Source organism: Euphorbia lathyris, chromosome 7, assembly GCF_963576675.1.
Source record: "Euphorbia lathyris chromosome 7, ddEupLath1.1, whole genome shotgun sequence".
NCBI lineage: Eukaryota > Viridiplantae > Streptophyta > Magnoliopsida > Malpighiales > Euphorbiaceae > Euphorbia > Euphorbia lathyris.
The window spans coordinates 11904825-11976913 of record NC_088916.1 but is presented as its reverse complement, the minus strand read 5'-3'; the positions used below and the strand labels follow the sequence as shown (position 1 = coordinate 11976913).

Below are 72089 nucleotides of genomic sequence, written 5' to 3'. Positions count from 1 at the left end.
ACAAGGAGACAAAATAGCTTTATGAATAGCTTCAAGAAGTCCATCAAAAAATTTAACCAAACGTCTGATCATTACAAATTTTTTTATCATGTGAGATCTTGTTAAATGTTTGAACAAAAGAAGTGAATACGAACCTTGAAAAACCTCGGACATAAAATAACAAATGAATGATTATAATCTATATATAAGGCTATGATAATAACAAGGGTAAATAATTTATGAGTCCCCTAGTTTTTACCTAACACACTGTTTAGTCCCCCTATTTTGAAAAACACATTATAAGGTCCCTAGCTTTTGCCAATATTAACCCTTTGGTCCTTTTGTCTAGTTTTTTAGACTTGTAATCATTATATTTTAGCATAAACAGATATATATAAAATAACAGAGTAATATGGTCAACTTGTATTGTACCGTGGTTGTCCTAAAAGCTAAAATATGTTCGGTTAAAAATCTAAAAAAATAGATAAAAGGACCAGAAGGTTAATATTGGCAAAAAATAGGGACCTTAAAATGTGTTTTTCAAAATAGGGGGACTAAACAGTGTGTTAGGTAAAAACTAGGGGACTAATAAATTATTTACCCTAATAACAAATAGATGATTATAATCATCCATTTTTTATCCAAATTATCTTATTATTTGATTTCAACAACTCCTAATTCATGAGTCTAATCTGTTAAGGCTAGGCGTGGATCCTAAAGATATTATATTAGATCGAATATCCAAGGAAAAGAATACAAAATCAGACCAAACTACTCACTTTTTTACCGAACTGGTCAAATTGGCTCCAATTCTGGATTTTTTCCTCAACTATTCGGTACAATCTAGTATCTCTAGGATCTGTGCCCAACTCTATAACATATATAGAGTATTCAACGATTGAATTGATTGAAATATTACTTTATGAGCTTAATTAATTGAGGTTGATGATTGATTTAGTCGTTATTAGTTGTTTAGAATGGTTGGGTTATTACTGAAATAAAGTTAATAACATCAATCAAATCAAGATACATCAATCAAACAAGTTTTACGTAAAACCTTTGAATTTTATGTAAACCATCTATTTTTAGAAATAATTTATGTAAAGTTTGACTAAATTTACGCAAACTTGTTATTTTATTAGAATAAATTCACAAACTTTGTGAAACATAGAATTTTACGTAAAACCTTTGAACTTTTATGTAAATATTTAATTTACATAAAGTTTGACTAAATTTATGTAAAGTTTTACTTTTACAAAATAAAATCAATAACTTTGCAAAAAAAACGAGTTTTACGTAAAACCTTTGAACTTACACAAATCCTTAAAGATAATATATTAAATCGAATATCCAAGGAAAAGAAGTGAAAAATCTCAAGGAAACAAAGACTTTATTCATGATACTTTATAAACCAATCCATTTACTGCATTTAGAGGGACTTAAAAAAGTTCAGTGAAAGGAGTATTGGAGATATACTGGAGAATTTTGAAAATCAATGCAGCTTGCAAGAGAGATGACCTAGACGCCTGTTCCCTCATCACCGCCCGCCGTCCCCGTCCAGTGACTATGGCGGAAGCCGACTTTGCGATCGCACATCTCTTTAAGCGATCCTCCTTCTCTAAAGCATCCCCAGCTGCAAAGCCACCGCCTCAGCCGAAACCTCCGTCCTTTGCATCCGTGATTAGCAAATCAATCAACCCGATCACTATCTCTTCGCCGACGAGCCCGCTGGTTACAGAGGAAGGAGGATTCAAAGCTATCCGAATTCAACAATCGATCTACGAGGAAAGGATCAAATCCTTTGAACACTCTGTAATTGGGAGATTGACCCTATCAAAAGGAGAACAACCTTGGAAGCACCCTGCACTCAAACTCAAACTGAGCCAAATATGGAAAAACAATACGGACTGGAAACTCATATCCCTTGGTAAGGGCTTCTACCACATTATTATGCCTACCGCAGCTGCTTTGCAATCAGTATGGAGTCTCGGAGCAATTCCCCTCAAGCCTGGAATTATGAGATTCACACCTTGGACACCCGGTTTCAACCCAGACTTGCATAAATCGTCATCGGCTCAGGTATGGGTTCGTTTCTTTAACCTCCCATGGGAATTCTGGGACCCTCGCATCCTTGCTAGTATAGCCCGAGTGGTGGGAGTCCCTATTCGTTTTGATCACAACACTGTTAATGGAGAGTTTGGGCATTATGCCAGGGTTTTAATTGATGTAGACATGTCAAAAGATATCCAATCTAAAATTCGGGTAGATACTGATGCGAGGAAACAATGGGTGTTTATTGAATATGAGCATTTGCCGGCTATATGCTCTGCCTGTGCTAACATTGGGCACACGGCCGCGCAATGCCGTAAAAATGCTCCTGCACAGCATTCAAAACCCCTTCATAGGGATGGTAAACAGCCTGTGCAGACTCACCCACTCAGTAAGGAAGTGGCTAAAGCCACTACGAGTAATGTTACCCCAAAAGGGGCAAATGCATTTGTTGTTGATATTGAGAGGCTGCAAATGGTTGTTCATGGTTCAGCAACTCAAGCCGCAGGGACAGACTCCAGGAATTGGGGTGATTTGAGCGACGAATGAGATAGGCCCGAAACAGATGATGAAAATCAGAATCTTGGGCAAACCCAGTTGCAGGAGATCAGAACAGAAGCAGAGACTAACTCTGAGAATCCAGAATTGGCCCAACTTCAGGAGCAAAATCAGAAACTCAGTACAAAGGAAGGTGAGGTGTCTGTGTTTGATGTACTTGGGCTGGTTCGGAATCAAGACATCATTCATAAATAGGTGCTGGATACCCCCAGGGACGTTCAGTGGGCTAGAAAAATTTGGAAAGATAGGGCGCTAATGTCGGCTGGCTCTGAGGACTCGCCTTGGATTACCAAAGAAAGTAAGAAGAAAAAGACATACTCCGATCTTTCGATCAGTGACACTCGAGCCAAGAGGCAGAGCAGGACCCCCATTCGCTATCAATAATAGTTATATATTGGAATTGCAGGTGACTCGGCAACCCCCGTACGCAGCGAGCTCTCCGGCTTTTATGTACTGTTAATCGCCCAGATATTCTCTGTGTTGCAGAACCAATGGTTCAGGTTGAGCAGATTCATCATACTTTCTGGGCTTCGCTTAATCTGCTCTTCGTGGCTCAAAATAATAGTGGATCACTTTGGTTACTTCTGAAAATCGGCCTTCCTACGTCTCTTCAGATTATCAGCTCTCAGGAACAACACATCACGGTCAAATATCCGACTCATGGCAACGACTTCCTCCTGTCCTTCGTCTACGGGAGCACCTCGACTATAACCCGTAGAGATCTCTAGTCCTCTCTGTTGGATGTCCGTGGCTCTGATAGTAAATGGCTTGTGCTGGGAGACTTTAACGCCATCACTGGTTCTCACGAGAAAACTGGGAGATGCCCCTCGAGGAGTTCTTGTCTAGAATTTAGAAATTTCATTGACAATGGTGGTCTTGTTGAGATTAATACCACGGGAAATCAATTCACTTGGACTAATGGGCGTCAAGGAGCCGATCATGTAGAATGCCGTCTTGACAGGGCATTAGTTAATGAAAACTTTGTGGACTCCTGGGATCGTATCACTGGTTCTGCTCTTGCCCGACACAGATCCGATCACTGCCCCTTACTTATAAGCTGCACCTCGGGAATTACCAACAGAGCTAGATTCAGATTCCTTGCCATGTGGACAACCCATAACTCCATCCGTGAGGTAATTACGGATCATTGGTCCTGCTCGCACTTGTCACTGCCGCCCGCACAGCTCCTTTCCCACAAATTGAGAACGCTTCGTCCTATCCTGCGAAGCTGGAACAAAAATGTTTTTGGGAGGGTTTCTACCAACATCGAGGAAGCTAATGGTAGACTTGATTCTATTCAGCGAGAAATTTCTAATCTGGGAATGAATTCGGACAGAGCCTGTAGACATTACCAGACGCAGGAGGATCTGGATTTGCAACTTCACAGGCAAGAACTTCTATTTAAGGATCAAAGTCGAGTTAAATGGTTAAAGGCAGGGGACCGCAATTCCTCATTCTTCCATCGCTGTGCAAAGTTAAGAAAAATTCAATCTACTCTTGACGCGCTTACAATTGAGGGTGTGCGCATCACTGATGAAAACACAATTGCGCAGCACGTTGTTGACTATTACTCGACTCTTTTCACTGGTAATAGCTGCCCCGTCGACTTGAGCCCAATCAGTGAAGTTATCCCAAATCTGGTCTCTGATGAAGACAATTTTTCCCTCACTGCGCGTCCCTCTGCTGAAGAAATCAAAGGCGCCGTCTTTAGCCTTAATGGAGATAGTGCTCCGGGTCCTGACGGGTTCGGTGGAATTTTCTATCAAAAATTCTGGGATATTGTCGGCCGGGACGTTTGCAGTATGGTGGGTAGCTTCTTCGACACAGGTTACATCCTCCCTAGTATGAACTCAAATCTTATGGCCCTCATCCCTAAATTAAATGAAGCTTCTGTGATTTCCCAATTCCGGCCTATAGTGATGGGTAACTTCAGCTACAAAATAATTTCTAAGCTGCTGGCAGACAGACTGTCACTTATTGCTGCGAAAATTGTTTCTGTTAATCAATTCGGTTTATCCAGGGAAGGAATATTCACCAATGTATCGCCGCTGCCTCTGAGGGGGTAAACATGCTTGCCAAAAAATGTTATGGTGGAAACATGGCCCTTAAGATTGATATCAGAAAGGCCTTTGATACCCTGGATTGGAATTTCCTACTGTTAGTTATGGAAGCTTTCGGATTCTCTTTAGCTTTTCGGGATTGGATTCTGAATATTCTGTCATCTGCGAAAATCTCAGTCCTCTTGGGGGGTAGTCCAAAAGGATACTTTGGCTACTCGTGTGGTGTCCGGTAGGGAGATCCGCTCTCTCCAATCTTATTTGGAATTGCAGAGGACTTCTTTACTAGATGGATCTCCAAACTAGAACAAGAAGGTTCTTTTGTTCCTATGAACTATAGCTCGGGAACGAATTTCCCAACTCATCTATTGTATGCAGAAGATATGTTGCTTTTCGGTAAGGCAACCTTGGGAAACATGAAATGTATTAGCAGGCTCTTTAAGTTGTATGAGAAACTCTCCGGTCAGGCTGTCAGCTGGGAAAAATCGGCAACCTACTTCAGCGACTCCGTCAACAGCAGTAGACGAATGAGGTTGACCTCTTCCCTTGGTATCCGAGCCGGCCGACTGCCCTTCATCTATCTAGGCATTCCTTTATTCAGAGGCAGTCCAAAGAAATGATATCTTCAACCTCTCGCTGACAGATTTTTGGCGAAATTCAGTTGTTGGAAAGGTCACTCGCTGTCCATGGCAGGAAGACTAATCTTGATCAAGTCCTCGCTCACTGGGGCCTTAATTCACTCTCTAATGATATACAAATGGCCTAAGGGATTACTTGACACCATTAATAGAGCGATCAGGAATTTTCTGTGGACTGGGGATAAGGATTCTTGTAAGCTCATCATAGTGCCATGGCATCTTTATTGTAAAAGTACTAATGCAGGAGGGCTGGGTATTAAGAATCTGGCTTGGTTTAACCAAAGTCTCATGGTAAAATTTAGCTGGGACCTGTTGCAGGGGAACAATTTTGTGGTTAACCTTCTCAAATCTAGGTTTTTGACACCTTCTGGGCAGCCGAGAAACTATATCAGTAACTCCACAATCTGGAGCTCCTGCAGGAAAACTTTCTCTGATATCAGAAATCACTCATATTGGTGGATTGGAACGACTTCACAGTTGAATTTCTAGACGGATCTCTGGATTCAGCCCTCGGTCGCAGATCAACTAGGAATACCGTACAGACTACAGGCCAACATATTTGACGGTGTCGACAACTTCCTTTCTGGAAACAACTGGGATAACATTCAGCACTTGCCAGAGGAAGTTCAAGACAGTATCAGGCAGGTTAAAAGAGGCCTAGACGCCACGGACACCTGCTTCTGGACGCCCTCCTCCTTGGGACTGTTAACTGCCAAAGACTTCTATAAACAACTCTCGGCCTCACCTACAATTGACTGGGGAAATCTGATCTGGTCTATTCATGTCCCCCCGCGTCGCTCCCTTGTTTGTTGGCTGCTGCTGCATGACAAGATTTCTATTCAGGTCAAACTTCAGAGTCGTGGATTCCATTTAGCTAGCCGTTGCGAGCTGTGTAAAAGCGAATCAGAAACTATTGATCATTTGTTCATACACTGCAAGTTTGCGAGGGTGATTTGGGATACGATCAGTTCCCTTCTCTCCATGTCAATTATCTGCTCTGGTACGTTCTCTAGTTTTTTCCTGTCTCTAATTCAGCAGCAACTGCCAAGGGTCAGGGTAAATTCCTGGAGAATTGCTATCATCACGGCGCCTTGGTTTATTTGGCATATCAGAAACAAGGCAATCTTTGACAACAAGCTCCCTTCAATCCAAATGGTGCCTTCTCTGTTTTGCCACTTCGTTAAGGAAGTGTTTGTTCTTAATCCGAGCCCGACAAGACCGCCCGCTGCACCAAACTTCACCTATGTGCGCTGGATCCCGCCCTTTGCTGGGTGGATAAAAGTGAACACTGACAGCTCAGCTAAAGGCTCCCCCGGTCCAGCAAGCTCGGGTGGTATTTTTCGGAACTGCAGAGGTTTCCCGAAGGGCTGTTTTGCTTTTCCTATTGCAAACGCACACGCTCACATCGCGGAACTTAAAGCTGTAATTTTCGCGATTGATTTAGCTTGGGAAAAAGAATGGCGAAACTTGTGGATTGAATCAGACTCCTCTTTTTTCGTTGAGTTACTCAAAAAGAGGTCTACTACTGTCCCTTGGGCGATCAGGCAAGACTGGCTTAGAGCACTCTCTCACTGCAGGAACATGAACATTTTAGTTTCTCATATCTACCGAGAAGGCAACAAGGCGGCTGATGCCTTAGCTGGTTTCGGCTATGGATCCCCTGGCATCACTTGGTGGCCCTCTGCGCCATCTTTTTGCTCTTCCTTTATTGTTAATGATCGTTTGAATTTTCCTTACATTCGTTTATCTTAACCCTTTGTACAGACATTTATTATTTCTTTTTTCTTATATATAAGGGTTTGGAGTTTGTGTAGGCCTGGGATGCCGACCTAGTTGGGATGTCAGGCTTACACTCCTCCTTAGTCCCAGATTCTCATTAAAAAAAATCCAAGGAAAAGAATACAAAATCAGACCAAACTATTGACTTTTTTTAACCGAACTCGTCAAATTTGGTAACACTTTCAATCTAATTCTGGATTTTTTCTCAAATATTCGGTACCAGTGGCGGAACTCCTATAATTCTCCTTTTTACTCCTCCTAATTTCTTGAGTATGTGACATACTAATAAAATGTTAAAGGTATAATGCACTTCCCAAATTGACATACAATGACTTCTTCATCAATTCTTAATAGCGTTAGGAACCCAATAGAAGTTTTTTCAATCCTTACATCTTTGGCCAACCGTTTCGATTAGATTTCATAACTCGCATAGCATATGAACATAATTGTTTAAATTAATTTAGTATACGGAGGAACTATAGTATTAATTTAATAGATTTAAACTTTATACTTGAATTAAGGAGTGTAAATATTTCATTTTAATCTGTTTTTTCTCTCGATCGATTATTACTTAACTTCGGTGATTAGCTTAGACCCAACTTTACACCCATTAAAATGATACTTGTGATATTTATTCAAGTAACTATGTAATCTTCAAGTAACTTAAAACCTACAATATTAAATATAAACTTTAGTATCAAATATCAATTGGCTTTGACACATCTCAGACTTGATTCACTTAACCTACATGATAACTTTTAGATGTTATTTTTATGATTGAGTTGTTGAACAAAATGAGATTAACTAAATGGATGATTTAAACTCACCCTCACCCTGTATATATATACACACACTTAAACATTGATTCAAAAAGTATCTTAAACTTAATATAATCAAGAAATTTAGCAGTAAATGTTCTCGATTTTTATCGCATCAACGATGTCGCTAATGGTCCTTCTGATCGAACGAACAAGAAATAAGATATAAATGTAAATAAGTAATTTTTTTTTTATTTTTAAAAATAGGGACGATACAGAGGCAATCACCAGACATCCCAACTAGGTCGGCACCCCTAGATCAAGTTCTGTAAAACCCGAAGAATAAAATAAATGAAAGAATAATATTCGTACAAGAGAGGAAAAAGAAAATTAAGAAAAAACAGTTATGAAAACCTATAATGGCAAAAATTACAATAATCATCCTGATTAAGTCTTGACAGAAATAATTAAGCAATGTAACTATTAGCCCAAAATAAAATAAATTTTATTTTATGTATATAGAATGCTTGGGTTTTGATTTTAGGATATAGTTTATATTTTGTCTAGAAAATAATAATGATAAAATAAAAATAAAAATACATTCGTAAACTCACCTCAAGTACGCGAGGCGTGCATTTCTATACGCGGGGCGTATACTACACATCCGAAGACGTCCCACTTCAGAGACTCCACCACGCGGGGCGTACCTTCCTATACGCGGAGCGTATACCAGCCATCTGAAGATGTTCCACTTCAAAGGCTCCACTACGCGGGGCGTACCTTCCTTCATGCCACGCGTAAAATGCATCAACAAGACGCATCAGGTTCAGAGGCTCCATTACGCGGGACGTAACCAGACTTACGCGGGACGTGTTCTTTGTCTCGGCAAGCTAGAGGCTAGTTCTCGCCCAGAGCCCGTTCTCGGTCACCGACTTCTCCGAACGCGCCCGGACACAACTACGAGCTCACCCCCACACCTAGGCCCAAGCTTTGAGAATCTCTCCAACCACAAGGTAGTGGAGTGATGTGGCATGGTAGTTAGTGGTGGTTTGTGGAAGTTGAGGAAGTGGGGTGATGTGGCAAGGTAGTGGGCAAGGTTAGGAGAATTTTAAGGGTTAGTTGATGAACAATTACCAAAATACCACTGAACAATTACCAAAACGTCACTCCAAAAAACTATAAATAGACCCTCTCCCCTTCATAGAAAATCACTCATTCAACACACAAAACCCCCTCTCAAAGCTCCAATGCTTAATTCTTAGTTTTTGTTCTTTGTTCTTCAAGTTCTTAGTTCTTCTTTCCATTTTCTAGCTCTCTTGCTAGCTCTTTTAGTGTGCTTTAGCTTTAATTCAAGCCTCTTTTCAAGTTTTTCAATTCAATTTAGCATTTCCAAGCTCTTAATTTGTTCAATTCTTAGCTAGAACTCTGTTTCCAAATTAATTTTCCAGATTCGTCCATTTATTTTCAAAGCCCGATTTCATCCATTTAAAGTCATTTTTTGCCTTCAATCCCTTCAACAAAGTTGTTTCTGACGTCCTGAAGTTCGATCTAGTATATTTATTTTCCCAATTCCGTGTTCAGAAACTCTATTTACAAGCCAATATTTACAGCCCAAATCGTTTTAGCTATTCTATTTCCAGAATTTTCCAGATTCGATCAATTATTTCCAACTCTCAATTTCTCCCTTTTAAAGTTCGTTTTAGCCTTAGATCCCTTATAGAAATTTGTTCCTGACATTCCGAAGTCAAATTTAGACTATTTAATTGTCCAATTCTGAGTTCTTAAGCATTCAATCGAGCTCCCCAAATTCGAAGGTTAAATCTGCCCCATTTTGCCTACCACACGTTTTGACATTGCCAAGATCGTACACCATACGGGCCCGACCGACTGAATTGCTCCAAGAACCTCAAGCCGACATCAAAATTCAACGTCCAGCCGAGATAGCTATTGTGGCTCCGAGTTTGTCGTTGAATTTCAATTTTATTTTAATTGCATTTCAATTCTTTGTATTGATTTGTCTTTTCCCAATTCAATTGATTGTCTATATGTTTAGTATAGAAATTTTTCAATTGTAATTCATTATCCAATTTCATGCTTGTTGAACATATCAAATCAATAAAACACTAATTTTTCCACCAAATCTTGTGCCAATTTCGTACTTTCAATTCCTTTATTTTATTCGTCTTCAATTTATACGCTTAGCTTAAATAAAAATAATTAATCTAGCAAAGTTTCTATAATGGCGCTAGAGACCCAAGAGGGACTTTTTCAATCCTTGCGTCCCTCGCCAATCGCTTCAATTAGAATTCATGTTTTCGGCGCATAATTTCACAAACTTAACCGTCTTTCATAATTGAGAAATAATTTCACTGGCACGCCCGCACCCTAACCACACGTGACAAGGTTAAAATTAGCATATTTCGAAAATATCGCTAACAGTAACTAACTACCGTTTGTATGATTATGGATACCATTTCACCATCAAATGTTGCCCAACATTCAATTTGATCGTGTTTTTTAAATTTAGCTCCAACGAGAACCTCATCCCAACTTTTTCTACTAATTGAATATCTTGGAGTACCAGCAGTCTTCTTGAAAGTTACAAGGAAACCAAATAGCTTTATGAATAGCTTTAGGAAGTCCATCAAAAAATTTAACCGAACGTGCGATCATTACAAATTTTTTATCATGTGAGATCTTATTAAATGTTTGACAAAAAGAAGTGAATACGAACCTTGAAAAACCTTGGACATGCAATAAAAAATGAGTTTTACCTTTAAACTTACACAAATCCTTAAAGATAATATATTAAATCGAATATCCGAGGAAAAGAATACAAAATCAGACCAAACTATTGACTTTTTTTTAACCGAACACATCAAATTTGGTCACACTTTCAATCTAATTCTGGATTTTTTTTTCAAATATTCGGTACCAGTGGCGGAACTCCGGTAATTCTCCTTTTTACTCATCCTAATTTCTTGAGTTTGTGGCATACTAATAAAATGTTAAAGGAATAATGAACTTCCCATATTGACATATAATGACTTCTTCATCAATTCTTAACAGCGTTAGGAACCCAATAGAAGGTTCTTCAATCCTTACGTCCTTGGCCAACCGTTTCGATTAGATTTCATAACTCGCATAGCATATGAACATAACTGTTTAAATTAATTTAGTATATGGAGGAACTATAGTATTAATTTTATGAATTTAAACTTTATGCTTGAATTGAAGAGTGTAAATATTTCATTTTAATCTGTTTTTTCTCTCGATCGATTATTACTTAAGTTCGGTGATTAGCCTCGATCCAAGTTTATACCCATTAATACGATACTCGTGATCTTTATTCAAGTAACTATGTAATCATCAAGTAACTTAAAACCTACAATATTAAATATAAATTTTATCTCTGACTTGATGCACTTAACATACATGATAACTTTTAGATGTTATTTTTATGATTGAGTTGTTGAACAAAATGAGATGGACTAAATGGATGATTTAAACTCACCCTCACCCTTACCCTTTATATATATACACACTTCAACATTGATTCAAAAAGTATATCAAACTTAATATAATCAAGAAATTTGGCAGTAAATGGTCTCGATTTTTATCGCATCAACGATGTCGCTAATGGTCCTTTTGATCGAAAATTCGTCTAAGTTTTTTGATGCACTTCCTCAATATTTTCTCGAAGCAATTTCTTCAAATGGATTACACATTCCGATCCAGACACCTGGTGGATTCTTTTCCGTTGTACTTCTCAAGAAGACTGATGGTGTTTCAAGATATTGCATCGTTAAAAAAACTTGGGATGAGGTTCTTCATGGAGCTCAATTTAAAAAAAAAGGCCTGGAAATTGAATGTTGGGCAGCATTTGATGGTGTAGCGCTATCCTTAATCATGCAAGAGGTAATTAGTTACGTTATTAATTATTCAGTTTCCATTTACTTGTTTACATGTATTTTATTTGTTATTTGTTCGTTTTTAATAAATAGGTTTAGGTGGGAGGTCGAGGTGGAGGTCGAGGTGGATCGGCCTCTGGAGATGGAGGTCGAGGTGTATAACGAGTCCGAGAGAACAAGATTGAAGTTGCTTGAGCTTCATTTTTATTTATTTCAACAACTCATAATTCATGAGTCTAACCTGTTAAGACTAGGCGTGGATCCTAAAGATATTATATTAGATCGAATATCCGAGGAAAAGAATAAAAAATTTGATCAAACTGCTGACTTTTTTTGACCGAACTGGTCAATTTGGCTCAAACTCTCAATCCAATTCTGGATTTTTTCCTCAACTATTCGGTACAATCTAGTATCTGTGCCCAACCCTATAACATGTATAGAGTATTCAATGATTGAATTGATTGAAGTATTACTTTATGAGCTTAATTAATTGATGTTGATGGTTGATTTAGTCGTTATTAGTTGGTTTAGAATGATTGGGTTGTTACGCAAATAAAGTTAATAACATCAATCAAACAAGTTTTACGTAAGACCTTTGAACTTTATATAAACCCTCTATTTTTAGCCATAATTTATGTAAAGTTTGACTAAATTTACGCAAAGTTGTTATTTTATTAGAATAAATACACAAACTTTGTGAAACATAGAATTTTACGTAAAACCCTTGAACTTTTATGTAAATATTTAATTTACATAAAGTTGGACTAAATTTATGTAAATTTTTACTTTTCCAAAACAAAATCAATAACTTTGCAAAAAAATGAGTTTTACGTAAAACCTTTAAACTTACACAAATCCTTAAAGATAATATATTAAATCAAATATCCGAGGAAAAGAATACAAAATCAGACCAAACTATTGAATTTTTTTAACCGAACACGTCAAATTTGGCCACACTTTCAATCTAATTCTGTATTTTTTTTTCAAATATTCGGTACCAGTGGCGGAACTCCGGTAATTCTCCTTTTTACTCATCCTAATTTCTTGAGTTTGTGGCATACTAATAAAATATTAAAGGTACAATGCACTTCCCATATTGACATATAATGACTTCTTCATCAATTCTTAACAGCGTTAGGAACCCAATAGAAGTTTCTTCAATCCTTACGTCCTTGGCCAACCGTTTCGATTAGATTTCATAACTCGCATAGCATATGAACACAACTGTTTAAATTAATTTAGTATACGGAGGAACTACAATATTAATTTAATGAATTTAAACTTTATGCTTGAATTGAAGAGTTTAAATATTTCATTCTAATCTGTTTTTTCTCTCGACCGATTATTACTTAAGTTCGGTGATTAGCCTCGATCCAAGTTTATACCCATTAATATGATACTCGTGATCTTTATTCAAGTAACTATGTAATCTTCAAGTAACTTAAAACCTACAATATTAAATATAAATTTTATCTCTGACTTGATGCACTTAACATACATGATAACTTTTAGATGTTATTTTTATGATTGAGTTGTTGAACAAAATGAGATGGACTAAATGGATGATTTAAACTCACCCTCACCCTTACCCTTTATATATATACACACTTCAACATTGATTCAAAAAGTATATCAAACTTAATATAATCAAGAAATTTGGCAGTAAATGGTCTCGATTTTTATCGCATCAACGATGTCGCTAATGGTCCTTTTGATCGAAAATTCGTCTAAGTTTTTTGATGCACTTCCTCAATATTTTCTCGAAGCAATTTCTTCAAATGGATTACACATTCCGATCCAGACACCTGGTGGATTCTTTTCCGTTGTACTTCTCAAGAAGACTGATGGTGTTTCAAGATATTGCATCGTTAAAAAAACTTGGGATGAGGTTCTTCATGGAGCTCAATTTAAAAAAAAAGGCCTGGAAATTGAATGTTGGGCAGCATTTGATGGTGTAGCGCTATCCTTAATCATGCAAGAGGTAATTAGTTACGTTATTAATTATTCAGTTTCCATTTACTTGTTTACATGTATTTTATTTGTTATTTGTTCGTTTTTAATAAATAGGTTTAGGTGGGAGGTCGAGGTGGAGGTCGAGGTGGATCGGCCTCTGGAGATGGAGGTCGAGGTGTATAACGAGTCCGAGAGAACAAGATTGAAGTTGCTTGAGCTTCATTTTTATTTATTTCAACAACTCATAATTCATGAGTCTAACCTGTTAAGACTAGGCGTGGATCCTAAAGATATTATATTAGATCGAATATCCGAGGAAAAGAATAAAAAATTTGATCAAACTGCTGACTTTTTTTGACCGAACTGGTCAATTTGGCTCAAACTCTCAATCCAATTCTGGATTTTTTCCTCAACTATTCGGTACAATCTAGTATCTGTGCCCAACCCTATAACATGTATAGAGTATTCAATGATTGAATTGATTGAAGTATTACTTTATGAGCTTAATTAATTGATGTTGATGGTTGATTTAGTCGTTATTAGTTGGTTTAGAATGATTGGGTTGTTACGCAAATAAAGTTAATAACATCAATCAAACAAGTTTTACGTAAGACCTTTGAACTTTATATAAACCCTCTATTTTTAGCCATAATTTATGTAAAGTTTGACTAAATTTACGCAAAGTTGTTATTTTATTAGAATAAATACACAAACTTTGTGAAACATAGAATTTTACGTAAAACCCTTGAACTTTTATGTAAATATTTAATTTACATAAAGTTGGACTAAATTTATGTAAATTTTTACTTTTCCAAAACAAAATCAATAACTTTGCAAAAAAATGAGTTTTACGTAAAACCTTTAAACTTACACAAATCCTTAAAGATAATATATTAAATCAAATATCCGAGGAAAAGAATACAAAATCAGACCAAACTATTGAATTTTTTTAACCGAACACGTCAAATTTGGCCACACTTTCAATCTAATTCTGTATTTTTTTTTCAAATATTCGGTACCAGTGGCGGAACTCCGGTAATTCTCCTTTTTACTCATCCTAATTTCTTGAGTTTGTGGCATACTAATAAAATATTAAAGGTACAATGCACTTCCCATATTGACATATAATGACTTCTTCATCAATTCTTAACAGCGTTAGGAACCCAATAGAAGTTTCTTCAATCCTTACGTCCTTGGCCAACCGTTTCGATTAGATTTCATAACTCGCATAGCATATGAACACAACTGTTTAAATTAATTTAGTATACGGAGGAACTACAATATTAATTTAATGAATTTAAACTTTATGCTTGAATTGAAGAGTTTAAATATTTCATTCTAATCTGTTTTTTCTCTCGACCGATTATTACTTAAGTTCGGTGATTAGCCTCGATCCAAGTTTATACCCATTAATATGATACTCGTGATCTTTATTCAAGTAACTATGTAATCTTCAAGTAACTTAAAACCTACAATATTAAATATAAATTTTATCTCTGACTTGATGCACTTAACATACATGATAACTTTTAGATGTTATTTTTATGATTGAGTTGTTGAACAAAATGAGATGGACTAAATGGATGATTTAAACTCACCCTCACCCTTACCCTTTATATATATACACACTTCAACATTGATTCAAAAAGTATATCAAACTTAATATAATGAAGAAATTTGGCAGTAAGTGGTCTCGATTTTTATCGCATCAACGATGTCGCTAATGGTCCTTTTGATCGAAAATTCGTCTAAGTTTTTTGATGCACTTCCTCAATATTTTCTCGAAGCAATTTCTTCAAATGGATTACACATTCCGATCCAGACACCTGGTGGATTCTTTTCCCTTGTACTTCTTAAGAAGACTGATGGTGTTTCAAGATATTGCATCGTTAAAAAAATTTGGGATGAGGTTCTTCATGGAGCTCAATTTAAAAAAAAGGCCTGGAAATTGAATGTTGGGCAGCATTTGATGGTGTAGCGTTATCCTTAATCATGCAAGAGGTAATTAGTTACGTTATTAATTATTCAGTTTCCATTTACTTGTTTACATGTATTTTATTTGTTATTTGTTCGTTTTTAATAAATAGGCTTAGGTGGGAGGTCGAGGTGGAGGTCGAGGTGGATCGGCCTCTGGAGATGGAGGTCGAGGTGTATAACGAGTCCGAGAGAACAAGATTGAAGTTGCCTGAGTTTCATTTTTATTTATTTCAACAACTCATAATTCATGAGTCTAACTTGTTAAGACTAGGCGTGGATCCTAAAGATATTATATTAGATCGAATATCCGAGGAAAAGAATAAAAAATTTGATCAAACTGCTGACTTTTTTTGACCGAACTGGTCAATTTGGCTCAAACTCTCAATCCAATTCTGGTTTTTTTTCTCAACTATTCGGTACAATCTAGTATCTGTGCCCAACCCTATAACATGTATAAAGTATTCAATGATTGAATTGATTGAAGTATTACTTTATGAGCTTAATTAATTGATGTTGATGGTTGATTTAGTCGTTAAGTTGGTTTAGAATGATTGGGTTGTTACTCAAATAAAGTTAATAACATCAATCAAATCAAGATACATCAATCAAACAAGTTTTACGTAAAACCTTTAAACTTTATATAAACCCTCTATTTTTAGCCATAATTTTTGTAAAGTTTGACTAAATTTATGCAAAGTTGTTATTTTATTAGAACAAATACACAAACTTTGTGAAACATATAATTTTACGTAAAACCTTTGAACTTTTATATAAATATTTAATTTACATAAAGTTGGAATAAATTTAAGTAAATTTTTACTTTTCCAAAACAAAATCATTAACTTTGCAAAAAAAATGAGTTTTACGTAAAACCTTTAAACTTACACAAATCCTTAAAGATAATATATTAAATCGAATATCCGAGGAAAAGAATACAAAATCAGACCAAACTATTGACTTTTTTTATCCGAACACGTCAAATTTGGACACACTTTCAATCTAATTCTGGATTTTTTTTTTCAAATATTCGGTACCAGTGGCGGAACTCCGGTAATTCTCCTTTTTACTCATCCTAATTTCTTGAGTTTGTGGCATACTAATAAAATGTTAAAGGTATAATGCACTTCCCATATTGACATATAATGACTTCTTTATCAATTCTTAACAGCGTTAGGAACCCAATAGAAGTTTCTTCAATCCTTACGTCCTTGGCCAACCGTTTCGATTAGATTTCATAACTCGCATAGCATATGAACATAACTGTTTAAATTAATTTAGTATACAAAGGAACTATAATATTAATTTAATGAATTTAAACTTTATGCTTGAATTGAAGAGTGTAAATATTTCATTCTAATCTGTTTTTTCTCTCGATCGATTATTACTTAAGTTCGGTGATTAGCCTCGATCCAAGTTTATACCCATTAATATGATACTCGTGATCTTTATTCAAGTAACTATGTAATCTTCAAGTAACTTAAAACCTACAGTATTAAATATAAACTTTATCTCTGACTTGATGCACTTAACATACATGATAACTTTTAGATGTTATTTTTATGATTGAGTTGTTGAACAAAATGAGATGGACTAAATGGATGATTTAAACTCACCCTCACCCTTACCCTTTATATATATACACACTTAAACATTGATTCAAAAAGTATATAATCAAGAAATTTGGCAGTAAATGTTCTCGATTTTTATCGCATCAACGATGTCGCTAATGGTCCTTTTGATCAAAAATTCGTCTAAGTTTTTTGATGCACTTCCTCAATATTTTCTCGAAGCAATTTCTGGATTACACATTCCGATCCAGACACCTGGTGGATTCTTTTCCCTTGTACTTCTCAAGAAGACGGATGGTGTTTCAAGATATTGCATCGTTAAAAAAACTTGGGATGAGGTTCTTCATGGAGCTCAATTTAAAAAAAAAGGCCTGCAAATTTAATGTTGGGCAGAATTTGATGGTGTAGCGCTATCCTTAATCATGCAAGAGGCAATTAGTTACGTTATTAATTATTCAGTTTCCATTTACTTATTTACTTGTATTTTATTTGTTATTTATTATTTGTTCGTTTTTAATAAATAGGTTTAGGTGGGAGGTCGAGGTGGATCGGCCTCTGGAGATGGAGGTCGAGGTGTGATAACCCGCGAAGCCCAAAACGGGTTATATTCATTTCGCAAGCCCAGCCCATATTAAAGCCCCATGTGCTAAGATTGGACGGGACCCGAATGAAGGAAGCGGGCGCAGCGAGTAAACCGCCCCGAATTTCTAAACGGAGCGTCAAGGCTCCCACTCAAAACCACGTTCGCCACGAAAGGGACATGGCCTAAAAAGGGGTAACCGCCCTCAGAACGTGGCCCACTAAGGAGTAACCGCCCTCGGCGGTTACCCCAAAAAACACCTATAAAAGGCCTTAAGAATAAGGGGGGAGGTACGTACACATTTTTTCCCACAAAGCTATTGCTAAATTATAGACTCATCCTTACAAAAACTGACTTGATCGTCGGAGAGTTTTCCCGGAGATCCTGTCTCCGGTTTTGTTTTGCAGGTAACTCCGGCAAAGGATATCAAAGCGGATCCAGCAAGTTATCATTGGTGCGATGAACGTGGACCTTTTTTACCAACATTTGGTTAAAGGTACATGAAGAACATGTCAGAACCATCACGAACGACCGGCGTTACCACTAGATCAACCAGTATGAACTCTAGAGGACCACGGATTGCGAATTCGCAACCTGCAAGCACACAGCCTGTGGTGCCTAGCTCATCAGGTCCTTCGGGACAATTGAGTCCGTTATTGGAGGTCCAAGTGCAAACTGAGATGGAAATATCCAATAGTGATTTCGTACAGATGGCTGGACAAGTCTTGGCTTCGAACATGAGCCAGGCGGCTGGAGATCGAATGATTAATTTACTAACGGCCCTCGCCGAACACAATACCGCCGTGGCGGCTGCTCCTTAAGAACCTATGGTTATCTCAACACAATCACCGACTATCCCTGTCATGTCGGCCCTCCCGTAGCCATCTCAGGCGCCAAATCAAGTGGGCCAGAGTAGTCGCACAAACCCACACAGCCACCCGAGCAACTACTCGCACCCAGATCTCATTACGACGATACATCCGACCTGGCAGCCATCCCAACCGTTGCCAGGAGTGCAAGGCACTCTTCCGCTACAGCAAGTGGAACCTTTTCCTCACAGACATTCGGAGTTGATGACTCCTGGGCGAGAGCACACATGGAACTTTGATCCTATAACGGGACAGCGGTTGGTCCCCCAACAGGCACACGTCTCAACACCGATGGGCGGATGGATGCCACCCAGAATTCACCAGCAGCGGATGGAAGAAGTCTGGCGAATACCCGATATTGACTTATAAGATCAATTACGAAGCATGATGGAGCGAATGGGGTACTCGCCTAGGCCGAGAGCAGAGATCCAGAGCGATTCACCTTTTGCCCCTTCGTTGCGGGAATTCATTCCAGATCATAGAATCAAAGCGCCTGCCATACCAAAATACTATGGGGATCCAAATTCTGACCCTGAGGCTCATGTCAGGAACTACAGAGAGATAATGGATGTTGCAGGGGCAAGCGAAAGCATAATTTGCAGGTTAATATCGACAACTTTGGGCGGTGCGGCATCTGATTGGTTTCGATCTTTACCGGCAGAATCTATTCACAATTGGCAACAATATAGTCGGGATTTCTGTGCGAAGTTCGTGGGCTGTAAAGCAGCGGATGTGACAGATAGGCAGCTGAAGGAGATCAAACAGAGGAACTATAATTCCCTAAGGGAATTTGTTGTCGCCTTTAACGATATCCTGGTGCGATTGCAGAACCCAGATATCGTGAGTATTCGCAACATCATGGCGGATGGAACCACAGATTGGATCATGCGGGAAGAAATCATCCGTAACAAACCGCGCACTGTAGCCGAGCTCATGAAGATAGCAAAAGAATTCATGGAAGTGGATGATGTCAACAGGGAACATAGGGCCCAAACTCGGCGAGAAAGAGATGCTGCTAGAACCACTTCGGACAGTCGGCGTCAGACCCAGTCCAAAAGTAATTTTGTTCGAAGAGGCGATCGTCCCTTTCAAGGTGGAGGATATCACACGCCACTAAACACGACTCGCCAGGAGGTGTTACTTTGGATCGAAAAGAGCCCCCTGAAGAAGGATGTGGGGTTCCCCGAGGTAAAAGGTCGAACCAGTTTGGGGCGACATCCTAACAAATATTGCAGGTTCCACAGGTTGAATGGCCATGACACAGATGATTGCTACGAACTGAAGAAGGAAATAGAAAAACTGATCGAGAGAGGCAAGTTGAGTCAATTTGTAAGAAAAGATACAGCTGATGAGAAAACAACGCTCCCGCATGAGGGAGAAACACGGCCAGAAAAGAAGCAGAAGAAAGGGGTGATAAATGTGATAGCAGGCGGAATCTACGAGCCTCCAACAAAAAGAACTCGCCGTGAACGGCGAAAGAGCAATACACATAGGGGGGATGCCCTCAATTACTCATTTGCGAGAATCACGGAGCCACATGCGGATGCCCTGGTAATCACGATGGCCGTTGAAGGATGGGACGTCAAGCGGGTCCTTATCGACACAGGCAGTTCTTGCAATGTCATTACCTGGACAGCATTCAACAAGTTGGGAATCAACGACAAGCGGGTGGAACACACCTTCATGGATGTAACTGGTTTTGGGGGTCAATCCTCTCAAACAAGTGGGCAGGTGGTGTTGGAGGCAGAAATGGGCGATAAGAATCTAAAATGGCGAGGTGATTTAGAATTCGCAATTGTTGATCTCCCACTGGCCTACAACATAATTCTGGGACGGCCATTCCTGTCGGAAATGGAGTCGCTCATCTCAATGAAGCATTTAACGTTACATTTGCCAACACACCAAGGGCGAGTCATAGTTGAAGGTGATCAACTTGTATCTCAACAGGCCTATACATTATCACTTGAACCAAAACCGGAAGAGGAGGATAAAGTCGAAGAGAAGCTCCCGGAAGAAGCATTGGGAGAAACAGAACTATTCGCCATCTCGAATGACAAAAACGTGCGAATAGCGGCTGGACTCTCAGAAGAAACAAAGAAGGCCATTACCGAGGTATTGATCCAATGTGAGTCGGCATTTGCCGCCCCAAATGAAGTGTTAAAAGGAATAAGCCCAGACGTAGCAACCCATCGGTTGAATGTAGACAAAGGGGCAACCCCAGTGCGACAAAAGAAGAGGGGATATGCTCCTGAGCGGCAAAAGGCGATTGAAAAAGCAGTGGCGGATTTGCTAAAGTCAGATGCAATTCGAGAAGTCACCTATCCGGAGTGGTTAGCCAATGTGGTGCTAGTCAAAAAGCCGAATGGAACGTACAGAATGTGCGTCGACTTCAAAGACTTGAACAAGGCATGTCCGAAAGATATGTATCCACTTCCTAACATTGATATATTGGTAGATGGAACTGCAGGATATGAAGCTTTATCATTCACCGACGTGAAATCCAGTTACCATCAGATACCCATGGAGAAGGCGGATGAAATCAAAACATCATTCATAACTCACCAGACGACTTATTGCTTCAAGGTGATGCCCTTTGGATTGAAAAACGCGGGAGCAACATACCAGAGGATGATGAACAAGATATTTTCAGACAAATCCGGCGAGAACTTCTCGATCTATGTTGATGACATGATCATCAAAAGCAAGAAAATGCAAGACCACCCGCGGGATATCAAAGAAATCCTAGAAGTGTTGATCAAATATGGCCTCAAATTGAACCCAGAGAAATGCACATTCGGAGCAAGAGCGGGAAAGTTCCTGGGTTTCATTGTTAGCGGCAAAGGGGTTGAGGCGAATCCTGAGAAGGTTAAAGCAGTAATGGAGATGAAGACCCTAAGAAACATAAGGGAAGTACAGAGACTGAACGGGCGGTTGGTGGCATTAGGGCGATTCATATCATGCTCAGCTAGGCGATGTCTACCTTTCTACAATGCCATCAAAAAATCCAAGTCCTTTGAATGGACACCGGATTGTCAAGAAGCATTTGAGGGGATAAAGCGATTACTATGTTATCCGCCCTTAATGAGCAGGCCGGAAGACGGAGAAGATTTGTTTCTTTATGTATCCGTCACCAGCATGGCGATATGCACTGTGATGGTGCGAGAAGAAGAAGGGCAACAATATCCAGTGTACTACGTGAGCAAAGTCCTGAAGGATGCAGAACTCCGATATTCGAGGTTGGACAAAATGGCCCTCGCAGTGATAACCACGGCGGCTAGATTGAAACCATACTTTCAGGCGCATACTATCATTGTGAGAACTGGCATCCCAATGCGAAAGGTACTGCAGAAACCTGACGCATCCGGCCGGTTGATGGAATGGTCAATTCGCCTGGGCAAATTCGATATCCGCTATGAAGGAAGACCAGCGCTAAAGAGCCAAGTGCTCGCCGACTTCGTGAACGAATTCACCTGGGATGATGATGAATGTCCAAAGACACAAAAAGAAGAGTGGAGCATGTACACAGATGGAGCCTTATCTGCAGACGGAGCTGGGCTAGGAGTCGTCATCAAGGGCCCGGAGGTTATTCGCCTGTGCTATGCAGCAAAATTAACTTTCAAAACTACCAATAATGCCGCAGAGTATGAAGCAATGATATGCGGATTGAAGTTGCTCAATAAACTCACCCCAGAAAGAGTGGTAATCTACAGCGATTCCAAACTCATGATAAACCAGATCACAAAAAATTATCTGGTGAAACAGGAGGAGCTCGTAAAATACCATCAGATAGTCGGCCGATTGACACAAGAGTTAACGCACAAGGGAGTCGTTTGGGAGATGGTGCATGTTCCACGAGGCCAAAATGCAAAAGCTGACGAATTGGCAAAAGCAGCGGCAAGTAGAGAACCATGGAGTCAAAAAGCATGCAGCTTGGAAATAAAATCGGCACCAGCATTCGAGGTTGATCAGATTATGATCATCGAGGAACTGGAAGACGATGAAGATTGGCGGATACCAATCCGTCAGTATCTGGAGCAGGGAGATTTGCCGGTTGATAAGAGCTTAGCCAGAAAAATAATTGGGCAGTCGGCACGATACTCAATGCGGGATGGAACTTTGTATCGGAGATCATACACATGTCCATGGTTGAAATGCGTTAGTCGCAATGAAGGAGACTATGTGCTGCGAGAACTACACGAAGGAATTTGTGGCGCGCACGAAGCTTCGGCGGCATTGGCAAGAAAGGTCAAACTGCTGGGATACTACTGGCCCAAGGTGGTGGAAGATTCCCAGAAGATGGTTGCGGAATGTCACAACTGTCAAATCCATGCGAATGAAAAGCATGTTCCTGGAGCTGAACAAATCACTATAATGACGGCGTGGCCATTCGCAACATGGGGAATTGATATAGTGGGTCCATTCCCAGAAACAACAAAGAAAAGGAAGTATTTGATAGTCGCAGTAGACCACTTCAGCAAATGGGTAGAAGCGGAGGCAGTAACCGCACAAACACCTGAGCGAATGATCGAGTGCTTACGAGAGAACATTATCATGCGATTTGGGATCCCGTAGAAGCTTATAATCGACAATGGCACCCAGTTCAACTGTGCCAAGTTCAAAACATACTGCGAAAGCATGGGAATCAAGAATCATTTTTCTTCTGTAAACCATCCCCAATCAAATGGTATGACAGAAGTTACCAACAGGGCCATGGTTCAAGGCATCAAGAAGCGGCTAGGTGACAAAAAAGCAGGTTGGGCGGATGAGATACCCCATATGTTGTGGGCATACAGAACCTCTGTAAAGGCAGCAACAGGCGAAACACCTTTCTCGCTAGTTTATGGAGCCGAAGCAGTCCTACCTGTTGAAATCAAGTCGCCCACAGATCGGACAATTTATTATTGCGACACACAAAATCCTATCAACATCAGAGATGCTTTGGATTCTGTGGAGGAACGAAGAGAGAAAGCTTACATGCGAATGGCAATGTACCGCAATAGAATCAAGAAATACAATGACAGAAGAATGCGAAAAGTAATAATCAACGAAAACGACTTGGTCTTGAAAAAAGCAGATAAAATACAATCCAGAGATGGCAAAGGCAAGCTGGGCGTCAACTGGATCAGACCATACAAAGTATCCAAGAAGCTGGGACCAACCACTTTTGAAATAGAAGAAATGAGCGGAAAGAAGCTCCCGCACACCTGGAATCTAGAGAATCTACGCCTATATAGAAAGGCCGAGTAGTTCGAGGAAATGACGAGTACTCTTTTTCCTTTTATGAGTTTTTCCCACTGGGTTTTCTGATAAAAGGTTTTAATGAGGCTTCGATCCCGCACAATTGGTGTACATATGTAATAAACTTTTTCTCGTCATCAATAAAAGTTATTACATTCACTCAGTATGTTACAACAAAATGCGGATTCTTTACAAAAAACACATAAATGTGTTGCCTCTAAAAGAAAGACGGATGCATGATTACGCATCACTCGCAAAAAACCTTAGGGTTAAAATCAATAACACATAAATGTGTTGCCTCTTAAAGAAAGGCGGATGCATGATTACGCATCACTCGCAAAAAACCTTAGGGTTAAAATAAAAAACACATAAACGTGTTGCCTGTTAAAGAAAGGCGGATGCATGATTACGCATCACTCGCAAAACCTTATGATCAAAACTTATGATTACTTTCGAAAGAAGAATTATAAGTTAAGGCATAAAATTAAGCGGATAAACGAGTACTCAAAATTGCAAAAAGGGTCTGGCCACCCTAGCTATGAAGAAACACAAATATGGAGTCGGCAAAAAGACAAAGGGCACATATAAAGGGCAAAAAAGTGACAATCACACACATATGAAAACCAACAACCGAAAGAAAATATATATATCAGAGCGGTTTGTTACATGGTTTTTACATACAAATATAAGTTAAGCTATGCTACAGCTTCCTCTCCTTCGCCCCTAATGCCCTCCTGGACTGCAGCGACTCCCTCATCTCCTCCGGTAGGAGGATCTACTTCAAGCGAATCCTCAACCCTTGAATCGGTAACCGCTTCAGTAACCTCTTCGGTGAGAGGTACCTCTTGCACAGGTTGAGAAACGGCTTGGGGTGCCTCTCCTTCCGCGGGCTGAATAGGGAACTCGCAGCTAATTGGAGGATCCTGAAGACTCTTCCAATCTAAGAAGAGTACCTCATCCATATCAGCATCCTCGGCTTCTAGCTTATCCCACTCCCCAGTTAAATCCTTTTCAGGGATGGGAACTTTGGGGCGGTTAAGTACTAGACCCTGATGCCCGTGCTCATAAGCCGTATGAATCCGCTCCCCATACCAGTAGATGCGGGCGCCATCTTCAGCCAAAATCTCCTCAACCCTCTTCTTTTGGGCCTCCTTGAAAGCAGCTAGGTCGTCGAGGGCTTTTTGCAGTTCATCGGACTTGGCCTGAAGGGATTTAAGGGCCTCCTCCTTCTCGCCCACGGCCTTCTGACAGGTGCCCTCTAGGACCTTCACCTTCCCTTGGACATCATCATAAAGCGACTTCTGAGTCGCCAATTCCGTACCAAGACTTTCCAACTCCTTGGCTGGCTCTGCATCCCTTCGGAGAATGCCCTCAGCAAAATTGATAATCTGCATATAACACGTCTCATAAATAAAAATGGGCGAATAGAAATATGCGGTTACAATGAACACAAGATATTTGAAAGCGAAAGGACAAAGCAATAATATACCTCTACAGAACGCTTCTCGATCCCTTCCACAGCAGTAGGGAGCGATACTTGCTCGCGCACATGGGAGGCAGAGGGAAGTCGCCCGAGGACATTGCATATGGAAGATACAATATCCTTGCAAGAGAAGTTCACGGCCAGGCCGAAAGTCCTAGTCCACCATCCGCTAATATCGGGGATTGGCTGCAAAAGCATAAAGAAAAATATCAAGAGAACGGCAGATAGCTCCCGAGGAAAAAGTAGCAATACAAGAGGGAGTAGATCAAGATACCTCGTGAATGGGGGTACTGCTCTTTCCTTTAGACGAGGCGGATACAGGTGCGCCGCCAACAGTAAGGGACACAGAAGTGTTCTTCTTTTTAGAACGAGAAGACTCTGTATCCGCACTTATCTTCCGCTTCCTGGTTAAAGGAAGATCCTCGGAGGCAGAAGCGGGACCTTGTGAAGCGGAAGCCCTAATCGGGGAAGCCGCCCCAATAGAAGGAATCGTCCCTCCAGAAGGATCCGCCCCTACAACGGAAGCGGTTTCCGTCATCCGCTTCTTTCTTCTCGCCAGGGCTTTAGCCTCCCGATCTGCAGCGATTTGAGATAAAGGATCACCCCTGCAAAGGGTTAAAAGAAACCATCAACTTGGAAATAAAAAGTACCTTGCACAAAAACGCGGTAAGGAATATAGACAACGCGATCCCCCTCGCAGTACGCAATCGCTACTCGGCTCCTTAGCATATGAAAGGCCTGATCGTATGTCCATACAAAAGGAGGAGTGCTCTTCAGGAACTTGATAACGGTGGATTCTTCCTTACTGGGATACCCGAAGTTCAAACTCTTTACGTTGGGTCGGCTCCAGCAACGAAGGAAGTTCAGGTTTTCCTCATTAAACTTGATAAAAAAGTAAGATCGATCCCACTCACGGATCTTGTTCAGCTTCTCGTCAAAACCATAGTATCCGCTCTGGCGGATGAAAGTGAAATACCCCGCCGAGCTTTTGAAATGGTGGAGCTTGGAGAAGATTTTGAGCGAAAAGGGAACCTCCAAACAATCCGCCAAGAATTTGTCCAGAGTCAAATCGGCCCAGCCGTTAGGATGCAATTCCCCGGGCGCGATTCCGTAACCGCCTAAGACGGAAGCAATCTCATCCGCCAGCGGATAAGTGAAGCCGCAGATAATCTGGGCCACGAAAATAGTGAAGTACCCCTTTGGGTAATCGCCCGGTCCCCTATCCTCCCCAGGAATGATAGTCTCGAGACCTCGGAGCCAGGGATAATGCTCCCGCAAATCATCGATTGTCTCTTGACAAACCAGACTTCCCGACCTGTCCTTCTTTGGTAACAAACGAGGGGTTGGGACAGGTGGCGGAATCAACTTTTTGGGGTCAAAACCTAAACCCTCGTCGGTTGTATTCGCCAGATGAAGGAAGTCGGCGGGATGAGAATTACACCCAGGAGAGCTGGTTGAAGCTTCCTCAACCATCTCTTCGACCTCGTTAGAAACCTCACGGACATAATCGTCGTCAAACGGCGGGAAGTCGAGGTCTGACATGATCGATAAAAGGAAAACAGAAGCAAAAAGCCGAACAAGCAACAAATGTGAAAAGAAAAACTTACATGAAAAAGACAACACAGTGAAGTGACGGGATTAAGAGGTTAACGCCGGAAAAGAAGTAACGGAATTAAAAGGTCGATGCCGGAGAAAACGAAAGAAGGGAAATGCACAAATTCAAAACTTTGAAATAATCGGACAAAGACGAAGCGTCCCCTATAAAAAGACCCTAAAAGGGCTCTTGCTAGACCAAGGGGGAGGCATGTGATAACCCGCGAAGCCCAAAACGGGTTATATTCATTTCGCAAGCCCAGCCCATATTAAAGCCCCATGGGCTAAGATTGGACGGGACCCGAATGAAGGAAGCGGGCGCAGAGAGTAAACCGCCCCGAATTTCTAAACGGAGCATCAAGGCTCCCACTAAAAACCACGTTCGCCACGAAAGGGACATGGCCTAAAAAGGGGTAACCGCCCTCAGAACGTGGCCCACTAAGGAGTAACCGCCCTCGGCGGTTACCCCAAAAAACACCTATAAAAGGCCTTAAGAATAAGGGGGGAGGTACGTACACATTTTTTCCCACAAAGCTATTGCTAAATTATAGACTCATCCTTACAAAAACTGACTTGATCGTCGGAGTGTTTTCCCGGAGATCCTGTCTCCGGTTTTGTTTTGCAGGTAACTCCGGCAAAGGATATCAAAGCGGATCCAGCAAGTTATCAAGGTGTATAACACGTCCGAGAGAACTAGATTGAAGTTGTCTGAGCTTCATTTTTATTTATTTCAACAACTTATAATTCATGAGTCTAACATGTTAAGGCTAGACATGGATCCTAAAGATATTATATTAGATCGAATATCCGAGGAAAAGAATACAAAATCTGACCAAACTGCTGACTTTTTTTTGACCGAACTGGTTAATTTGACTCAAACTCTCAATCCAATTCTAGATTTTTTCCTCAACTATTCAGTACAATCTAGTATCTGTGCCCAACCCTATAACATGTATAGAGTATTTAATGATTGAATTGATTGAACTATTACTTTATGAGCTTAATTAATTGATGTTGATGGTTGATTTAGTCGTTATTAGTTGGTTTAGAATGATTGGGTTGTTACTCAAATAAAGTTAATAACATCAATCAAATCAAGATACATCAATCAAATCAAGATACATCAATCAAACAAGTTTTACGTAAAACCTTTGAACTTTATATAAACCCTCTATTTTTAGCCATAATTTATATAAAGTTTGACTAAATTCACGCAAAGTTGTTATTTTATTAGAACAAATACACAAACTTTGTGAACCATAGAATTTTACGTAAAACCTTTGAACTTTTATGTAAATATTTAATTTACATAAAGTTTGACTAAATTTATGTAAATTTTTACTTTTCCAAAACAAAATCAATAACTTTGCAAAAAAAAATGAGTTTTACGTAAAACCTTTAAACTTACATAAATCCTTAAAGATAATATATTAAATCGAATATCCGAGGAAAAGAATACAAAATCAGACCAAACTATTGACTTTTTTTAACCGAACATGTCAAATTTGGTCACACTTTCAATCTAATTCTGGATTTTTTTTTTCAAATATTCGGTACCAGTGGCGGAACTCCGGTAATTCTCCTTTTTACTCATCCTAATTTCTTGAGTTTGTGGCATACTAATAAAATGTTAAAGGTATAATGTACTTCCCATATTGACATACAATGACTTCTTCATCAATTCTTAACAGCGTTAGGAACCAAATAGAAGTTTCTTCAATCCTTACATCCTTGGCCAACCGTTTCGATTAGATTTCATAACTCGCATAGCATATGAACATAACTTTTTAAATTAATTTAGTATATGGAGGAACTATAGTATTAATTTAATGAATTTAAACTTTATGCTTGAATTGAAGAGTGTAAATATTCATTTTAATCTGTTTTTTCTCTCGATCGATTATTACTTAAGTTCAGTGATTAACCTCCATCCAAGTTTATACCCATTAATATGATACTCGTGATCTTTATTCAAGTAACTTAAAACCTATAATATTAAATATAAACTTCATCTCTGACTTGATGCACTTAACATACATGATAACTTTTAGATGTTATTTTTATGATTGAGTTGTTGAACAAAATGAGATGGACTAAATGGATGATTTAAACTCACCCTTACCCTTACCCTTTATATATATACACACTTAAACATTGATTCAAAAAGTATCTCAAACTTAATATAATCAAGAAATTTGGCAGTAAATGGCCTCGATTTTTATCGCATCAACGATGTCACTAATTGTCCTTTTGATCGAAAATTCGTCTAAGTTTTTTGATGCACTTCCTTAATATTTTCTCGAAGCAATTTCTTCAAATGGATTACACATTCCGATCCAGACACCTGGTGGATTCTTTTCCCTGGTACTTCTCAAGAAGACTGATGGTGTTTCAAGATATTGCATCGTTAAAAAAACTTGGGATGAGGTTCTTCATGGAGCTCAATTTAAAAAAAGGCCTGGAAATTGAATGTTGGGCAGCATTTGATGGTGTAGGGCTATCCTTAATCATGCAAGAGGTAATTAGTTACGTTATTAATTATTCAGTTTCCATTTACTTATTTACATGTATTTTATTTGTTATTTGTTCGTTTTTAATAAATAGGTTTAGGTGGGAGGTCGAGGTGGAGGTCGAGGTAGATCAGCCTCTAGAGATGGAGGTCGAGGTGTATAACGAGTCCGAGAGAACAAGATTGAAGTTGCCTGAGCTTGATTTTTATTTATTTTAACAACTCATAATTCATGAGTCTAACCTGTTAAGACTAGGCATGGATCCTAAAGATATTATATTAGATCGAATATCCGAGGAAAAGAATACAAAATCTGATCAAACTGCTGACTTTTTTTGACCGAACTGGTCAATTTGGCTCAAACTCTCAATCCAATTCTGGATTTTTTCCTAAACTATTCGGTACAATCTAGTATCTGTGCCCAACCCTATAAGATGTATAGAGTATTCAATGATTGAATTGATTGAAGTATTACTTTATGAGCTTAATTAATTGATGTTGATGGTTGATTTAGTCGTTATTAGTTGGTTTAGAATGATTGGGTTGTTACTCAAATAAAGTTAATAACATCAATCAAATCAAGATACATCAATCAAACAAGTTTTACGTAAAACCTTTGAACTTTATATAAACCCTCTATTTTTAGCCATAATTTTTGTAAAGTTTGACTAAATTTACGCAAAGTTGTTATTTTATTAGAACAAATACACAAACTTTATGAAACATAGAATTTTACGTAAAACCTTTGAACTTTTATGTAAATATTTAATTTACATAAAGTTGGACTAAATTTATGTAAATTTTTACTTTTCCAAAACAAAATCAATAATTTTGCAAAAAAAATGAGTTTTACGTAAAACCTTTAAACTTACACAAATCCTTAAAGATAATATATTAAATCGAATATCCGAGGAAAAGAATACAAAATCAGACCAAACTATTGACTTTTTTTTAACCGAACACGTCAAATTTGGTCACACTTTCAATCTAATTCTGGATTTTTTTTTTCAAATATTTGGTACCAGTGGCGGAACTCCGGTAATTCTCCTTTTTACTCATCCTAATTTCTTGAGTGTGTGGCATACTAATAAAATGTTAAAGGTATAATGCACTTCCCATATTGACATACAATGACTTCTTCATCAATTCTTAACAGCGTTAGGAACCCAATAGAAGTTTCTTCAATCATTACGTCCTTGGCCAACCGTTTCGATTAGATTTCATAACTCGCATAGCATATGAACATAACTGTTTAAATTAATTTAGTATACGGAGGAACTATAGTATTAATTTAATGAATTTAAACTTTATGCTCGATCCAAGTTTATACCCATTAATATGATACTCGTGATCTTTATTCAAGTAGCTATGTAATCTTCAAGTAACTTAAACCTACAATATTAAATATAAACTTTATTTCTGACTTGATGCACTTAACATACATGATAACTTTTAGATGTTATTTTTATGATTGAGTTGTTGAACAAAATGAGATGGACTAAATGGATGATTTAAACTCACCCTCACCCTTACCCTTTATATATATACACACTAAAACATTGATTCAAAAAGTATCTCAAACTTAATATAATCAAGAAATTTGGCAGTAAATGATCTCGATTTTTATCGCATCAACGATGTCGCTAATGGTCATTTTGATCGAAAATTCGTCTAAGATTTTTGATGCACTTCCTCAATATTTTCTCGAAGCAATTTCTTCAAATGGATTACACATTCCGATCCAGACACCTGGTGGATTCTTTTCCCTTGTACTTCTCAAGAAGATAGATGGTGTTTCAAGATATTGCATCGTTAAAAAAACTTGGGATGAGGTTCTTCATGGAGCTCAATTCAAAAAAAGGCCTGCAAATTGAATGTTGGGCAACATTTGATGGTGTAGCGCTATCCTTAATCATGCAATAGGTAATTAGTTACGTTGTTAATTATTCAATTTCCATTTACTTGTTTACATATATTTTATTTGTTATTTGTTCGTTTTTAATAAATAGGTTTAGGTGGAGGTCGAGGTGGATCGGCCTCTGGAGATGGAGGTCGAGGTGTATAACGAGTCCGAGAGAACTAGATTGAAGTTGCTTGAGCTTCATTTTTATTTATTTCAACAACTAATAATTCATGAGTCTAACCTGTTAAGACTAGGCGTGGATCCTAAAGATATTATATTAGATCGAATATCCGAGGAAAAGAATACAAAATCTGACCAAACTGCTGACTTTTTTTGACCGAACTGGTCAAATTGGCTCAAACTCTCAATCCAATTCTGGATTTTTTCCTCAACTATTCGGTACAATCTAGTATATGTGCCCAACCCTATAACATGTATAGAGTATTCAATGATTGAATTGATTGAAGTATTACTTTATGAGCTTAATTAATTGATGTTGATGGTTGATTTAGTCATTATTAGTTGGTTTAGAATGATTGGGTTGTTACTCAAATAAAGTTAATAACATCAATCAAATCAAGATACATCAATCAAACAAGTTTTACGTAAAACCTTTCAACTTTATATAAACCCTCTATTTTTAGCCATAATTTATGTAAAGTTTGACTAAATTTACGCAAAGTTGTTATTTTATTAGAACAAATACACAAACTTTGTGAAACATAGAATTTTACGTAAAACCTTTGAACTTTTATGTAAATATTTAAGTTACATAAAGTTGGACTAAATTTATGTAAATTTTTACTTTTCCAAAACAAAATCAATAACTTTGCAAAAAAACGTAAAACCTTTAAACTTACGCAAATTCTTAAAGATAATATATTAAATCGAATATCCGAGGAAAAGAATACAAAATCAGACCAAACTATTGAATTTTTTTAACCGAACACGTCAAATTTGGTCACACTTTCAATCTAATTCTGGATTTTTTTTTCAAATATTTGGTACCAGTGGCGGAACTCCGGTAATTCTCCTTTTTACTCATCCTAATTTCTTGAGTTTGTGGCATACTAATAAAATGTTAAAGGTATAATGCACTTCCCATATTGACATACAATGACTTCTTTATCAATTCTTAACAGCGTTAGGAACCCAATAGAAGTTTCTTCAATCATTACGTCATTGGCCAACCGTTTCGATTAGATTTCATAACTCGCATAGCATATGAACATAACTGTTTAAATTAATTTAGTATACAGAGGAACTATAGTATTAATTTAATGAATTTAAACTTTATGCTTGAATTGAAGAGTGTAAATATTTCATTTTAATCTGTTTTTTCTCTTGATCGATTATTACTTAAGTTCGGTGATGAGCCTCGATCCAAGTTTATACCCATTAATATGGTACTCGTGATCTTTATTCAAGTAACTATGTAATCTTCAAGTAACTTAAAACCTACAATATTAAATATAAACTTTATCGCTGACTTGATGCACTTAACATACATGATAACTTTTAGATGTTATTTTTATAATTGAGTTGTTGAACAAAATGAGATGGACTAAATGGATGATTTAAACTCACCCTCACCTTTACCCTATATATATATACACACTTAAACATTGATTCAAAAAGTATATCAAACTTAATATAATCAAGAAATTTGGCAGTAAATGGTCTCGATTTTTATCGCATCAACGATGTCGCTAATGGTCCTTTTGATCGAAAATTCGTCTAAGTTTTTTGATGCACTTCCTCAATATTTTCTCGAAGCAATTTCTTCAAATGGATTACACATTCCGATCCAGACACCTGGTGGATTCTTTTCCCTTGTACTTTTCAAGAAGACTGATGGTATTTCAAGATATTGCATCGTTAAAAAAACTTAGGATGAGGTTCTTCATGGAGCTCAATTTAAAAAAAGGCCTGCAAATTGAATGTTGGGCAGAATTTGATGGTGTAGCGCTATCCTTAATCATGCAAGAGGTAATTAGTTACGTTATTAATTATTCAGTTTCCACTTACTTGTTTACATATATTTTATTTGTTATTTGTTCGTTTTTAATAAATATGTTTAGGCGGGAGGTCGAGGTGGATCGGCCTCTGGAGATGGAGGTCGAGGTGTATAACGAGTCCGAGAGAACTAGATTGAAATTGCCTGAGCTTCATTTTTATTTATTTCAACAACTCATAATTCATGAGTCTAACCTGTTAAGACTAGGCGTGGATCCTTAAGATATTATATTAGATCGAATATCCGAGGAAAAGAATACAAAATCTGACCAAACTGCTGACTTTTTTTGACCGAACTGGTCAATTTGGCTCAAACTCTCAATCCAATTCTGGATTTTTTCCTCAACTATTTGGTACAATCTAGTATATGTGCCCAACCCTATAACATGTATAGAGTATTCAATGATTGAATTGATTGAAGTATTACTTTATGAGCTTAATTAATTGATGTTGATGGTTGATTTAGTCGTTATTAGTTGGTTTAGAATGATTGGGTTGTTACTTAAATAAAGTTAATAACATCAATCAAATCAAGATACATCAATCAAACAAGTTTTATGTAAAACCTTTGAACTTTATATAAACCCTCTATTTTTAGCCATAATTTATGTAAAGTTTGACTAAATTTACGCAAAGTTGTTATTTTATTAGAACAAATACTCAAACTTTGTGAAACATAGAATTTTACGTAAAACCTTTGAACTTTTATGTAAATATTTAATTTACATAAAGTTTGACTAAATTTCTGTAAATTTTTACTTTTCCAAAACAAAATCAATAACTTTGCAAAAATGAGATGGACTAAATGGATGATTTAAACTCACCTTCACCCTTCCCTTTATATATATACACACTTAAACATTGATTCAAAAAGTATATCAAACTTAATATAATCAAGAAATTTGGCAGTAAATGTTCTCGATTTTTATCGCATCAACGATGTCGCTAATGGTCCTTTTGATCGAAAATTCGTCTAAGTTTTTTGATGCACTTCCTCAATATTTTCTCGAAGCAATTTCTTCAAATAAATTACACATTCCGATCCAGACACCTGGTGGATTCTTTTCCCTTGTACTTCTCAAGAAGACTGATGGTGTTTCAAGATATTGCATCGTTAAAAAAACTTGGGATGAGGTTCTTCATGGAGCTCAATTTAAAAAAAGGCATGCAAATTGAATGTTGGGCATCATTTGATGGTGTAGCGTTATCCTTAATCATGCAAGAGGTAATTAGTTACGTTATTAATTATTCAGTTTCCATTTACTTGTTTACATATATTTTATTTGTTATTTGTTCGTTTTTAATAAATAGGTTTAGGTGGGAGGTGGAGGTCGAGGTGGAGGTCGAGGTGGATCGGCCTCTGGAGATGGAGGTCGATGTGTATAACGAGTCCGAGAGAACTAGATTGAAGTTGCCTGAGCTTCATTTTTATTTATTTCAACAACTCATAATTCATGAGTCTAACCTATTAAGACTAGGCGTGGATCCTAAAGATATTATATTAGATCGAATATCCGAGGAAAAGAATACAAAATCTGACCAAACTGCTGACTTTTTTTAACCGAACTGGCCAAATTGTCTCAAACTCTCAATCCAATTCTGGATTTTTTCCTCAACTATTCGATACAATCTAGTATCTCTAGGATCTGTGCCCAACCCTATAACATGTATAGAGTATTCAACGATTGAATTGATTGAAGTATTACTTTATGAGCGTAATTAATTGATGTTGATGGTTGATTTAGTCGTTATTAGTTGGTTTAGAATGATTAGGTTGTTACTCAAATAAAGTTAATAACATCAATCAAATCAAGATAAATCAGTCAAACAAGTTTTACGTAAAACCTTTGAACTTTATATAAACCCTCTATTTTTAGATATAATTTATGTAAAGTTTGACTAAATTTACGCAAACTTGTTATTTATTAGAACAAATCCACAAACTTTATGAAACACAGAATTTTACGTAAAACCTTTGAAATTTTATGTAAATATTTAATTTACATAAAGTTGGACTAAATTTATGTAAAGTTTCACTTTTACAAAATAAAATCAATAACTTTGCAAAAAAAATGAGTTTTACATAAAACCTTTGAAGTTACACAAATCCTAAAAGATAATATATTATATCGAATATCGACCTTCATCTCCAGAGGTCGATCCACCTTGGCCTCCACATCGACCTCCCACCTAAACCTATTTATTAAAAACGAACAAATAACAAATAAAATACATGTAAACAAGTAAAATGGAAACTGAATAATTAATAATGTAACTAATTACCTCTTGCATGATTAAGGATATCGCTACACCATCAAATGCTGCCAAACATTCAATTTGCTGGCCTTTTTTAAATTGAGCTCCATGAAGAACCTCATCCCAAGTTTCTTAGCGATGCAATATCTTGAAACACCATTAGTCTTCTTGAGAAGTACAAGGGAAAAGAATCCACCAGGTGTCTGGACCGGAATGTGTAATCCATTTGAAGAAATTGCTTCGAGAAAATATTGAGGAAGTGCATCAAAAAACTTAGACGAATTTTCGATCAAAAGGACCATTAGCGATATCGTTGATGCGATAAAAATCGAGAACATTTACTGCCAAATTTCTTGATTATATTAAGTTTGAGATACTTTTTGAATCAATGTTTAAGTGTGTGTATATATATACATGGTAAGGGTGAGGGTGAGTTTAAATCATCCATTTAGTCCATCTCATTTTGTTCAACAACTCAATCATAAAAATCACATCTAAAAGTTATCATGTATGTTAAGTGCATCAAGTCAGAGATGTGTCAAAGCCAATTGATATTTCATACTAAAGTTTAAATTTAATATTGTAGGTTTTAAGTTACTTGAAGATTACATAGTTACTTGAATAAAGATCACAAGCATCATACTATTGGGTATAAACTTGGATCGAGGCTAATCACCAAACTTAAGTAATAATCGATCGAGAGAAAAAAACAGATTAAAATGAAATATTTACACTACTCAATTCAAGCATAAAGTTTAAATTCATTAAATTAATACTATAGTTCCCCCATATACTAAATTAATTTAAACAGTTATGTTCATATGTTATGTGAGTTATGAAATCTAATCGAAATGGTTGGCAAAGGATGTAAGGATTGAAAAAACTTCTATTGGGTTCCTAACGCTATTAAGAATTGATGAAGAAGTCATTGTATGTCAATTTGGGAAGTGCATTATACCTTTAACATTTTATTAGTATGTCGCATACTCAAGAAATTAGGAGTAAAAAGGAGAATTACCGGAGTTCCGCCACTGGTACCGAATATTTGAGAAAAAATCCAGAATTAGATTGAAAGTGTGACCAAATTTGACGAGTTCGGTTAAAAATAGTCAATAGTTTGGTCTGATTTTGTATAACGAGTCCGAGAGAACTAGATTGAAGTTCATGAGCTTCATTTTTATTAGAATAAAGTTTTATTATCTAGACTAACAATGTGGAATTAATGCATTAAAAAGTAAAATACGTAAGAAGAAATCATACCTTTTTTAAATAGAGAGGGGTTGCTCCAACAATTTTTTGTGGCAAAGAATACACTTTATTAAACAATGGTGACGTAGTTTTTCCAAATCCATTACTGTTTAAAAAAACACTAATTCTTTCTCTTGCTTTGCAAACATCTTTGTAAGGCATTTTTTGAAGTTCCGTATCTCTTCCCATACATGATTGTGAATAGTCCTTATGGATGACTCATGCTGTAAAACCCCAAACAGTATAACACTAGAACACAAATAAAAATGATGAACAGTCTAAAATAATAGAAAGCTCAATCATACATTACTTCCTAGATATCAAAATGTTTTAATTTAAGAAGTGATATGGATTTCCTACTCTCCATTAAAGTTGCAGAATGTGTCACATATTAAGGTTGAGCTAACTTGCGTTGAAACACATTTCCACAATGATTTTGATTTGACAAAATTATTCAAATTAGAATTAAATACCCATGATAAAATATTCCAACATATTAAATTTAAATGCTTTGATTTAGTTGTTACTAATGTGTTTGTTCAAGTGTTGAGTATTTAAATTCACAATTATTAAAAGACATTAAGACCAAGGCCCAAAGCCCATGAGAAAGTGTCAAAGCCCAAGTCAACAGATCCAAGCTTATGGATCAACTCAGCTCAGCAAGAAGAAGGATCCAGAAGCTTTGCTAATTGCGTCACGATGAAGCTGCTGAGTCGAACGGATAGAAGACCAGGCAGAAGTTGACCTAAACAACTTGGACACAAAGCCAATCCATTTTGGGAAAAGGCCAGACCCACAGAAAGCTGTCAAGAAAACTTTACCATAAATGGAGAGACAACCTGACGATTACTGACCAAAAGCACTTGATCTCTGATCAAGATAGAAAAGGCAACGTTCTTATTGGCCGAAGACACTGAGCACTGACGAGTGAAAGCGACAGTGTGGTGCCGTTTCCCTCCAAGGATTATTTCAAAATTCAAAATCATCGGAGGCTCAGATATCACTATAAATAGGCCTTTCATTTGCTTCATTCCATGCAGATCTTCATCAAGTCAAAACGCTGACCAAATTGCTATCTGAAGTTCTATGCCAAAGCAAAGCAAAGAAATCTTACACTCACTCTCATTTTGTGTAAAAGACTAGATTGTAGATCATCTATAGAGTTCTATGTATTTAGAACAAAACCTTTATCACTTAAAGACTGTAAGGAGATACTGAGTTGCTCGGTTATAGCACTCAATGGTAGAATAGTGTTGCGTATAGGATATAAAGGAAGGTACTTTGTATACTCGTTGACTATTGTAAGAGGTTTGTGCTCTACCTGAAAGAGCTCAGTAATGGATTAAAGCTTGGAAGGATTCTGGGGACTGGACGTAGGCAAAGAATACACTTTCTCTTGCTTTGCAAACATCTTTGTAAGGCATTTTTTTGAAGTTCTGAATCTCTTCCCATACATGATTGTGAACATTCCTTGTGGATGCCTCATGCTGTAAAACCCCAGACAGTATAACACTAGAACACAAATAAAAATGATGAACATTCTAAAATAATAGAAAGCTCAACCATACATTACTTCCTAGATAGCAAAATGTTTTAATTTAAGAAGTGATATGGATTTCCTACTCTCCATTAAAGTTGCAGAATGTGTCACATATTAAGGTTGAGCTAACTTGCGTTGAAACACATTTCCACAATGATTTTGATTTGACAAAATTATTCAAATTAGAATTAAATACCCATGATAAAATATTCCAACATATTAAATTTAAATGCTTTGATTTAGTTGTTACTAATGTGTTTGTTCAAGTGTTGAGTATTTAAATTCACAACTATTAAAAGACATTAAGACCAAGGCCCAAAGCCCATGAGAAAGTGTCAAAGCCCAAGTCAACAGATCCACTCTTATGGATCAACTCAGCTCAGCAAGAAGAAGGATCCAGAAGCTTTGCTAATTGCGTCACGATGAAGCTGCTGAGTCGAACGGATAGAAGACAATGCAGAAGTTGACCTAAACAACTTGGACACAAAGCCAATCCATTTTGGGAAAAGGCCATGATAAAATATCCCAACATATTAAATTTAAATGCTTTGATTTAGTTGTTACTAATGTGTTTGTTCAAGTGTTGAGTATTTAAATTCACAAGTATTAAAAGACATTAAGACCAAGGCTCAAAGCCCATGAGAAAGTGTCAAAGCCCAAGTCAACAGATCCAAGCTTATAGATCAACTCAGCTCAGCAAGAAGAATGATCCAGAAGCCCTGCTAATTGCTTCACGATGAAGCTGCTGAGTCGAAAGGATAGAAGACAAGGCAGAAGTTGACCTAAACAACTTGGAGACAAAGCCAATCCATTTTGGGAAAGGGCCAGACCCACAGAAAGCTGTCAAAAAAACTTTACCATAAATGGAGAGACAACCTGACGCTTACTGACCAAAAGCACTTGATCTCTGATCAAGATAGAAAAGGCAACGTTCTTATTGGCCGAAGACACTGAGCACTGACGAGCAAAATCGACAAAGGTGCCGTTTCCCTCTAACGATTATTTTAAAATTCAGACTAGGAAGGAAGGAAGGCTGGTTACTTTACTTTTACTCTCCTCTAAAAAGCTAATCGTTTTTTTAGTTCTAAATAATTTTAATTCTTTCGTAAAAAAATAATTTTAGTTCTTGAACTTTCTTATTTGATATCGTCATCATGTTAAATTACTCAACCATAAAAAAAGGTTATTATATTAATAAAATGTAAAACTACAATCATTTTTAGAATTGAAACAATTCTACAAGTGAAAGAGGTCTTAAGTCAAGATATTGTTGTGGTTAAATTAAGGGCCTTTGCAAAAGAGAATTGGGAATTGTTTTTACCTTTTTGATAAATCATGCATATTTTAGTTTTACTCATACCCATTTTCATGTGAAAATAATGTGCAATCAGATATATACATAATGTTAATTACATTACATCCCCTCGAAGGTGTTGTAGAAAATAATTGAAATGGTAAAGTTATATACATAAAAAAAATTGGGGGAAAAACATGGCCACATCTGAAGGGTTAACATGGCTATATACATCAGTTATGAAACTCAGAATTAGTTAATCGAGCTGTTTAGTCCAATCAAAAGGTTCCCAATCTCGTGCGAAATTTAGTATAGCCCGTTTTTTTGCCTGTACTGACTCTTGTGTTCGGCGATGGTACATGTATTTCTCAGGGAACTCTAGCATGCCTCTTATCACATTAACACCAAGGCTATTTTTGAATCGATGCTCATCATCGGTCAATGTACAAACCCCTTGTTCAAACCAAACTCAACATGGAAATAAGGGAAGTCCTTAGGAATTGAATCTCGCAACCCCTTTTCACTTGTATCGATCAGCTTCTTTGCATTGTGCTGGCTCCACTCATCTCCAGCTTCATCGATTGCCTAAAAATGTATGAATATTCATAATTCTAGAATCATATATAACTACACCAAATGAATTCTCCACAAGACTAACAATGCTGAATTAATGCATCAAAAAGTAAAATACGTAAGAAGAAATCATACCTTTTTTAAATAGAGAGGGGTTGCTCTAACAATTTTTTTGTGGCAAAGAATACACTTTATTAAACAATGGTGATGTAGTTTTTCCAAATCAATTACTGTTTAAAAAAACACTAATTCTTTCTCTTGCTTTGCAAACATCTTTGTAAGGCATTTTTTTGAAGTTCCGAATCTCTTCCCATACATGATTGTGAACATTCCTTGTGGATGCCTCATGCTGTAAAACCCCAGACAGTATAACACTAGAACACAAATAAAAATGATGAACATTCTAAAATAATAGAAAGCTCAACCATACATTACTTCCTAGATAGCAAAATGTTTTAATTTAAGAAGTGATATGGATTTCCTACTCTCCATTAAAGTTGCAGAATGTGTCACATATTAAGGTTGAGCTAACTTGCGTTGAAACACATTTCCACAATGATTTTGATTTGACAAAATTATTCAAATTAGAATTAAATACCCATGATAAAATATTCCAACATATTAAATTTAAATGCTTTGATTTAGTTGTTACTAATGTGTTTGTTCAAGTGTTGAGTATTTAAATTCACAAGTATTAAAAGACATTAAGACCAAGGCTCAAAGCCCATGAGAAAGTGTCAAAGCCCAAGTCAACAGATCCAAGCTTATAGATCAACTCCGCTCAGCAAGAAGAAGGATCCAGAAGCCCTGCTAATTGCTTCACGATGAAGCTGCTGAGTCGAAAGGATAGAAGACAAGGCAAAAGTTGACCTAAACAACTTGGAGACAAAGCCAATCCATTTTGGGAAAGGGCCAGACCCGCAGAAAGCTGTCAAAAAAACTTTACCATAAATGGAGAGACAACCTGACGCTTACTGACCAAAAGCACTTGATCTCTGATCAAGATAGAAAAGGCAACGTTCTTATTGGCCGAAGACACTGAGCACTGACGAGCAAAATCGACAAAGGTGCCGTTTCCCTCCAACGATTATTTTAAAATTCAGACTAGGAAGGAAGGAAGGCTGGTTACTTTACTTTTACTCTCCTCTAAAAAGCTAATCGTTTTTTTAGTTCTAAATAATTTTAATTCTTTCGTAAAAAAATAATTTTAGTTCTTGAACTTTCTTATTTGATATCGTCATCATGTTAAATTACTCAACCATAAAAAAAGGTTATTATATTAATAAAATGTAAAACTACAATCATTTTTAGAATTGAAACAATTCTACAAGTGAAAGAGGTCTTAAGTCAAGATATTGTTGTGGTTAAATTAAGGGCCTTTGCAAAAGAGAATTGGGAATTGTTTTTACCTTTTTGATAAATCATGCATATTTTAGTTTTACTCATACCCATTTTCATGTGAAAATAATGTGCAATCAGATATATACATAATGTTAATTACATTACATCCCCTCGAAGGTGTTGTAGAAAATAATTGAAATGGTAAAGTTATATACATAAAAAAAATTGGGGGAAAAACATGGCCACATCTGAAGGGTTAACATGGCTATATACATCAGTTATGAAACTCAGAATTAGTTAATCGAGCTGTTTAGTCCAATCAAAAGGTTCCCAATCTCGTGCGAAATTTAGTATAGCCCGTTTTTTTGCCTGTACTGACTCTTGTGTTCGGCGATGGTACATGTATTTCTCAGGGAACTCTAGCATGCCTCTTATCACATTAACACCAAGGCTATTTTTGAATCGATGCTCATCATCGGTCAATGTACAAACCCCTTGTTCAAACCAAACTCAACATGGAAATAAGGGAAGTCCTTAGGAATTGAATCTCGCAACCCCTTTTCACTTGTATCGATCAGCTTCTTTGCATTGTGCTGGCTCCACTCATCTCCAGCTTCATCGATTGCCTAAAAATGTATGAATATTCATAATTCTAGAATCATATATAACTACACCAAATGAATTCTCCACAAGACTAACAATGCTGAATTAATGCATCAAAAAGTAAAATACGTAAGAAGAAATCATACCTTTTTTAAATAGAGAGGGGTTGCTCCAACAATTTTTTTGTGGCAAAGAATACACTTTATTAAACAATGGTGATGTAGTTTTTCCAAATCAATTACTGTTTAAAAAAACACTAATTCTTTCTCTTGCTTTGCAAACATCTTTGTAAGGCATTTTTTTGAAGTTCCGAATCTCTTCCCATACATGATTGTGAACATTCCTTGTGGATGCCTCATGCTGTAAAACCCCAGACAGTATAACACTAGAACACAAATAAAAATGATGAACATTCTAAAATAATAGAAAGCTCAACCATACATTACTTCCTAGATAGCAAAATGTTTTAATTTAAGAAGTGATATGGATTTCCTACTCTCCATTAAAGTTGCAGAATGTGTCACATATTAAGGTTGAGCTAACTTGCGTTGAAACACATTTCCACAATGATTTTGATTTGACAAAATTATTCAAATTAGAATTAAATACCCATGATAAAATATTCCAACATATTAAATTTAAATGCTTTGATTTAGTTGTTACTAATGTGTTTGTTCAAGTGTTGAGTATTTAAATTCACAAGTATTAAAAGACATTAAGACCAAGGCTCAAAGCCCATGAGAAAGTGTCAAAGCCCAAGTCAACAGATCCAAGCTTATAGATCAACTCAGCTCAGCAAGAAGAAGGATCCAGAAGCCCTGCTAAATGCTTCACGATGAAGCTGCTGAGTCGAAAGGATAGAAGACAAGGAAAAAGTTGACCTAAACAACTTGGAGACAAAGCCAATCCATTTTGGGAAAGGGCCAGACCCGCAGAAAGCTGTCAAAAAAACTTTACCATAAATGGAGAGACAACCTGACGCTTACTGACCAAAAGCACTTGATCTCTGATCAAGATAGAAAAGGCAACGTTCTTATTGGCCGAAGACACTGAGCACTGATGAGCAAAATCGACAAAGGTGCCGTTTCCCTCCAACGATTATTTTAAAATTCAGACTAGGAAGGAAGGAAGGCTGGTTACTTTACTTTTACTCTCCTCTAAAAAGCTAATCGTTTTTTTAGTTCTAAATAATTTTAATTCTTTCGTAAAAAAATAATTTTAGTTCTTGAACTTTCTTATTTGATATCGTCATCATGTTAAATTACTCAACCATAAAAAAAGGTTATTATATTAATAAAATGTAAAACTACAATCACTTTTAGAATTGAAACAATTCTACAAGTGAAAGAGGTCTTAAGTCAAGATATTGTTGTGGTTAAATTAAGGGCCTTTGCAAAAGAGAATTGGGAATTGTTTTTACCTTTTTAATAAATCATGCATATTTTAGTTTTACTCATACCCATTTTCATGTGAAAATAATGTGCAATCAGATATATACATAATGTTAATTACATTACATCCCCTCGAAGGTGTTGTAGAAAATAATTGAAATGGTAAAGTTATATACATAAAAAAAATTAGGGGAAAAACATGGCCACATCTGAAGGGTTAACATGGCTATATACATCAGTTATGAAACTCAGAATTAGTTAATCGAGCTGTTTAGTCCAATCAAAAGGTTCCCAATCTCGTGCGAAATTTAGTATCGCCCGTTTTTGTGCCTGTACTGACTCTTGTGTTCGGCGATGGTACATGTATTTCTCAGGGAACTCTAGCATGCCTCTTATCACATTAAGACCAAGGCTATTTTTGAATCGATGCTCATCATCGGTCAATGTACAAACCCCTTGTTCAAACCAAACTCAACATGGAAATAAGGGAAGTCCTTAGGAATTGAATCTCGCAACCCCTTTTCACTTGTATCGATCAGCTTCTTTGCATTGTGCTGGCTCCACTCATCTCCAGCTTCATCGATTGCCTAAAAATGTATGAATATTCATGATTCTAGAATCATATATAACTACACCAAATGAATTCTCCACAAGACTAACAATGCTGAATTAATGCATCAAAAAGTAAAATACGTAAGAAGAAATCATACCTTTTTTAAATAGAGAGGGGTTGCTCCAACAATTTTTTTTGTGGCAAAGAATACACTTTATTAAACAATGGTGATGTAGTTTTTCCAAATCAATTACTGTTTAAAAAAACACTAATTCTTTCTCTTGCTTTGCAAACATCTTTGTAAGGCATTTTTTTGAAGTTCTGAATCTCTTCCCATACATGATTGTGAACATTCCTTGTGGATGCCTCATGCTGTAAAACCCCAGACAGTATAACACTAGAACACAAATAAAAATGATGAACATTCTAAAATAATAGAAAGCTCAACCATACATTACTTCCTAGATAGCAAAATGTTTTAATTTAAGAAGTGATATGGATTTCCTACTCTCCATTAAAGTTGCAGAATGTGTCACATATTAAGGTTGAGCTAACTTGCGTTGAAACACATTTCCACAATGATTTTGATTTGACAAAATTATTCAAATTAGAATTAAATACCCATGATAAAATATTCCAACATATTAAATTTAAATGCTTTGATTTAGTTGTTACTAATGTGTTTGTTCAAGTGTTGAGTATTTAAATTCACAAGTATTAAAAGACATTAAGACCAAGGCCCAAATCCCATGAGAAAGTATCAAAGCCCAAGTCAACAGATCCACTCTTATGGATCAACTCAACTCAGCAAGAAGAAGGATCCAGAAGCTTTGCTAATTGCGTCACGATGAAGCTGCTGAGTCGAACGGATAGAAGACAATGCAGAAGTTGACCTAAACAACTTGGACACAAAGCCAATCCATTTTGGGAAAAGGCCAAACCCGCAAAAAGCTGTCAAGAAAACTTTACCATAAATGGAGAGACAACCTGACGATTACTGACCAAAAACACTTGATCTCTGATCAAGATAGAAAAGGCAACGTTCTTATTGGCCGAAGACACTGAGCACTGACGAGCGAAAGCGACAGTGATGCCGTTTCCCTCCAAGGATTATTTTAAAATTCAAAATCATCGGAGGCTCAGATATCACTATAAATAGGCCTTTCATTTGCTTCATTCCATGCAGATCTTCATAAAGTCAAAACGCTAACCAAATTACTATCTGAAGTTTTGTGCCAAAGCAAAGGAAAGAAATCTTACACTCACTCACATTTTGTGTAAAAGACTAGATTGTAGATCATCTAAAGTGTTCTATGTATTTAGAACAAAACCTTTATCACTTCTAAAGACTGTAAGGAGATACTGAGTTGCTCGGTTATAGCACTCTGTGGTAGAATAGTGTTGCGTATAGGATATAAAGGAAGGTACTTTGTATACTCGCTGACTATTGTAAGAGGTTTGTGCTCTACCTGAAAGAGCTCAGTATTGGATTAAAGCTTGAAAGGATTCTAGGGACTAGACGTAGGCAAAGAATACACTTTATTAAACAATGCTGACGTAGTTTTTCCAAATCCATTACTGTTTCAAGAAACACTAATTCTTTCTCTTGCTTTGCAAACATCTTTGTAAGGCATTTTTTGAAGTTCTGAATCTCTTCCCATACATGATTGTGAACAGTCCTTGTGGATGACTCATACTGTAAAACCCCAAACAGTATAACACTAGAACACAAATAAAAATGATGAACAATCTAAAATAATAGAAAGCTCAACCATACATTACTTCTTAGATAGCAAAATGTTTTAATTTAAGAAGTGATATGGATTTCCTACTCTCCATTAAAGTTGCAGAATGTGTCACATATTAAGGTTGAGCTAACTTGCGTTGAAACACATTTCCACAATGATTTTGATTTGACAAAATTATTCAAATTAGAATTAAATACCCATGATAAAATATTCCAACATATTAAATTTAAATGCTTTGATTTAGTTGTTACTAATGTGTTTGTTCAAGTGTTGAGTATTTAAATTCACAACTATTAAAAGACATTAAGACCAAGGCCCAAAGCCCAAAGCCCATGAGAAAGTGTCAAAGCCCAAGTCAACAGATCCACGCTTATGGATCAACTCAGCTCAGCAAGAAGAAGGATCCAGAAGCTTTGCTAATTGCATCACGATGAAGCTGCTGAGTCGAACGGATAGAAGACAATACAGAAGTTGACCTAAACAACTTGGACACAAAGCCAATCCATTTTGGGAAAAGGCCAGACCCGCAGAAAGCTGTCAGGAAAACTTTACCGTAAATGGAGAGACAACCTGACGCTTACTGACCAAAAGCACTTGATCTCTGATCAAGATAGAAAAGGCAACGTTCTTATTGGCCGAAGACACTGAGCACTGGCGAGCGAAAGCGACAGTGGTGCCATTTCCCTCCAAGGATTATTTCAAAATTCAAAATCATCGGAGGCTCAGATATCACTATAAATAGGTCTTTCATTTGCTTCATTCCATGCAGATCTTCATAAAGTCAAAACGCTGACCAAATTGCTATCTGAAGTTCTGTGCCAAAGCAAAGCAAAGAAATCTTACACTCACTCTCATTTTGTGTAAAAGACTAGATTGTAGATCATCTAAAGTGTTCTGTGTATTTAGAACAAAACCTTTATCACTTCTAAATACTGTAAGGAGATACTGAGTTGCTCGGTTATAGCACTCAGTGGTAGAATAGTGTTGCGTATAGGATATAAAGGAAGGTACTTTGTATACTCGCTGACTATTGTAAGAGGTTTGTGCTCTACCTGAAAGAGCTCAGTATTGGATTACAGCTCGGAAGGATACTGGGGACTAGACGTAGGCAGAAAGCCGAACCAGGATAAATCTACTGAGTAACATTCTCTAACTCTTAACTTCTTATCTGTTTGCTTTGTACTGTGCCTAGTAAAACGGTAAAACTGATATATATATATACTGAGTTGTGTGTTTTTAAGTACTGAGTTCAGGAATAGACTCTAGCGCTATTTCCTGACTCAATGTTAGAAGCAGTCTTAGTCTTGGATTAACTAAAGCTGCCTCTGACCTTACTCAGCATCACTGTGCTAAACAACTAAGTGAGAAATCTTAAGTATAAAAAGAAAGTCAACCTTAAAAGGGAAAAATTTTAAATAGTTCCTTAACCCTCCTTGGAACTAATTCTCATATTAGAAGCGACCAACAACCTGCATAGTTAAGATGCAACAATGACCAGGCACAACAGGCTGCGACTGAGGTAACATGAGATAGGCGAAGTTTGCAATTGACACAACAAGATGTTTTGGCCGGTTTGGGTTCTCAAAGTAGAACACGCAGCATTCTTGCTGAGTCAAGATGCACTACCCAAGAATATTAGTGTCCGAGGACTTATGATCATTGTCTGCCCCCTTCTTAGATTTTAATAAGAAACAACGGATTTGTTCGTACCTCAATAATACATCATAGTGCACAAATCAACCAAGAAACAATTGTTAACCTAAGGGAAAACTCATGATTTTAAACATTATACCATCAAAAGCAAAACAAAATGAAGTTTTCACATTTAGTTTTATACATCCATAGTTCAAAGTTAAAGATTGTACATCTCCCTTTTAAAAAAACTCGGATATATTAAGAGACAACCAACATAAATAGTAAAGAGATGTTCATCAATGTGTGGCTTTCATAGTGATAGTTAGCAATCCAAAAAATAAGATAAAAAATGTAAAATTGTGATTAGTTTTACCATAAGTTTGTCAGCTTCTTCATGAAGCCCTTTCATTCGAAGTTGCAAGGCCTTAGCTACCAACTGGTTTGCACTTGATGTTTCATTAACTGTTGAAATGCCTTCAGAAGGTTTGTACATTTCAGAAGTGATGACTTTTGACTCCACATTTTCATCTTGGTTAGTTGAACCAGCAGGATCATTATTATGCTCTGCACAATTTTGCTAGACACTGCAGCATAGATGATGTCTGCATTCTTAGGACTAAAATCTGGCCTTTTTGGTCTTCCCCATGATAAAGAATCGTGTACTTTCAGAGCTCTCATCTGAGGATGTCGGACAGAAACATCTTTGAAGTAGCTCGATCAGCATTCTGATGAAAAAAAATCATATTATATTAAGATCTACAATCTCTTTCTGAAAGCTAAGTACCTTTTTCACATTTCTTTCACTTTGACCATTAGCACCACTTTCTTGTCCCTGCCCTCTAACTGCCCTCTCTTTGTATTGTTTATGGCATATAGATGAGCTCGCGCTAGGGCAACTGTATGAGATACTGCAGAGATAGCTAACTGGCCAAGAGAACCGCATCTTTCTTCTACAACCTGAAAGTTACAATGTTAAAAGTAAGATAAGAACAACCATAATCATGTCTTGCTAGATATAGAAACAAGAAAAGAACCTGTTCCAGATTTCTTCCTTCTCGAGCTGCTTGCTCTTGGGCATGTTTCAGTGCTTTCATTCTCCAGTTGGCACCTCCATTATCTTTGTTTATCTACTGCAAAAAGATTATATTACTTATTAGGGCCCGTCCTCATAATTTACAGGCTTAGAGGCCGCTCCTAAGACTCGAACCCGTGACCTCTTCGTCACACGACAACAACGGTTACCATTGGGCGAAGGCTCGTCCTCAAAATATATTTTAATACATGACAAACAAAAAAGTATTTCATTAATTCCTTATTTATCAACATATTAAATCTATTTGGTAAAAAATTAAATCAATCGCCACATGTATATATCTTGTATCCAAAATTGTGTCATGTGGGAAAAAAATTTAACAAATAGAATATTTTCCATTTAAAATCGGTTAAATGTCACTTATAGAAGTACGTCAAGAGGAAAATATTACCAAATGATATGACAAAATTTTGTATGACCAAATATGAGTTTAATTCCTATATTCAAAAAATCAATTGAACCTCTTTTAAATTTAAAACCTAAATAATCTTTAAGGCTTTTTACATGAATATCACAATTGGGCCCCTTTACAGCCTCCCTAGGCCAGCGCACTCCTGGCCTAGACCCAGAGCCGGCCATGTTACTTATGTATAATACTTGTATATTTTCTGTTAAATAACGTTCCTATAAGGTTTGTGATTCTGTTAAATCTTTACTAACATCACGAAATCAATTCATTAAATTAAAAACAACAACCCTAACATGCAATTCCCAAAATTGTTCAAAACCCTAACAAAATCAATTCATCGAATTAAAAAACAAAAACCTGTTGTGCAACACAGCTCTGTCGTCAGAGTCACTAGAGATACCAATGGAAGTGTACCGAGGAGCAAAAGGGTCGGGGAAAGGGAAACGGAAATGGAAATGGATTTTCAATTTCAGAATTTCTGTCTTAGTGAATTTCTTAGGCCATCTCCAACCCATTACGCTATCTCTATTTCTATTTTCTATTTTCTAAACATCAAATCTTATTTTTTCTCCAACCCACTACACCATTTATTACACTAAAAATAATATTCTCTACTTTATTCCATTTTACATAACACTTTAATTAATATCTTATTATATTTTACATATATTATTATTATTATCATCAATAATCTATAATAAAAAAAATTAATTCAAAAATAAGAAAACAATGTTATTTAATTTTAAATAATTAATAATATATTTAACTAAAAAATATAAAAAGAAAAAATATTTATTTATGAAATATAATTTAAATTAAAATAATAAATATATATAATTAAATTAAAACAATATATATATATATATATATATATATATATATATATATATTAAAGTATTGATTTCCACCAAAATAAATTTTGGTGGAAATCAAAATCAATTTTGGTTGAATTATCAGCTATTTTGGCGTAGAAATTTGGTGGTGGTTGGAGAAGCCAACCACCACCATTTTGGCATTTCCAACCCTTATTTGTTGAGGGTTGGAGATGCTCTTAGAATTTGTTTTGGGGAGTTGTTTCCGCTTATAATTTTGGGACCAATTAACGTACAGTTTTTTTTATTTATAAAATTAAATTTTTAGACCTATTTCAATGGGTTAAATGCACAATTGGTCACTCAACTTAGATGGTTGTCTCAAAATGATCGCTCAACTTTAATTTGTCTCAATAAAATTACTCAACTTTGAGTTTTGTCTCAATTGGGTTACTCTTGGGATTTCAGTGATTAAAATGCATCATAATGACATGGGGGACACTTCAACATGAGTTAACTCAGATCTCTGACCGAAACGAAATGTGACAGCCACCTGTCATATATTTTTATGAAAAACACTAAATTTTATTTATTTTTTCGTAAAAATATCGACACGTGATAGCCATACGTTGAAGTGTCCCCCATGTCATTATGATGTGTTTTAACCACTAAAATCGGCTGAGTGACCTAATTGAGACAAAACTCAATGTTGGATAATTTTATTAAGACAAATTGAAGTTGAGTGATCATTTTGAGACAACTTTGTAAGTTTAGTGACGAATGATGCATTTAACCCCTATTTCAATATATGCTATTAAATTAGACAATTTCAATTCTTATACCCAAAATACTCTTAGACTCTTCAACTTTCTATCTCCTTAATTTCCCAAATCGTTGAATTCTACAATAATTTCTTCAACTTTCAACCCGCATACCTACATGTTAAGCTAATTATGGTGGACAGTAACTTCGACTTTAGTCATCTGTAACTTAGATAATGAAGTTGAGGTAGAGAAAGTAATGATTTTTTTATTATTCACAAATTATCATTTTGGTTCACAATTTAATAAATAAGAACCCATTTGAAGTTCTCATTTTATGATATGGGTTCTTATTTCATAAAATATGTACCCATATCATATTTGCGAACCATTAAATTTACTTTAAACATTCAAAATTATGTAGAAGATGAGTTAAAGAAGAAGATGATGTTCAAAAAATTTACTTTAAACATTCAAAATTTACTTTTACTTGTTCTTCATTGTTCTTAGTTTTTGTTTTCTTCATTGTTCTTAGATTGAAACGTGGTACTTAAGAGTGTTGTTTGCTCTTCTTTACTTTAACAGATAGAAAAATTACTTATGCAAAATACTTGTATATTTTCTGTTGTTTTTTTGTCTTGGAAGTTCGGTGTATCACTAAATCTCCCAAGAGAATGAGGCATTTCTTCATTGGAGATAGCTACATCGTTTAATGGAGTGGAAGAAGTGAAGGGAAGAGCATGGGCATCTTCGGGAGAGACCAATGGAGAAGGTGTCGAAGCAGCATTAGTAGTGGAGGAGGTTCCGGCAGTTAGATTCTCAAGGTTCGTTTGAACTTCTAAAGTTATGTGCAGGTGAGTTTCTACAGGCACTACGTTGATAACTATTTCAGACGACGGTTCAAAACCGTCGTTCCAGAGAAATTGAAACTGTCACGGGACTCGCAGCCGTCTGATGGTATTACAGATGACGGTCGCATTCTTTCATCCTTAATAGCTTCACATGACACACGTTTATTTTCATTCTGTCATCTTCCTTATGTTACGATGACGGTGACGGGAAACAGGCAAACGTTTAGCAGCAGAAATATAAATTTTTTACCTATTTCCTTTTCTCAAGATCCGTTAATCGTTATTTCATATAAGGAGGGATTGAACATAAATACCTTTATGACGATCAATCTACCATTGCAAACGAAGTGCCCACAACTTCAAAAGAGATGGAAACTATCTACCAATCTTCCCCTACCCGTACAGACCTTCCAGACCTCCGAAGGACAATCCCGATGGTGAAAACGTGGAAGAATATGTCTAGAAGCTCCTGTCCAAAAATCGTGACGATCCGAAGGTTCAATCTCCGGGAATCCGCGAAATCGTGAACTGACCTGATGTAGGAGAAGCAAAACGAGTTTCTCCTTTTGTATGTCTTTTCTACGTTCATGAACATAACAAAACATATAAGTAAACGATTCGAACTCAACCAAGAAATAGCAATCAAGATAGATTGCCTCTAATTAATCAACACAAGATCAAGGAGAAAAAGAAAGAGATGAAATCAATTGATTCAGAAGCAAGCGGTGAATTCCATCCTCTACTGTAGGGTCGAAATTCTCAGTCTGCAGGGAGACTATGTTAGCCGAAATTTACAGTTAAAGGGGGTTTATATAGCCTCTTCCATCTAAACCCTAGTCAGATAGAATTAGGTTACTGAATAAGAATTTAATTCGGAATAAAACTCTTATTGTTATTATCTGTAATTATATCTAAATATAAAGATAATAATAACTTATTAATAGGATAATAATAGAAGCAATTTAATCTCATTAAACCTCCTAACTTATTTATCCTATAATTAATTTAATTCACAATCATAATCTGATTATAATTGTTTAAAAATAAATTAATTCCTTTATGTATTTAATACATAAATTCGCCCCCCTCATGTTACTGGGCCTTAGTGGACTCAGTTGGGCTTCCTTCAATTAATTAACATCTGTTTCTCTTTTGGGTTCCAAGTTTTATGTGTGACCCATTAGGTTCTTATTGCTTCTAGCCGTATACAACTATTAAATTAATTTTCTTAGAATTATATTTAATCTTTGTATAACGAAATGAGTACGCGAACTGTGATTGGCAGATCCGAAACATTCCCCCAGAGCTATAAGAAGACAGGTTGATTCTGTCATTGACCTTTCCATATTAGTTACAGTATAATTCGATCCTTCATCAATTACATCCTTGAACTGAATCTTATGACTATGGGTAATGTCAAGTCATATATAGCGAGACGTTCGTTTTACTTGTACAGGCCGAGTTAACTCCAATTAGATAGGTTAAGTGAAATCTGCATTTCAAGTCTTAAGCTATCACCTTGCAAGGATTTAGAGTTAAGTCTTCCACAAGCGATCCTTGGACGTATCTCCCATTTATCAGGAGTGACAAATGCTCAATCCAATGTTAACTATCCTATAATTACTTCCTGTGATACCCAACGTCTGCCGTACAGACCCCAGAGTCATCCCTGTTATGGATCGTGTTACAACAGGATCAAAGCATCACATTCCATAATCCAGAATCACTAATTAACATTCCTTTGAGTCTGAGGATTACTTATACCTATTAATACCAATGAGATGAGCATGTGACAAGGATAAATCTCTGCATCCTGTTATCTCAAGTCGGGTCCCCAATCCTAATGAACCCCTTTCATTGGATCCATGTAACTATCTAGATATCTGCATATCTGAAGCTTGTGAGATCAGCTCTGTCTCGACAGAAAGCATTGTTACATGCAAGTCTCAACAGTGTTATGTCAATCCCTATTCAAAACATATCACTTGACTTGGGGTGGTTTTAAGTTTATTAGTTTATTATAATGTTTCGTCTCACTTCATGCTTGTATGAACACTTTATAATCACTTTAAATAAACTTAGGGATTTCCTTTTATTAGACTTATTTAGTTCTTTAAAGGAGGTTGCCTTTATATGGTTATGAAACCATATCTTATTAAAACAAATGACATAAAGAACAATTCATTTACATTAAGTTTATATCATGGAACAATTGTCTATAGGACACTAAACCCCAACAGACGAAAGTATTAATAGCAGCCGTCACATTATTGTTGGCAGCATGACGATGTTTGTATGCGATATGTCAAGTTTACCACACAAATTTAACGACGCTTTGAAAAGTGTGGCTAAGCGTTTAAGGACGCAAAAAAACATCGTTAAACCTTAAATTTTAGCGTCATAATAGACCTTTTTGTAGTGTCTATTTATAGATTTAATCAATTGTGGAGGCACTGTTACAAGGTTACGACTAGCTATCGAAAAAGGGTTTGATTGCATTTGGTAATCATCCTGTTGTCTCAAAATTATTCAAATTCTAATAGGTGTAGTGAGGAAACACAAATTTACCCACATAGAGTCCTTATTATGACTAATATGCAACTCAAAGGAAGAACGAATGTGAATTTCCAACATAGCTACCGTGAGGAGAATAGATATGCGGATTGTTGTGAATTTACCTCGCCAGGCTCCCCGAGGAGTCACTATCATGTTGGAAGCTCCTTTGGATATCCACATGGCAGACTAAAGAGTATTTTGACACATTGAAAAGTATACAATTTTATGCAAGTTTATAGACGAATATATCACTCTAACTTTGTGAGACCAATAAACCAGAGGTACAAACTAAAATGTAAACACTTGTGGATTGCAATCAACTGTGATGATACAACCTCTAAAGACAGTAGTTCAACATTGTGAATAGAGTAAAATAAAGAGCTCCTAAATTTAAGGGATAAGATGCAAAAATATAGCGAGGAGCAATTTTTTTCCTAACGTCTACAATGGTGCAACTTTGCCCCTAATGTTGGCGAGCAATTTTATCCCCAACATTGGCAAGTTGGGTCAATTTGAGAAATAATTCATCAAATTGTCTTCTCGATCGTGAATCTTATCATCTACACATTTTATCACTTATTAGTAAGAGATCACAAACATATGTTGACCTGAAAAAAAAAATAGTCTTTTGTACAAGTTGGACAAAAAAAAATTCAAATATTTCGCCCAATTTATAAATATGAATTTCCAATTCTATTATTAAATCACAAAAAAATATGACATCTTTTTTTAGAACAAAGTACAGAATAATGAATAAAATATCTGTGTTTTAAGCCTCCTATTAAGCCTGCTTTCTTAATCAAAGTGACAAATGATGTGTAAAGGCCAATGAATAAACTTAAACTAATAAAAAGCTCTCTTAATAAAAACAAATTACAGCAAAAATACAGAAAATGGTTCTTCAGTAACAAATTTACATTCAGTTATCTATTTAACTGAGAAAATTATTTTGTCAGCTAGCAGTTTTTATAACTTCAAAAGATCTTAAATCTGTCCTAATCTGAGCAATTTTCCTATATAATACAACCCCATGTAATTATCTTCTTCACATCCAACAAATTCACATCAAGAAAAAAAAAAGTAAAGAAAATGAAGCAAGTTTGTTCGATCATCCTTCTCTTTCTTCTCATAATTTCAAGCGCAAAATCTCAAACCTGCAACCCAAGCGGCAAGATAAGAGGGATTAAACCTCCACCAAATCAATGCAACCAAGAACACGACTCCGACTGCTGTGTAGAGGGAAAAATGTACACTACTTACAAGTGTTCCCCACGGGTGACCGGCCGCACAAAAGCAACTCTCACAATCAACAGTTTTGCAGCTGGCGGTGACGGCGGTGGTCCATCAGAATGTGATCATCAGTATCATCCAGATAGTGAGGCAGTGGTAGCACTTTCAACAGGATGGTTCAATAACGAACGTAGATGCTTGAAGTATATAAATATATATGGAAATGGAAGGAGTACTAAAGCAAAAGTAGTAGATGAATGTGATTCAACAATGGGTTGTGACAAAGAACATGATTATCAACCACCTTGTCCTAACAACATTGTTGATGCCTCTGAAGCTGTTTGGAAAGCTTTAGGAATCTCTGATCCTGATAATGTCGGAGCATTGGATATTTATTGGTCTGATGCTTGAGATTTTAGCATTCAAGATGTATACGTTTTTATTTGCTCATGCACTTTATTGCTCATTTGAAGGTCCGTATGCATATATATTATGTGGTATGTATTAAATTCCTATGTTGGCTTAATATATATATATAAACTTAATACTCTTATAGTTTTATCTATCTCCGAGCTCTGAAGTCGTCCGGGAAATTTATAAGAAAACTAAACAATATATGATCAACCCATGAAGCCAAAGCATAAAATATGAAATAACAAACAGTTTTGAAACTTTAAACTCATGAATTTGATCATATAAACACAATTCTCAGAATTTCCCAACTAGAGCGCATCAACTTAGCTTCTATATTTCACTCACCTATGTTGATTCGACTAAACAATCAGGGTATGCCAACTGATATGAACTTGATCTTTTTCAAACAAAACAATTAAACTGATATATGGTGGTTCATAACCATATAAATTGAAGGAACAGTTTAAGCTAAAAATATTAAGAGATGAAAGCTATCACATATATGTTTACGACTCACAGAATAATTAATGGCAAGGGAAAAATAAACCAGCAAGGGGAACATACAATTGATAAAGAAAATTCAATCAGAAAAAAAAGGCTTACATTCTCCGCAGGTGGTTCGTCTTTCTGGTCATCAGAACAGTACCATTACTTCTTTTCCGCAGACTTTTCTTCAATATCCCAAGATCATCATCTGAACTCTCCCTCGTCCTGCGCTTTTCCCTTCTACACCTGACTTTTATCACCAACATGTCATGAATTCCAAGCATATAGAAGAACAGATATATTTTAATCTCTCACCATTTGATTTCTCTTTCTCTGTGTATGGGTTGAATATTCCACTGGGTCCAGACTCAACGTTCTTGTCATAGCCTTTAAAAAGCGAGTAGTGTCGGATTTCCTTCATCAACGCCCATATACATTAGTTTGGCCACCATTTTCTTCACTTGGTAACAAGTCTTGGCAGATGAATGCTCAATAATGGCTTCAAAACAAGCCTCATTGCCCATGTACATAAGAAAGTTGCCACTCTTTAAGTAGGTAGGTGGGAGATATTGATACAAGGCAGATGCAACCCGAATTTCACCACATTCAGATTTGAATAGGCATGTCCATTATCTAACACCAAGATCATTATCAATCTCCTTTCTATTTTTGTCTTCCACAGTGCTCGGAACACTCCTAATATTCTTACAGTTGTAAAATCACATGATTAAGGTTCTTCAGATACCGAATAGTTGGAGTTACCTCTCTTAAATTTACAAGTTACAAAAGAAAGATTGAAGTATAAGCTAGGATATATATCTAGTTTACAATTCCTTTTCGACTGAAAGATGAAGTTGTGACGGGTGTCTATGCCTCGAAAACTGAGAAATACATCGAACCTCTTTCGACCAACAGGAGAAGCTGCAGCAGCCATGCTCAGATTATATCTTGCAGAACCTAGCTAGAGACTATTTTGGGATAAAATGAAGGATAAACTAAACATGCTTAGTTTTCTTCATCAGATATCTGTTCACCTAGGTTGTTACAACATGCCATCTCCTTGGAAATTCCAGACAAAAGAGTACAACAACTATAACAAATAAGTTGTTCAAATGAAATTATTTATTTATTTATTCTTATGCAAACATATGGTTCTGAATCTCCCCTAGTATTAAAACAAATATTATATCCTCTATCTTTTTTAAATGAAAGATTGGGACGCGATTAAGAGGTTAGACATCCCAACTAGGTTGGCACCCCTAACGCACTTAACCAACCCTGAATATTATTAATAAAAAAAATGAAAATTACAAAAGGGTGAGAAAATTAAAGGAAACGAATATGAGCAACATTACAAAGGTCATCGAAAACATGAAATTGGCAAAAATAAGGCGCAGAGTGCCACCAGTGCTGATGCAGATTTGCCAAAACAGGCAAGACGATCCGCAGCTTGATTACCTTCACTGAAGATATGAGTGATTTTACAGTTCATAGACGAACAACGTGATAAGCAGCTTAACCATTCTTGCTTAACCCTCCATGGAACCGCAGTAGATTTTTCACTGAGCAACTTAACCGCATATGCCGAGTCAGATTCAATCCACAAATTGTGCCAGCCTCTTTCCCAGGAAGCTTCAATAGCAAAGACGATCGCCATCAGCTCAGCCGTATGAGCATAAGAATCGGCAATGGGAAAGGCGAAACATTATATCCTCTATCAATTTGGAGAATAAAATGAAAAACTTCTACAATAAACAAATATTATATCATCTCTCAAACTCCACTCAGTATATTCTTCATCCCCCTCAACACTTAAACATTAAAATAACAATAGATAATCCTATCCTGAAACCAGAGGTACAAACTAAAATGCAAACACTTGTGGATTGCAATCAACTGTGATGATACAACCTCTAAAGACAGTAGTTCAACATTGTGAATAGAGTAAAATAAAGAGCTCCTAAATTTAAGGGATAAGATGCAAAAATACAGCTAGGAGCAATTTTTTTCCTAACGTCTACAATGGTGCAACTTTACCCCTAATGTTGGCGAGCAATTTTATCCCCAATATTGGCAAGTTGGGTCAATTTGAGAAATAATTCATCAAATTGCCTTCTCGATCGTGAATCTTATCATCTACACATTTTATCACTTATTAGTAAGAGATCATAAACATATGTTGACCTGAAAAAAAAAATAGTCTTTTGTACAAGTTGGACAAAAAAAATTCAAATATTTCGCCCAATTTAAAATATGAATTTCCAATTCTATTATTAAATCACAAAAAATATGACATCTTCTTTTAGAACAAAGTACAGAATATGGAATAAAATATTTGTGTTTTAAGCCTCCTATTAAGCCTGCTTTCTTAATCAAAGTGACAAATGATGTGTAAAGGCCAATCGATAAACTTAACCTAATAAAAAGCTCTCTTAATAAAAACAAATTACAGCAAAAATACAGAAAATGGTTCTTCAGTAACAAATTTACATTCAGTTATCTATTTAACTGAGAAAATTATTTTGTCAGCTAGCAGTTTTTGATAACTTCAAAAGATCTTAAATCTGTCCTAATCTAAGCAATTTTCCTATATAATACACCCTCATGTAATCATCTTCTTCACATCCAACAAATTCACATCAAGAAAAAAAAAAAGTAAAGAAAATGAAGCAAGTTTGTTCGATCATCCTTCTCTTTCTTCTCATAATTTCAAGCGCAAAATCTCAAACCTGCAACCCAAGCGGCAAGATAAGAGGGATTAAACCTCCACCAAATCAATGCAACCAAGAACATGACTCCGACTGCTGTGTAGAGGGAAAACTGTACACTACTTACAAGTGTTCGCCACGGTTGACCGGCCGCACAAAAGCAACTCTCACAATCAACAGTTTCGCGGCTGGTGGTGACGGCGGTGGTCCATCAGAATGTGATCATCAATACCATCCAGATAGTGAGGCAGTGGTAGCACTTTCAACAGGATGGTTCAATAACGAGAGTAGATGCTTGAAGTATATAACTATATATGGAAATGGAAGGAGTACTAAAGCAAAAGTAGTAGACGAATGTGATTCAACAATGGGTTGTGACAAAGAACATGATTATCAACCACCTTGTCCTAACAACATTGTTGATGCCTCTGAAGCTGTTTGGAAAGCTTTAGGAATCTCTGATCCCGATGATGTCGGAGCATTGGATATTTATTGGTCTGATGCTTGAGATGCTTGCATTCAATATGTATACGTTTTTATTTGCTCATGCACTTTATTACTCATTTGAAGGTCCGTATGCATATATATTATGTGGTATGTATTAAGTTGTGTACATTGTGTATTGAATTCCTACGTTGGCTTAATATATATACATTCAATACTCTTATAGTTTTATCTATCTCCGGGCTCCGAATTCCTCCGGGAAATTTATAAGAAAACTAAACAATAAATGATCAACCCATGAAGCCAAAGCATAAAAGACAAAATAACAAACCGGTTTGAAACTTTAAACTCATGAAATTGATCATATAAACACAATTCTCATAACTTCCCAACTAAAACGCATCAAATTGAATAGACAAGTGAAATAATATGAAAACTTGACAAGTAGGAACGCATATGATCTTAAAGCCATAGATGAAAGTGGCTAAATAGCATGGCTTCATTGTCTTGGTGTTCAAAATTTACTCCTGATTCTATCTTTATCCTCTAATCTATCATTGATTTGGTTTAATTGTCTACTTATCTGCTGTTCTTTTCTCACCACATGTGCTAATTTGATGCTCACTTTCCTACTCAATGTTATAAGTATCATCAGTTTCTCTACAAAATAGATTAATGTTGTTCTTCTGTGTTAGTTTATTGATTCATACGATTTCCTGCGAATTTTGATTGACACTGATTGTCTATTACATATCTGATGTGTTTATGCTACCAAAATTCGTTAATCATCAGTATCCTTGTCTTAGACAGCTTCTTTTATTGATCCTATACCATGTTTTTCACAACTAAAATGGTCTATGAACATCTGATGCTATAAATTGAATATCTCAGTTTGATTATCGAGCAGTTATATGCATCTGTGACTTCTGTTTTGCATAATTTTGTAGCCTGAGTTTGAGTGGTATCAGCTTAGCTTCTATATTTCATTCACCTATGTTTATTCGACCAAGCGATCTGAACTTGTTCTTTTTCATACAAAACTAATCATTCTCAGCATCATTCATCTGAGGTTTAGTAGTCGATAGCTACTCATATGTACAAGTAGATGTTATTTTTATTTTGAGTGCAAATCCGATATATGTTCTCTGCAGAATTGGTACCGTGAAGAATTTTTTTGTTTCTGATGTTGCCTTTTAGAAATATCTACCTCTGCTTGTTATGCGTTTCTATTCCTATTGGCTTAACTACTTTTGATGTTTTGATGTCTGCTCGGAGTTTTAATTTTTTTATATACTCTAGACTCATAATTAATGGCAGATGATAGAGAATATGATATTTAGGAAAATAAGCCAGCAAGGGAAAACCAACGATTAGTAAAGATAATTCAATTAGAAAAAAAGCTTACATGCTCGGCAGGTGGTTCGTCTGGCTGGTCATCACTGCGCATGGCAGGCAGATCTGTCCTTTTCATGTAAATTCTAGGTTCAACAAAAATTGAGATCTGATCAGCTAGAAAAAGTAAAAAACAAGTACAAAAATTTCAAAGAGAAAAATAAGGAAAACCATTACCGTCATCCTTTTCTCATTTTTCTACTTGTTTTTGACCCACATTTTCAGAGGGAGATGAAGAGTTGTAGTCAAAGAAGTAATGTTTCTCAGAATTTCTTGATTTCTTCCATGAAATATCACTATCAGGTTCCCTAGAATTATGACATTTTTTTCCTTTATATTTTTCTGTTATTCATGTGTTTCTTTTCATTCGAGCAAAACTGTATGAATGCTCATCAGAAGAGTACCATTTCAATCTCCCACGATCATCATTGGAACTCTGGCTCGTCCTGTGCTTTCCCCTGGTATCACCAGACTCTTTTATTTTTGCCTGGTGAAAAGAAGACCAATAAAAAATCAGAAAAAATTCTCTATTCCACACAGAACCAAAGCAACAAAAGGAAACTATAATGAGTAATCCTTACATAACTGATAGGTGTATAAAAACTTATCACTAACATGCCATGAATTCCAAGCATATAGAAGAACTGGTATATTTTAATCTCTCGCCATTTGGTTCCTCTTTCTCTGTGTATGGGTTGTGTAATTAATATAGTGCATACCTATGGCTGCTTAGGTGCTATTTGTCAATGTAAATGTAATTAATAAAGAGTGGCTCAAGGCTACTGTAGGGTAGAAATATTTAGGCTGCTTGTGGGTTAAGGACAGTTGACTGTCTAGCTAAGTTGTGTATATAAATATATGATATAAGATTACAGAAGTTTACATGGTATCAAAGCTTTAGGTTCTCTGTATTCTTGGGTTTGTGTGTTCTGGTAGAATTTCCAGAGTTATCAGTGAAGGGCTTGAGTCCCTTGTGTATATTTCCAGACTCCAGTTTATCTCACCACCCATCTCAGTCCTCCTCTCCACCTCCGACCGGCCTGTCTCCGAAATCCGACCGCTGTCTGACCTGCGCGTGATACCCACGCGCCTCCGTCGAAGTTCTTCTCCGCCTACACGCGCAGGCGCGTGACTGCACGTGACGTCTCCTCCTCCACTCCGACTTACCTTTCCGGCGTCGGAATCTTCTGTCCGGCCACCCTGTACGCTCGCCGCCGCCAGGACAGTTCTTCACGATTTGTCTGTCTGGTACTCTTCTCTGTATGCGCACTCGGTTTTAGGTTTTTTTTATTAAAAAGAGTTTTCTTTTACTTATTTTAATTTCAGTGTATTAGTTTTATATTTAAACAAAAAAAAAAAAAGAGAAAGAAAAAAAAAAAGAGAAGACATTGATCTAAAAAAAAAAAAACTCCCGTACACAACTGTTGACTAGTGGGACACTCCCGTCTCTCGGTTGTCTCTCGGTTGTTCAGTGTTTTTTGGCAGGTTTAGGTCCTGAGTATGATGTGGCCCGTACACAACTGTTGACTAGTGGGACACTCCCGTCTCTCGCAGAAGTCTATTCTCATTTACTTAATGTCTGTAAGGATGATGTAATAGTTTCTGGTACGCTGTCTTCTGACACAGTAGCCTTGGTAAGCAATGTTGGTCCCGGTCGGAGAGGTGGAAACAATACTCTTCACAGTGGCAACCGTAGCTCCCCTCGTACCTGTTATCACTGTGGGGGAGAAGGGCATGTTAAGAAACATTGTTGGAAACTGCATGGTAAACCACCCCAATACTCGGGACAACATCCTCTCCGGAGATCTACAAATATGGCAACCCAAGGTGGCATCATACCTACCCCATCCTCTGTCACCATTTCTGCAGATGAGTATACTCGGTTTCAACAACTTTCTGCGACTTATGATGCAGAACAACCATCCACCTCCACCTCCGCACTGGCTGATACAGGTAATCATGTTGCATGTCTCTCCACCTCCTCTCGTAGTTGGGTGATTGACTCTGGTGATACAGACCATATGAACGGCAACACATCTGGCCCATTTTCCATCTGTTATGTTCATAGTTATTAAAGGCGCGCCTATGGCGCATGGCGCACCAGGCGCAGGCCTTAGTGCCATAGCAGCCCCATGGCGAGGCGCAATCGCCATGGCGCGCGCCTGGTGCGCCATTTTGCGCCAAAGGCGCACCAAGGCGCGCCTTGGCAATTAGAGGCAGTTATGGGAAGTTTTTTGGTAGTTAATTTATATATCTGGAATGGAACACATGTTATATTAACAAAAAGTATTAAAAAGGAGAGAGATTATAGGTTTTAAACTAAGTAGAAGGTGAAGAGACTCTTTGAAGAGGAAGAGACAGAGTCATTTGAAGAGTAAGAGACAGAGTCATTAAAAGAGGAAGAAGTTTAGTAGAAAGAAAACACATCAAACGAATTCAAACAACAGAAACAAAGAAGCTAAAGGAAATTCAAACGAGGAGTGTGATAGTGATGATGAGGAGTGATCGATTTGGAGAGTTAAGATTAGGAGTAGAACTTAGGAATTAGTATTCAACTTTAAAGTTTTTCTACTATGGGGTTTATTTTGCATTTTAAAATTTATTTATGCTTAAGATATTTTCATGATTTAGTTTTATGTTAGTTTTATATTTTTATATTTTTTATTTTTTTAAGTGCGCCTTGTCTCGCTATGGCGAGCCTTGGCGCAACGGTAAAACGTTGTTGCCGTGTGACCTGAGGTCACGGGTTCGAGTCTTAGGAGCGGCCTCTTGCCAATTAAATTGGCAAGGGAAGGCTTGCCCCCAATACACCCTTGTGGTGGGACCCCTCCCCGGACCCTCGCTCAGCGGGGACGCGTAATGCGACCGGGCCGCCCTTTTTTTTTTTTTTTTTTTAAGTGCGCCTTGTCTCGCTATGGCGCGCGCCATCGTCATGCGCCATGGCTCCAGGACCCCATGCGCCTTAGTGCGCCATGCGCCTTTAATAACTATGGTTATGTTAGCCAATGGCTCAACTACTTCTGTAATTGGACAAGGGACAGCTCACCCAACATCTAATATTCCTTTATCCTCTGTTTTATGTTTACCCAATTTCCCTCTTAACTTATTATCTGTCAGCCAACTTACTAAGACTCTTAACTGTTCTGTTGTTTTTTATCCTACCCATTGTCTTTTTGAGGATCTTGAGACGAAGAAAATTATTGGTAGAGGGAACCTGGTAAATGGATTGCACGTACTTGATTCAACTTATCGACAGGTGTCAAAATCCATTATCTGCACAAGTGCGTCTCTTTTGCGACTTCACTGTCAATTTGGCCATCCGTCGTTTCCAGTTTTACTAAAGTTATGTCCTAGTCTTCCGCATGATTCTACTCTGGAATGTGAAGCTTGTCAATTTGCTAAGCATCACAGAGTTTCGTATCCACCACGAATCAATAAACGTGTCGAGTCTCCATTTTCTTTGGTGCACACTGATGTATGGGGTCCGTGTCCTGTTGTGTCCAAACTTGGTTTTCGTTATTTTGTAACATTTTTCGATGATTATTCTCGTGTTACTTGGCTTTATCCTATGAAAAATCGTTCAGAATTATTTACTATCTTTTGTTCTTTTCATGCTGAGATTCGCACACAATTTAACAAATCTATTTGTATTTTGCAAAGTGACAATGCTAAGGAATATGTATCTTGCACTTTCCAATCGTATCTTTCCCAGCATGGTATTATTCATCAGACTTCTTGCATTGTTACCCCTCAGCAAAACGGTGATGCCGGACGTAAGAATCGTCACTTATTAGAAGTCGCTCGAGCACTGTTGTTTCAAATGCAGGTTCCTAAAATTTTTTGGGCAGATGCGGTCTCCACTGCCTGTTTTCTCATCAACCGTATGCCTTCTTCAGTCCTTAATGGTCAGATTTCATACTCCCTTCTTTTTCCCTCGTCTTCTTTATTTCCTCTCGCACCACGTGTTTTTGGATGTACTTGTTTTGTTCAAGACATGCGACCACAAGTCTCCAAACTTGATCCTAAATCCATCAAGTGTATCTTTGTAGGTTATTCTCGGACTCAAAAAGGGTATCGTTGCTATTCTCCTTCTTTGGGTCGTTATTTGGTGTCCGCTGATGTTACCTTTTTTTAAAACACTCCTTTTTATGGTCTTGAATCAACACTTCCTATTGATCCGGCCAGTCCTTCTGACGATAATTATCTTGTTTATACTGTAAGTGAGCAGGTGGTTTCTGTTCCTTCTCGACCAGATGTCCGCCACGTTTATTCTCGGCGTGTACGTCCTTCAAGTGCTGCACCTTCTAGTGCTCCAGTTGCCAGTGTTCCCCCTCCTGTTTCGTCTCCAGATCCTTCCCCACCTTCAGATCCTAGCATTAACCTTCCTATCGCCCTCCGAAAAGGTACCCGCCAATGCACTTACCCGATTTCTTCATTTGTATGTTATGATGCGTTATCACCTTCCTCGAAGTCTTTTGTAGCTTCCTTAGATTCAGTTGTTGTTCCTTCCTCCCTCTCTGAAGCACTGAATCATCCTGGTTGGCTCCAAGCAATGAAAGAGGAAATGCATGCCCTTGAACAAAATCATACTTGGGATCTAGTGTCTCTTCCATCTCAAAAGCGTGCTATTGGTTGCAAATGGGTGTTCAATGTCAAGTTCAATCCAGATGGTTCTGTTGCTCGGTTGAAAGCTCGTTTGGTTGCAAAAGATTATGCTCAGACTTATGACATCGACTATTTAGAGACATTTTCCCCTGTTGCCAAACTTTCCTTTGTTCGATTGTTCGTTTCTTTGGTTGCTACTTACAATTGGCCGCTTTATCAACTTGATGTCATGAATGCCTTTTTGAATGGTGATCTCCGCGAGGAAGTTTACATGGAGCAACCTCCTGGTTTTGTTGCTCAGGGGGAGTCTGGGAAAGTTTGCAGGTTACGCAGGTCCTTGTATGGGTTGAAGCAATCTCCTCGTGCCTGGTTTGGACGATTCAGTGCTGCTGTCATTGAATTTGGTCTTCGTCGAAGTGCATATGATCATTCTGTGTTCTACTCATCATCTAGTTCTGGGTGCATTTTACTAGCCGTATATGTTGATGACATTGTAATTACTGGAAATAATGAAACTGGCATTATAAAACTGAAAGAATTCCTCGGTACTTGTTTTCAGACAAAGGATCTAGGACAATTGAAATATTTTTTGGGGATTGAAGTTTGCCGAAGCCGTAAAGGGATTTACCTCACTCAGAGAAAATACTGTCTAGATGTGTTAAGTGACGCTGGTTTGATTGAGGCAAAGACTTGTGATGCACCTATGATACCAAATGGGAAGCTGAAGACCGACGATGGAGATTTACTTCCGGATCCTGAAAGATATAGACGAATCGTTGGAAAATTGAACTATCTTACAATCACTCGTCCTGATATTTCCTTTGCAGTAAGTGTTGTAAGCCAGTTCATGTCATCTCCAAGAACTTCACACTGGGATGCTGTTAGTCATATTCTGAAATACCTAAAGGGGACTCCGGGGCGTGGTATACTATATCAAAATCATGGTCATCACACTGTTGAAGGTTTTACAGATGCGGATTACGCAGGAGATCTTACAGATAGGCGTTCTACTACGGGTTATTGTGTATTTGTCGGAGGCAACCTAGTATCTTGGAAAAGTAAAAAGCAGAGTGTCGTATCTAGATCCAGTGCAGAATCTGAGTACAGGGCTATGGCACAAACTACGTGTGAACTTGTATGGCTACGGAACCTTCTTAGTGAGATTGGATTTGCTCAGACGAAACCCATGAAGTTATGGTGTGATAATGAAGCAGCTATCTATATCGCCAATAATCCTGTATTCAATGAAAGAACAAAGCACATAGAAGTTGACTGCCACTTTACTCGAGAAAAGATAGAAGATGGCACAATCACAACTCCACACATCAGAACAGGGGAACAATTGGCAGACGTGTTTACAAAAGCATTACCGGGACATCGAGTTAACTATATATGTGCGTCCGCCATAAGTAAAGAAAATGAAGCAAGTTTGTTCGATCATCCTTCTCTTTCTTCTCATAATTTCAAGCGCAAAATCTCAAACCTGCAACCCAAGCGGCAAGATAAGAGGGATTAAACCTCCACCAAATCAATGCAACCAAGAACATGACTCCGACTGCTGTGTAGAGGGAAAACTATACACTACTTACAAGTGTTCGCCACGGTTGACCGGCCGCACAAAAGCAACTCTCACAATCAACAGTTTCGCGGCTGGTGGTGACGGCGGTGGTCCATCAGAATGTGATCATCAATATCATCCAGATAGTGAGGCAGTGGTAGCACTTTCAACAGGATGGTTCAGTAACGAGAGCAGATGCTTGAAGTATATAAATATATATGGAAATGGAAGGAGTACTAAAGCAAAAGTGGTAGATGAATGTGATTCAACAATGGGTTGTGACAAAGAACATGATTATCAACCACCTTGTCCTAAGAACATCGTTGATGCCTCTGAAGCTGTTTGGAAAGCTTTAGGAATCTCTGATCCTGATAATGTCGGAGCATTGGATATTTATTGGTCTGATGCTTGAGGTTCTTGCATTCAATATGTATACGTTTTTATTTGCTCATGCACTTTATTGCTCATTTGGAGGTCTGTATGCATATATATTATGTGGTATGTATTAAGTTGTGTATATTGTGTATTGAATTCCTATGTTGGCTTAATATCTATATATATTCGGTACTCTTATAGTTTTATATATCTCCGAGCTCCGAATTTGTCTGGGAAATTTATAAGAAAACTAAACAATAAATGATCAACCCATGAAGCCGAGGCATAAAAGACAAAATAACAAACTGTTTTGAAACTTTAAACTCATTAATTTGATCATATAAACACAATTGTCAGAACTTCCCAACTACAGCGCATCAAATTGACGATGAATAGCAATAAACTAATAGACAAGTGAAATAATATGAAACCTTGACAAGTAGGAAGGCGGATGATCTAAATAGCATCTTGGAGTTCAAAATTTACTCCTGATTCTTTATGCTCTAATGATTAGGGTCTAATCTATCATTGATTTGGTTTAATTGTCTACTTATCTGTTGTTCTTTTCTCACCACTTGTGCTAATTTGGTTTAGTATTACATAATCATCTCTATCCTTTGCTTAGACAGCTTCTTGTATTGATACTACACCATGTTTTTCGCAACTAAAACAGTCTGATGTTATAAATTGAATATCTCAGTTTGATTATTTAGCAATATCAAGCAGTTATATGCATCTGTCACTTCTGTTTTGCATAATTTTGTAGCCCGAGTTTGAGTGGTATCAGCTTACCTTCTATATTTCATTCACTTATCTTGATTCGACTAAACAGTCAGGATATGCCAACTGATATGAACTTGATCTTTTTCAAACAAAAAACTATTAAACTCATTCTCAGCCTCATTTATCTGAGGTTTAGCAGTCGGCAGCTATCATATAAATTGAAGAAACAGTTTAAGCTAAACATATTAAGAGATGAAAGCTATCACATTATGTTTACGACTCACAGAATAATTAATGGCAAGGGAAAATAAACCAGCAGCGGAAAACAGACGATTGATAAAGATAATTCAATCAGAAAAAAAAGAAGCTTACATTCTCCGCAGGTGGTTCGTCTTTCTGGTCATCTTGCGCTTTTCTCTTCTATCACCTGACTTTTTTTTTTCTGAATCTTCCTGGTGAAAAGAAAGACCAATATAAAGTTCAGAAAAATATCTCTATTCCAGATAGAACCAAAGCAAGAAAAGGAAACTATAACGAGTAATCCTTACAAAAACTTATCACTAACATGTCATGAATTCCAAGCATATAGCAGGACTGATATATTTTAATCTCTCACCATTTGATTCCTCTTTCTCTGAGTATAGGTTGAATACTCCACTGGGTCCAGACTCACCGCTCTTGTCATAGTATTTAGAAAGCCCGACGTGTCTGATTTCCTTCATCATCACCCATGTACATTAGTTTGGCCACCATTTCTTCACTTGGTAACAAGTCTAGGCAGATGAATGCTCAATAATGGCTTCAAAACAAGCCTCATTGCAACAATTTTCTTGCAACCAACTTTGATCAAATATCAATCCAAGATTTGTAGGCCAACCATACATAAGAAAGTTGCCACTCTTTATGTAGGTAGGTGGGAGATATTGATACAAGGCAGATGCAACCCGAATTTCACCACATTCGGATTTGAATCGGCATGTCCATCTAACACCAAGATCATTATCAATCTCCTTTTTATTTTTGTCTTCCAACGTAAGGAACACATTCACACTGAAACCCATGAAGTTACTGCTAAACCAATTTGGAGGTAGTTGAATTGTAACTGAAGATCCTATACTTTCATAATCATCAATAACATCTCCACTCGGAAATCCCTGCACCACCACAAGTAATTAATATGAACTAATTATGTTAGGATCAAATGATTAATTTACTAACGGCCCTCGCCGAACACAATACCGCCGTGGCGGCTGGAGATCGAATGATTAATTTACTAACGGCCCTCGCCGAACACAATACCGCCGTGGCGGCTGCTCCTTAAGAACCTATGGTTATCTCAACACAATCACCGACTATCCCTGTCATGTCGGCCCTCCCGTAGCCATCTCAGGCGCCAAATCAAGTGGGCCAGAGTAGTCGCACAAACCCACACAGCCACCCGAGCAACTACTCGCACCCAGATCTCATTACGACGATACATCCGACCTGGCAGCCATCCCAACCGTTGCCAGGAGTGCAAGGCACTCTTCCGCTACAGCAAGTGGAACCTTTTCCTCACAGACATTCGGAGTTGATGACTCCTGGGCGAGAGCACACATGGAACTTTGATCCTATAACGGGACAGCGGTTGGTCCCCCAACAGGCACACGTCTCAACACCGATGGGCGGATGGATGCCACCCAGAATTCACCAGCAGCGGATGGAAGAAGTCTGGCGAATACCCGATATTGACTTATAAGATCAATTACGAAGCATGATGGAGCGAATGGGGTACTCGCCTAGGCCGAGAGCAGAGATCCAGAGCGATTCACCTTTTGCCCCTTCGTTGCGGGAATTCATTCCAGATCATAGAATCAAAGCGCCTGCCATACCAAAATACTATGGGGATCCAAATTCTGACCCTGAGGCTCATGTCAGGAACTACAGAGAGATAATGGATGTTGCAGGGGCAAGCGAAAGCATAATTTGCAGGTTAATATCGACAACTTTGGGCGGTGCGGCATCTGATTGGTTTCGATCTTTACCGGCAGAATCTATTCACAATTGGCAACAATATAGTCGGGATTTCTGTGCGAAGTTCGTGGGCTGTAAAGCAGCGGATGTGACAGATAGGCAGCTGAAGGAGATCAAACAGAGGAACTATAATTCCCTAAGGGAATTTGTTGTCGCCTTTAACGATATCCTGGTGCGATTGCAGAACCCAGATATCGTGAGTATTCGCAACATCATGGCGGATGGAACCACAGATTGGATCATGCGGGAAGAAATCATCCGTAACAAACCGCGCACTGTAGCCGAGCTCATGAAGATAGCAAAAGAATTCATGAAAGTGGATGATGTCAACAGGGAACATAGGGCCCAAACTCGGCGAGAAAGAGATGCTGCTAGAACCACTTCGGACAGTCGGCGTCAGACCCAGTCCAAAAGTAATTTTGTTCGAAGAGGCGATCGTCCCTTTCAAGGTGGAGGATATCACACGCCACTAAACACGACTCGCCAGGAGGTGTTACTTTGGATCGAAAAGAGCCCCCTGAAGAAGGATGTGGGGTTCCCCGAGGTAAAAGGTCGAACCAGTTTGGGGCGACATCCTAACAAATATTGCAGGTTCCACAGGTTGAATGGCCATGACACAGATGATTGCTACGAACTGAAGAAGGAAATAGAAAAACTGATCGAGAGAGGCAAGTTGAGTCAATTTGTAAGAAAAGATACAGCTGATGAGAAAACAACGCTCCCGCATGAGGGAGAAACACGGCCAGAAAAGAAGCAGAAGAAAGGGGTGATAAACGTGATAGCAGGCGGAATCTACGAGCCTCCAACAAAAAGAACTCGCCGTGAACGGCGAAAGAGCAATACACATAGGGGGGATGCCCTCAATTACTCATTTGCGAGAATCACGGAGCCACATGCGGATGCCCTGGTAATCACGATGGCCGTTGAAGGATGGGACGTCAAGCGGGTCCTTATCGACACAGGCAGTTCTTGCAATGTCATTACCCGGACAGCATTCAACAAGTTGGGAATCAACGACAAGCGGGTGGAACACACCTTCATGGATGTAACTGGTTTTGGGGGTCAATCCTCTCAAACAAGTGGGCAGGTGGTGTTGGAGGCAGAAATGGGCGATAAGAATCTAAAATGGCGAGGTGATTTAGAATTCGCAATTGTTGATCTCCCACTGGCCTACAACATAATTCTGGGACGGCCATTCCTGTCGGAAATGGAGTCGCTCATCTCAATGAAGCATTTAACGTTACATTTGCCAACACACCAAGGGCGAGTCATAGTTGAAGGTGATCAACTTGTATCTCAACAGGCCTATACATTATCACTTGAACCAAAACCGGAAGAGGAGGATAAAGTCGAAGAGAAGCTCCCGGAAGAAGCATTGGGAGAAACAGAACTATTCGCCATCTCGAATGACAAAAACGTGCGAATAGCGGCTGGACTCTCAGAAGAAACAAAGAAGGCCATTACCGAGGTATTGATCCAATGTGAGTCGGCATTTGCCGCCCCAAATGAAGTGTTAAAAGGAATAAGCCCAGACGTAGCAACCCATCGGTTGAATGTAGACAAAGGGGCAACCCCAGTGCGACAAAAGAAGAGGGGATATGCTCCTGAGCGGCAAAAGGCGATTGAAAAAGCAGTGGCGGATTTGCTAAAGTCAGATGCAATTCGAGAAGTCACCTATCCGGAGTGGTTAGCCAATGTGGTGCTAGTCAAAAAGCCGAATGGAACGTACAGAATGTGCGTCGACTTCAAAGACTTGAACAAGGCATGTCCGAAAGATATGTATCCACTTCCTAACATTGATATATTGGTAGATGGAACTGCAGGATATGAAGCTTTATCATTCACCGACGTGAAATCCAGTTACCATCAGATACCCATGGAGAAGGCGGATGAAATCAAAACATCATTCATAACTCACCAGACGACTTATTGCTTCAAGGTGATGCCCTTTGGATTGAAAAACGCGGGAGCAACATACCAGAGGATGATGAACAAGATATTTTCAGACAAATCCGGCGAGAACTTCTCGATCTATGTTGATGACATGATCATCAAAAGC

The 72089-nt window shown here is 37.4% G+C and overlaps 3 protein-coding genes, 1 long non-coding RNA gene and 1 pseudogene across 4 annotated transcripts; 3 read left to right on the top strand and 2 right to left on the bottom strand.

Annotated features, from left to right (window-relative positions):
* Positions 1-43922: 43922 nt before the first annotated feature.
* On the bottom strand, positions 43923-49272 carry LOC136236002 (uncharacterized; annotated as a pseudogene).
* Positions 49273-55159: 5887 nt separating this feature from the next.
* LOC136201191 (kiwellin-1-like) lies at positions 55160-55783 on the top strand. The gene has a single exon (XM_065991788.1). It carries the CDS (start codon positions 55172-55174, stop codon positions 55721-55723), a length of 552 nt encoding a protein of 183 aa, XP_065847860.1. The 5' UTR covers positions 55160-55171; the 3' UTR covers positions 55724-55783.
* Positions 55784-58876: 3093 nt separating this feature from the next.
* On the top strand, positions 58877-59428 carry LOC136201192 (kiwellin-1-like). Its single transcript, XM_065991789.1, has one exon. The coding sequence runs from the start codon at positions 58877-58879 to the stop codon at positions 59426-59428; it is 552 nt and encodes a 183-aa protein (XP_065847861.1).
* Positions 59429-66779: 7351 nt separating this feature from the next.
* Positions 66780-67331, top strand: LOC136201316 (putative ripening-related protein 1). Its single transcript, XM_065991962.1, has one exon. The coding sequence runs from the start codon at positions 66780-66782 to the stop codon at positions 67329-67331; it is 552 nt and encodes a 183-aa protein (XP_065848034.1).
* Positions 67332-68385: 1054 nt separating this feature from the next.
* On the bottom strand, positions 68386-69148 carry LOC136201194 (uncharacterized). The gene is made up of 2 exons (XR_010673726.1): positions 68634-69148; positions 68386-68469 (listed from the first exon to the last, which is right to left on the bottom strand). It is a non-coding gene; the product is annotated as an uncharacterized lncRNA (long non-coding RNA).
* Between the last annotated feature and the right edge of the window lie 2941 nt (positions 69149-72089).

Coding starts and splice junctions, on each gene's coding strand:
- LOC136201191 (XM_065991788.1), top strand. CDS start 55,172: ATGAAGCAAGTTTGTTCGATCATCCTTCTCTTTCTTCTCATAATTTCA.
- LOC136201192 (XM_065991789.1), top strand. CDS start 58,877: ATGAAGCAAGTTTGTTCGATCATCCTTCTCTTTCTTCTCATAATTTCA.
- LOC136201316 (XM_065991962.1), top strand. CDS start 66,780: ATGAAGCAAGTTTGTTCGATCATCCTTCTCTTTCTTCTCATAATTTCA.